Source organism: Triticum urartu, chromosome 4A (genome assembly GCF_056163025.1).
Source record: "Triticum urartu cultivar PI428250 chromosome 4A, HENAU_Tu73, whole genome shotgun sequence".
NCBI classification, from domain to species: domain Eukaryota; kingdom Viridiplantae; phylum Streptophyta; class Magnoliopsida; order Poales; family Poaceae; genus Triticum; species Triticum urartu.
This window is the reverse complement of record NC_141876.1, coordinates 97,753,512-97,825,600: the sequence shown is the minus strand read 5'-3', so window position 1 is coordinate 97,825,600 and position 72,089 is coordinate 97,753,512.

Here is a 72,089-nt window from a genome sequence, read left to right as displayed (position 1 = left end):
TGAAGAAACAAAACTGCGTATCACTTTCTACTGCTGAAGCTGAGTACATTGCTGCTGGTTCGTGTTGTGCTCAATTGCTATGGATGAAGCAAACTCTCAAGGACTATGGCATCAATGTGAAGAATGTGCCACTCTATTGTGAACACTGAAGAACAGCTAGTCGATATCTTCACAAAGCCCTTGGATGAGAAGAGATTTAGCAAGTTGCAGTGTGAGCTAAATATCTTAGAATCTTCGAATGTCCTTTGAAAAGGACACACATCATAACACTTATGCAAATTGATGACTTAGATGTGCAACACACGAAGTAACATTTTTTCTTCAATCAATGAAGACTAACCCTCTAAGTGTGAAGCAATTAATGAAGAATTTGATTCTCAGCGCCCTACGACAATTGTACGCGGCGTCTGAAATCAGCATTCTTATACGGTGGGTCGCGCCACCAATAAAAGTTGAAAATCTTCAATTTGAGTTATTCTTTAGTCTTGAAATTCCTCAGTTGATTTCTTCAACTTTTCAATGTCTTCAGTCTCTCCGTCATTTTTCTTCATTGACTTTACATATTATATAGGAGTTTATGTCCTCTACAGCATTCACTGATAGCTATTTCTTCAAGTTGCATTTTCTTGCTAAGTGAATGTGATTGGACCCTTCCCCCTCTATGCTATTCTCAACCCAGTCTATTCACAAATTCTTCATGTGTGTTCTATTTGAAACCCGTTCAAAATCTTCACTGTGTCCTTGTCAGCTGAAGAATTTGTGAATGAAACTTCAAAATATTCTAATCTGAATTTTTGGCTGTTGCCGCCTAAACAGTTCCACATCCCACGATAATACTTATCTATTCACCCATGATCTCACATGATCTCCACCTCTCTGTACGTGGGTGACACATGTCACAAGGATGAGAAAGGTCAGGGGCAAGTTCGTCCATTTTCTTCGGACGAGCAATTTTTCACCGTGGCTATATATACCCCTTCCCTTCCTCAGTCTGTTTTTACTCTGCTCGACCTCACTCCCTTGCTCGAGCTCTCAAAACCTAGCGCCACCGCTACTTCCATCGTCGCCAGTGAGGAAGAGCTTCACTGCCTCGACCTCATCGCCGTCGTACTCGCATCGGCCGTGGATTTCTTCACTCCTCCGCCGCCGTAGCTGTCTTCCTCTGCCAAGTTAGGGCGTGGAATATCTAGACTGATGAACTTCCAATCTACATTCCCAGTTCGTCGTGTTCTTCGTCAAGGGTAATTAAAAGCTTCTTTTACTGCCCTTATTGATTCTAGTGATTTCTTCAAAATCTTCAAAAGGTGTTTATTATTCAATCTTCACACTCTAAACACCTCACACAAACATCTGTTCTTGATCTATTTCCCTAAGCTATGTTTTTCTTCAAGATTCGTCAATTGTGTGTATTTTCAATCTATACAACTCTGGAACCTAAGACAAAGAACTCTTAGTGAAATTCCTCAAGACTCATCTGGTCAAATTCCTCAACCTTGTTCTTATTTGCAAAAACTTCTAAGAATGCATATGACCTCTCCAAATTCTTCGCACCTATACTCTGTTCACAGGTACTCATGTCCACTGCTGAATCACTAGGTTCTCATCAACTTAACTCATTTGCAGCGTTCCTCAAAGAAAAACTGCATACCTCTTCAGAGAACTCAATAGTTCGAAATCCCCAGCTAAAGAAAATGGCAGATGGCAAGAAACCTCAGAAGGGCAGCAAGAGACCGGAAGTCAACACAGCTTTTGAAATCCTTGAAGATATCTATGATGGGTACTGCACACCTGCTCAAGAAAACAAGAATGAGCGCAAAGTGCACATTCAGAAAATTGAGAGGAGATGGGCCAGAGAATGGAGGGGCTACCGATATGTCACTCCAAAGTACATGAAGAAATTCGCTCTTCACCTTCCTTGTACAAGACCTCCATTGGCACCTGGCCAAATTGCAGATCCCACAAGCCTCAAGCGCGATGAGGATTATCCTGATGAATGGGCAAAGCGTCAAGCTAAACTGGCCAAGATAGCAAAAGAGGCAGTGAAGAAATTAAATGAAGACTCTACTGCTTCTGCTGCCACTACTGAGGCCTCTACTAGCAAGCCCAAGAAGGCGATGCCAAAGAAGCCCGCACATAAGCCCAGTGCTTCTTCTGCAATGCCCTCACGGCCAAGCTCCTCAGCAATGCCCTCACGGCCCAGTTCTTCAAAGGCATCACCAAAAATTCCTCAAGCTGCCCCAGTTCCTCAAGTTCCAAAGTCCTCAGCTCCTCCAACAAAGTCCTCAGCACCTGTGCATCTAGCCTCATGTCAAAGGACCACAGGCAACTCAATTGCCCCAGGAGCCTCTGCAAGTTCTTCAGCTCCTCCGCAACCCTCAACAGGCCCCACTCTGTTGAAGACTGAGGCCACTGCTGGACGAGGCACTAGACCAAGTCCTCATAAGAAGCAGGTCGCCTTCCAAGTACCGTCCACTGATGACGAAGTTGATGATGAATAACTTGAAGAAATCATCAGAGACAGACAGCAAAGGGCCGCTAGTGCCAAAGGAAGTGAAGTCCCTCTTCTGCTGGATCCCAAGTTGATCCTTGAGTTCATTGATCTCTGGCATAAGGACCCCAACACACCTGTGCCTGACTTCAAGCTCACTCCTGGCTAAAGTCATATGATGATCGCCTTTATTGGTGAAAAAAAATAGAAATTCAAGAAGGCCAGGTAGCTAAAGAAAGCTTAGTACAAGAAAGAGCGTTTTCTGAAGAAGAATGTTGTCAAAATGACAACTGATGAACTTGTGGCCATGCAAGCTAAGATCAAAGCACTCAGTGATGAATTTAATGCTTATCGTGCCGAATGGCTAGGAGCCAAGGTCAGATTCATCAAGATGGCAAAAGGATTCACTTCAAATGATGAATATCTTCAGGGTGAAGCATTTTCTCATCCCACTGAGGAACATGCCAGCACCGCTGATGATGAAACTGCTAGTACCAGGGGTGATGACTATTCTAGCCGCTGATGACACTGCCAGAGCAACCACTAGTGTTGCGCCTGAGGAACAAGCCAGGCCAACTGAAGCATCTGTCACTGCACCTGAGGAAACTGATAATGATAGGGAAACTGCATCAATTGCGCATGAGGTTATTGAACCAATTTCCTCTGCTCCTCCTTCACCAACACCAAGTCCAGTTCTTCCTTCTGCATCAGAAGCGAAGAAAACCAAGGCTACGGAGCGAGCAGCAGTGAAGAAAAGGAAAGCATCTGCTTCATTAGATTCTTCAGCACCGAAGAAGATGAATAAATTGACAAGCTCTTTTATGAATCCAATTGATGCTGTTCCAGTTTCAAGCATGCCATCAAAGGAACGCGTTCCCTTTGGTGAGGATTATGTGATCCCTAGCGGATCTGATGAAGACATTCCTTCTGCTGCTTCTTCAGAGTAGTTGGATGAAGAAATTGAAGCGAAGAATATCTCTTCAACCCCAGTCATCTCATCGCATATGCCTTAGTTCACAGCTAAAGAGGCAGGCGTTGAGGAATTGAATGAAGAAGAGGAAGACATGTACATTGGGTGCTCCACTCCAGTGCTGAATGATGACTATTGGGATAGTCAGCACCCCAACTCTCATCTCTTCACTCCTCTTCAACAAATTCCACAGTCCCCAGTGCACACTGAAGTTCAAATGGGTTCTGAAGATCGTCACTCCACTCCTTCCATTCCTAAAGAAATTCCATCCACTAGTGCTGATGTCAATGTTGATGAAGAATTCAAGACCCAAGCTGCTACTGAAGCAGAAACTGAAATTCCTCAGCATGTGGTTCCTGAGAATGTGATTCCTGAGGATGTGATGACTTAGACTGACACTCCTCAGCCCAAGCCAAAGAATCCCTTCTCTAGGAAGCAAAAAATTCAAGGCTGATGACTTCTTCCATGAGCATGTATTCTTCACAGATTACAATCCGTATGACTCTGCTCGTCTAAGAAGGAAGCGTTTCTAGATCGCAAGCCAAGCCAACTTCGATTCTTCATTGCTTTTCGATAAGGACAAAGTATTTGATCATGCGCATATTCCTCATGTGGACATGGAATCACTGCCTTGCTTCGCACCAGTCCTCAGTGTGCTTCATGAAGCTGGGCTGCTAAACTTTTGCACTGACATCGTAGACTGGAATGAAGAACTAATTCTTCAGTTCTACGCGACGCTGCACATCACATGAAATGTTGAAGATGTGAATTCTTGGGTGTTGGACTGGATGACCGATAACACTCACTTCAAAGCACCGGCCTCTGAATTGCTTCATGCCCTGCCTGTCAGTCCTCCCCTTGAAGGTGCGCAGCTGATCTATCATGAACCTGAGCTTTCAGATCACTACATGCAAGTGCTGATGAAACCGCTGAAGCCTGGTCAAGCCCCAAGGACCAAAATTCCTCGTGAAGGAATTGTTGTATGTGCCTTGGACCATTTATCGCATTTTACCAAAACATTGAGTCCCATCAAAGGCCACGACTCTAATGAAGAAGAGGTTGTTGGCATCATGAAGAATTTGCTTTTCAATATCATCCACGGAGTCCCCATCAACTACCATGATTTCTTCATGAGGACTCTCGCAAATGTTGCATTGTCGCCTTTTGAGTTGAAGCCTTACGCTCCTTGGATTATGAGATTCCTTAGATCAAGGTCTTCAATCAATTACAAGGCTGATTTGCAGAATCATGTCAGTTGTTTGCCCCCAATTGAAGCCTTCAAGCAACCTATTTCCTCATCTGGTGAGAAGGGCAAGGCACCTGCTGTTACTGATGAAGGCATTCGTCCATTGGATGGTCAGTTCCGCAAAGCTGCATCTTACTCCGCCAATGATGACTCTGCCACTCATGACTCTGCCGCAAATTCTTCAAAGCAAACTCCTCAAGCCATAGCTCCAAGGGTGTTGACTAATCGTGAGCTTCTCCTCAGTCTTCACCAGAAGTGCGATCGCAACCATAAATGGGTCAAGCGTCAGTTTGGTTCAATTCTTCAGAACATGACCATCACTCAGAATTCAGTGAAGAAGAACCATTACTACCTCCATGAAGTATTTGATCGCATCTGGGCTGTTCTGACTCATCTCTATGGTGAAGATGACCTCAAGACGATGGGCTTCAAGCAGGACTTTGACTGATCTCAGCCACCTTCGAAGAAATTCAAGAAGGTGAAAGTTCCTTACTTGGTGGCCAGCTCTTATTCTTCATCGCGCGAGATGGATGAGCATGAAGATTTGGACGACACTGCGGCAAGCCCTACTTCAACAACCGACCCCAACAATGCTAAAGCTCCTCCACCGACTCAGTGATGATATTCTTCAGGGGCTTTAGTCCTCACATTTCATCCCTTTTGGTCATTCGATGATAAAGGGGGAGAAATTTGAGTTAGTCTTCAAGCGGATCTATTTATATGGGCATTTTTTGCTAAGTTACAACTCTCGTTCTTCTAAAGATTTTTAGATCGAGTTGTAAACATAAGTCTGATGGTGGTCTGATACTCTTTGCTTATGTTCTTCTGCATGCTATTTCCTCATGTATGATAATGCACGCATGTTGAATTACATCAATCACCATATTTCATCATGCATTTCAAATTCTTCATATCATATGTTAAATGCGTGTATGAATTACAAGATATAGGGGGAGATCTCCATGATTCTACTATTCAAATGTGCATTGCTTCAAAAGCAAATTCCTCACTATGCACATCTTCAGGGGGAGTTTCTTCTATATCTTGCAATCAAATTCCTCAATATCAGTATTTACACTTCATATGTTTATCCCCGTTGAAAACTTAACCTATATTGTCATCAATCACCAAAAAGGGGGAGATTGTAAGTGCATCTAGTGCCCCTTAGTGATTTTGGTGTATTGAAGACTTATAGGTTCAGGGACTAATGTGCTTGTGAGTGTACACAGGTCTATAAGTCTATGAGGAGTTTGATATTTACACAAAAAGTCGACCCCTAAAAATGAATGTCTTCAACTAAAGACTTTGGATTTCTGAGTTTCATTTTCTCTTTCTTGAGTCATAGGAAACACCGTACTGTTAAAGGGAGACGAGGTAAAACTAAGGAAAAGTTTCCAGGTGATGCTCAACTCAAAATCATACACCTACCAATCCCTTCGAGTGAAGCCATTGGAAATCTCATACAGTTTAGTCAATTTCTTCAGTGACAGAGACGAAGTTCTTCTGTTCTCTGAGAAATTTGTTCTGACTAAGGAGTTAGGAATTCACCAGTGCAGATTGCCTACAAGTGAGTAACATGATAGCCCTGAGGAATTTGATACCTCAAATTTCCGACCGTTGATGTGCTATGCGCCAGCTATCCCAAAATATCTTATCCACCTAACGGTCATATCATTGAAGGGCATTTATGTCTTATCATGCCGGGCTGCTCCCTAGGTTATAAATAGCCGCCCCCTACAACCACTAGTTGGTTGGCTGCTCCGCGAGAAATTGACACTTGTCATTGAGAGCATCCCATCCTCCGAGGAATTTGAGCGAAAATCATCAAGTGGGGTAAAACCCAAAACCCAATCCCAAACACCTAAAAACCCAAAGTGATTGAGCATCACTGAAGAGATTGTTCCTGTGTGGAACCGACGCTTGTTACCTTTGAGGACGGTGCATCCTCCAGGCGGTTAGGCGTCATGGTCTACAGCATCCAAGAGGAAATTGTGGCTCACCGAGTGACCGAGTTTGTGAAGGTTTGGAAGTCACCTGAAGACTTACCATGAGTTATAGGACGAGGTCTATGTGACCTTAATTCAAGGAGAATACGGTGAGGACTGTGTGTCCTCAGGTTTAAATACCTAGCCGCTCCAACTAGACGTACAACTGTCACAACAGTTGTAACTGGTCTACCAAATCATTGTCTTCACCGAGCTAACTGGTTCTATTTCCTCAACCCTTCCATTTCCTCATTACTGTGTTGTGTACCTGTTCATATCTGTTTGAGGACCTTGACTGGAGACTTTCTCAATTTCCTCAGTTCAATTTCTTCGGTCTGTTTGTCTTCATCCTGTTTTATCATGTGCTTATGCTTTCTGTACTCTGTGTTGGTTTCCTATGCATCATGATGTCCATGCATAAGTTATGTCATGTCTACATCTGAGTACTTATTCCGCTACAAGTAGTTCTTCACTTCGGAATTTCCTCATCCTGAAATTCCTCGGTGAAGAATTCATAAAAATCGCCTATTCACCCCCCCCCCTCTAGTCGACTTAACGCACTTTCACTTAGGCAAATGCTTAGATGCGTACGATGTGGTAGACGCATTGGAATGGAGGGGCGCCTTTATATGAGTGCAAACTACGTTGCATTCACATCGTCCAGCATCTTTTCCCGGTCCTCCTCCCATTACTTCCCTCATGCATGCATGATGCTAATTGAAGGAGGATACATCATTGGTCGTTCAACATTTCAGGAACCGCTACCCCTCCCTCGTTTGCATTAAAGCCGTATCAGGAACTGCGCCGCCCGCTGTCAAATCAAATAGTACTACGCCGCCCGCTGCACGCCCGGCTAAACACACCTCCTCGCCTCCATCAAACCCCTCCATTAAATCCGCATGCAAACCGAGAAACCTACTCCGGCCACACGTATGTTCATGAGCGGGCCGGAATTAAACGCAACACTGGCCGAGCTCCTCCCGTCCTCCCTCAGTTTAAATGAGGCCAGACGCCGACCAAGCTCCTACCATCCGCCCTATATTTAAACAAGGCTAGACAGAGAGCGGGCAAGAATCGCACCCCTCCGCCGCTCCCCCATCTCCTCCTTCACCATTTTATCCACTCTTCCGATGGCTTCCGAGGAGCCGTTCTCCAGCATATTACCCAGCTAGGTGGCCCACCGGTCCCTCCGAATACGGGCGAGGCCGCTCGGTGCTTCATCAACATCGCTTGGCCCGACGGAGCCAGTTGCTGCCCCAATCCAACGCGTGGTTCAACAACTCGCCGCTCCAGTTTAGCTCGATGAGGAGTGGCGAGTTGCTCCATGCTGGTACAGCAGCGAGCACCCCGGTATGGGCGTCATCGCTGTCATGTCGTACCGCGCCACCAGTGTCTACGGTGGTTGCGCCTCCCGTGTCTGTGGGCGCGCCTCCCGTGCCTGCAGCAACGCCATGCAAGTAGAGACAGAAGCCGGGTGTGTGGAGAGCGATGAGTTGGTGGCCAGCTTCTCCGTGTCCGCCGCCATCATCAAGGAGAAGTAGAACACGGGAGGCCGCCGCCACTTGGGTCCCATGAAGACCACCGCCGAGGCGACGACTACGCATTCAGGTGGTTTCTTTGCTGCTTCGTGTCTTCCGAGGACCTTCATCGACTCCGCAAGTGCCTGCTGGACATGAGGAAGACAAAGGGATCCGCGGGTGGCCATTTAGATTAGGTACTCCCTCTCTGGCTGGCGGGAAATATTTGTTCTAAGAATGGATAAATTGGATGTATCTATAACTAAAATAAGTCTAGATACATCCATTTTTAAGACAAGTATTTCCGGATGGAGGGACTATTAATTATACCAAGAGAGCCGGATTAGCACCGCTTAGTTCATGTAAATGTAATGAAATCCATCACGTTTTATACGAAATCCTGCATGCTTATATGAAAACAGTACGTGTTTGCACGAATTTCATCTGGTTGGTTAGAGTTATGAAAATGTATGCTGCTGGCGTTTGATGTCGTCCTCCGCAGAAGGAAGCGGGAGGAAATTTGCCGGCTACCATTGGAGATGCTCTTATGCTGGAAATAATAGAGTCACATCCAATCCATTTGAGTTAATTGCGTGTATGATTCTCCCTCTATAAAAAGTTAATTGCATGTACAGTGTACACGTGACTTGCAGGGTGGCTACAGCTTCGTACAGAAAGTTAAAAAGAAACAAGTCTCTTATGCTGGAAATAATAGAGTCACATCCAATCCATTTGAGTTAATTGCGTGTATGATTCTCCCTCTATAAAAAGTTAATTGCATGTACAGTGTACACATGACTTGCAGGGTGGCTACAACTTTGTACAGAAAGTTAAAAAGAAACAAGTCCATCCTTAATCTTGTATTCTAAGTACTCTGTGGGTTCCACAGTCAGTATTGTAGCGAAAGAAGTATATATTAAATAAGTAACATATATAAAAATCTAAAGTTAAAAACGGAATTCGAACTTAGGTCATCACGTTGCGAGCATCCGACGCTAACTAGTCCAGCACATTTTTGCTGTAGACCATGCTAGAGATATATCTCCATGTGTACTCTTATACTCCATCCGTCCTAAATATTTGTCTTTTTCAGATTTCAAATGGACTACCACATACGGATGTGTATGTAGACATATTTTAGAGTGTAGATTCACTCATTTTGCTCTGTATGTAGTCACTTGTTGAAATCTCTAAAAAGATAAATATTTAGGAATGGAGGGAGTAGAAAACAGAGTTGGTGATGATCGTGTGCGTGCCATCCTGCAATATAAGTTGTCGGATTTGTATCCATGTTTGCAAATAAGGCCTTCCCTCGTTCATCCTTTTCTGTACTCTTACTAGCAATGTGCCCACGCATTGCAACGGATCCAAAATATAATAATACATGTTCACAAACTTGAATGAAAAATACTCTAGTTTGGTGTATATATCTCTAAAAATATACTCGTATTAGGTTTCACTCAAAATATATTCATTGTGGCTGTTTTGATGAGGTGGGGAGGGATGTGGTTGGTTTCAATATACTAAGGGGTTTCTGCAAATTGGAGTAGGGAAGTGGGGTCTTGCTGCAAAAAGCCATGACTTACATCATAGTCGTTAGATGCAAATCTGATGGTCAGAAAATGACAGATGGCGGACCCACCATCATCACCAACTGAGTCTTTTATAGGAGTAGAGATAAAAAACAGAGTTGGTGATGATGGTGTGCCTGCCATCCTGCAATATAGGCCATCCGATTTATATCTGACGGATAGGAAGGAAACTATGGCAATTTTGCAAAAAATACCCACACCCCGCTCCACATTTGCAAATATGGCCTTCCCTCGTTCATCCTTTTCTCTCACAAGATAAACTACTCATATAAATGCATCTTAATGTTCCGTGCAACGCATGTGCAACTTGCTAGTCTCTCACAAGATAAACTACTGATACAAATGCATCTTGATGTTCCATGCAATGCAAGGGCATCTAGCTAGTTTCTTTTAAAATAGTTACTGTGATAATTGGGTTGAAGTGATATATTTTATGTCTGCCTCGAATGATTACAGATTCACTAGTAGTAACAAAGAAAAGGTTGTCTTGTTAATTAACAGAAAACATGGTGAAAACTATCATATGAGGCTGGTAAAAACAAAGCACATTGGGTTCAGCGTCATCGTCACTACAGCTGTGCACGCGCAAGAAGTCTACATATCGAGGGCGCTACGGAGAAAAAGACGTATTGAGTGTGACTGTGCGAGGCACAGACACACAATGTGTGAGAGACAAACCAATTGATAGATTAAGATCTGATTGAGTTGTCACCCTTCTACTTTCGTTGTTGGGGTTGGGGTGGGGTGGGGAGGGAGAGGGAGAGAAAGACATATCGAGAGTGTGCGTGGTATGCACAGAGGCAGAACTAGCGAGTGTGTGTGTGTGTGTGTGTGTGTTTGAAAGAGAAGTAGATAGATTGCTATCAAGATTGAGGTGCCACCCTACTCCTTTGGTGTCGGGTTGTGTGTGTGTGTGTGTTTGAGAGAGAAGCCAGTCGATAGATTAGTATCAAGATCGTTGTGTCACCCTACTCTTTCGGTGTCGGGAAGTGTATGTGTGGGTGGGTGGGGGGCAGTGACACTTACATATCTCTACTCGTATAAAAACAGAGTTGTGATGATGGTGTTCCTGCCATCCTGCAATATAGGCCATCCAATTTATATCTGACGGATAGGAAGGAAACTATGGCAATTTTGCAAAAAGATACCCACACCCCTCTCCACATTTGCAAATAAGGCATTCCCTCATTCATCCTTTTTTCCCACAAGATAAACTACTCATACAAATGCATCTTGATGTTCCGTGCAACGCATGGACATCTTGCTAGTAGGGAGAAGGAGTTTGTGTGACACATATCTATATTAAGGGATAGGTAGATATGATGTGTGTGAGGCATACTTAAAGCATCACGGAGATAAACAAATGGTGTGCATGCAAGTGCCGGAAAAATGAAGCGATAAACAATGTCTATGCGCGTGTGTATGTGTGTGTGTGAGAGAGAGAGAGGGAGAGAGTGAAATCTCAAAACAAAAGGTGCTCTGCTGGAATACCATTGTATGTATTCATATGGTTCTGGAACTCGAGTTAACCTTAGGCATATGTGTGAGATACATAATTATCCTTTGAGACATTAGTGGTTGTGGGTGGGCGGAATTAAAGGGGTGGGCGTGTTCGACAGAGAGAGCATGTGTGTTTTTGTGTGAGAGACTTGTAGGATGGGGTAGAAAGATGAATTCTAACATTGACGGAGGGAGAGAAATACACGAAGTGCGCGTGTGTGATTGTGATTCCCACAGGGAAATGAGATATGTTTGCGTGTGAGAGAGATTGCACAATTCATTCACGTATCACTATCTAGCGATCGTGGACGTGCATCCCTTGAACGTAAATCAATATCTACTTCGTATCGTGGCCAAAGGTACAATATCGATTCAATGCTATAAAGATTGGACACTCACATATCACATTTTTTCTATATAAATAAACCTTTTCAATTGTGCATGCCAAAGTTACAATGATGTTTCTTCAAACAACCAATGTAACTATCATGTACAAGCACCATTGTTACTCTTGCATTCAAATTCATTAGTCTTGGATGGTTTAAGGTTCTATTATGAAGTAATATATGTAATATTCATATATGAATTCAACGGGTACATAATTTATGAAATGGAGGCTATGTAATCATATGAGGTAACACTTTTAAGTAGCGGACTACAATATCCATTTCTTTTGTGGGACTACAATATCCATTTCTTTTTGTGCGCCTCTACACTAGCACATCAATGCATTATGTTTAAAGTAATTAACCAATGGCACTAAATTATCTATTTACATGAGAAATACATAGGTTGAGCGTTTGATCCCTTTTTTGTGAACGCGCCTCTACACCCGTACGATTGGTCGTGCCCGTGTGAATGTCCAAGTTAGAGGCGCATCATCCCGAGTTATTGTCTTTTTTTCTGGGGTGGAGTTCACACCAGTTATTATCTGCTGATGTGTGCCCCGTGTACACAGTCTCGCATGACCTTCTCGCTAGCACGGTCCAAAATTAGTTGAAACTGGATACGAACGATCCCACGGGCGGCAAAATCTCCCACCTCTTCTAAAATTTCTGCCACCTAGTTTTTAGCATGCGAATTTCCCCTTTTGTCCTTGGTGCACGGAGAACAACAGTAACAATACCGCCCTCATCTACATAATAGGTCGGGGCTGTTTTGGTAACTTCTGGTTCCCCCCACCACACGGCACCCCCATTTCCTCTCCCCTCCCGCAAAAACAACTAACTCCACAGCACCAGAGCATCTTACATCACGCCATCCATACTTCATCGGCCATTCTTCTCCTCCCCTCTCGAAACCCTAGGCTGCTCATCCACCGGTGTACTAGAGCCCATTCACTGCCAGCGGCATCCACCTCACCAGATCTGCTTCTGCGGCCACAACTACCCCTCCCGCCTCCACTAGAAACAAGTAGACTGCTCATCCACCACTTTACCACAACCCATTCAGTGCCGGCCTTGTCCACGGCGCCGGATCTACTTCGTCGGTACTCTCATCAACCACAGCGCATCTGTAGCGGCCCATTCGTACTCCCAACCGGAGATGCTTCGTCCACACCCCCCCAGGAGCCGCCCCACCAACGCCCCTGTTGACAGCCTCTGATCCTCTTTGCCGACACCTTCCTCAACCCTACTGGAGCCGCTTCGCCGACACCATCGTCAATCCTACTGGAGTAGCTTTTCCTATACCATTCTCTACCCTATCGGGGCCGCTTTGCCAACTCACAAGTCCACAGCCATAGATCCGCTTCGGTGCACCCTCATCCAACCTACCGGAGCAGCTTCTGACGCCCCGTCCACGGCCGCAGATCCGCATCATCGACACCATCCTTAACCCAACCACCGGAGCAGCTTCACCAACGCCCTCGTCCATGGCCACAGATCTGCTTCGCCCACACCGTAGTCCACCCTACTGAAGCCGCTCCACAAACACCTACTCGACGGTTCTAGATCTCCTTACCGGACCCAGACAGCCAGCACAGTGCCATCACCCTTGATGTTTCTAACCTGATTCCCACCACCTGGCAAGATGCCAAGCACCCGACACAGCCTAGGTACTTCACCTTTAAGCCCTTCCAGCATCACCTGCCTGATGTACTTCAAATATACTAACATGTCGATGTTACCTGTTATGTAGCTGGCAAAAACTACAAGGACGATGTTTCTTCTGGATCTAACAGCTTGGCCAACCAAGATCCTGGACTGAGGCATTGCTATGATCTTGTAAGTGCATCTCTCTCTCTCTCTTGTATTGTTGTGTGCCTGCCAGCGTGCTGTGCTAGGATTTTTGACCAGTAATCCCTTTGTGCAGACAATGATTTATACCACTGGCTGCTAAATTAGATATGTAGAGGTCATACATGATACTGCCTCGTACCTCTGTTCCAAATTATAAGTCTTTCTAGAGATTCCACTATAGACTACATACAGAGCAAAATGAGTGAATCTACACTCAAAAATGCATCTATATACATCTGTATGTGGTCCATACTGGAATCTCTATAAAGACATATATTTAGGAACAGAGGTAGTACATTACACAAAATCGTAGGTGGCATGTAGGAATTCCAGTGCACTACATTAGGCTCCCTTAGAGTGCTTGCTAGTCCAGCACACAGAGTCATGGCTAGTTTATGCTACGCACACAATCATATATTGGTGGTTTAAATATGCGCAAGGGATATGCAATGTATTATCATGTAGAGATGTCTGAAATTAGCCATGTCAACTTGCAGATAGAGTTACACAAAGAAAAAGTACAAGATGTATGTGGCAATTTCATGGAACAACGCAAAAAAGGAGACGCAGTGGTGAGCCTATACATTGTGCTATGGTAGGTCACTCCTCCATTGCAATCATCATGAAATGTTATTTGTATGTCAATTCTATTGGCCAAGTTTCTTAGGGGTAGTTATTACGAGTTATCCTAAGAAAATAAGTACATGTGAATATAAGCTCCAGGTAATAAGCCAACCAGTTGTTTTCATTGCCTTCTATAGGATCGAAAGTATGTCTAGAGGGGGGGTGATAAGACTACTTGACCAAATAAAAATCTAGCCTTTTCCCAATTTAAGTCTTGGCAGATTTTAACAACTTAGCACAAGTCAAGTAATTAACCTACACATGCAATTCTAAGAGTATAGCAGCGGAATGTAAAACAATTGCATATGAAGGTAGAGGGAGGAGTTTGTACGAGCAAACGCAATGTAGAAACAGAGATTATTGGCGTGGTTCCGATAGGTGGTGCTATCGTACATCCACATTGATGGAGACTTCAACCCACGAAGGGTAATGGTTGCGCGAGTCCACAGAGGGCTCCACCCACGAAGGATCCACGAAGAAGCAACCTTGTCTATCGCACCATAGCCATCACCGATGAAGGACTTTCCTCGCTATGGTAGATCTTCACGAAGTAGGCGATCTCCTTACCCGTACAAACTCCTTGGTTCAACTCCACAATCTTGACGGAGGATCCCAAGTGACACCTAACCAATCTAGGAGACACCACTCTCCAAAAGGTAATAGATGGTGTGTTGATGATGAACTCCTTGAACTTGTGCTTCAAATGATAGTCTCCCCAACACTCAGCTCTCTCTCATAGGATTGGATTTGGTGGAAAGAGGGTTTGAGTGGAAAGCAACTTGGGGAAGGCTAGAGATCAAGATTTATGTGGTTGGAATGGAATATCTTGACCTCAACGCAAGTGTAGGTGGTTCTCTCTCAGAAAATGTATGTTAGAAGTGTAGGCATGTTCTAATGGCTCTCTCCATGAATGAAGAGTGGGTGGAGGGGTATATATAGCCTCCACACAAAATCTAACCGTTACTCACAAATCACCAAACTCGGTGGGACTGAATCATGAAACTCGGTTAGACCGATTTAGTTCAAAATGTGAACATTAGGATTTTCGTTGGGACCGACATGTCAACTCGGTGGGACTGACATGTCAACTCGGTGGGACCAATTCCATTAGGGTTAGGGAAAAACGTAATCGCGGTGAGACCGATTACATAAACTCGGTGGGACCGATTTTGGTAATAGGCAAACAGAGAGTTGGTCACGCAAACTCGGTGGGACCGATTCGCTCATCTCGGTTAGACTGAAACATTACGAAGGGGAAACAGAGAGTTTGCATTGCAATTTCGGTGGGACCGATCGCTCATCTCGGCTATACCAAAATGTTGCGAAGGGAAACAGAGAGTTTGCGATCCCATCTCTGTGAGACCGAGATCCCTATCGGTGAGACCGAAATGACTAGGGTTTGTGGCAGTGGCTATGTCAAGTGAACTCGGTGGCGCCGGGTAGGAAATTTCGTTGGGGCCGAGTTTGACTTTTGGTTTGGGACATATGTGGATATGAGAAAGTAGTTGAGGGTTTTGGAGCATATCACTAAGCATTTTGAGCAAGTAACTCATTAAGCAACACCTCATCCCCTTTTAGTAGTATTGGATTTTCCTATGGACTCAATGTGATCTTGGATCACTAAAAGTAAAATGTAGAGTCTTGAGCTTGAGCCAACATGTGTTCTTAGTATTTTGAGGGGTCCACTTTCTAATCCATGCCATGCCAAACATTGAGCTTTCCTGAAATATTTATCTTGAAATAGCATTAGCTCAATGAGCTATATGTTGTTAGGAATTACCAAAACCACCCAGGCATAGTTACACTTTCAATCTCCCCCTTTTTGGTAATTGATGACAACATATAGATCAAAGCTTCGATAGATGATAATAAGATTGAAAAACATCGTCGCTTTGAGAAGTATGTGATAAGCAAGAGCTCCCCCTAAATTTGTGCATTATTTAAATTTTGCTTTTTGAATGAAAATGCACAATTGATTAGGATCATGGGTTACTCTTCCATGTCACATACATCTTGGTGGAGCACTCAAAATGATAGAAATTAAAAGCATGCACTCATCACCAAGCATGTGAATGAACATATATGGATATAAAAGATAGTATCATCTAAACAAGCATTGAGGTAGCAAATGATCAATCACATGATCACACAAGTATCTCACACAAGGACATAAAGTATCTCACACAATACAAAGTTCAACCAAAGGCAAAGACACAAAACACTCTCTTGAAGCCTATGATCTATACATATTTCTCCCCCTTTGGCAACAGGTTACCAAAAAGTTCAAATATGCATAGTGCTATGCGTCTCTCAGGCTTGGTCTTCGGGAGGTGGTGTAGAGAGAACTCCAAGGACGAAGGCATCCATTGATGTAGTTGGAGCTGGTGGAGTCGCTTCTGGAGGTGGCACTGGAGCTGTAGCTGCTGGTGTTGATGCTGTAGCTCTAGAATCTATCATTGGCACGGTAGCAGACCTCTGACTCCTTGGCACTCACTGAAATGCATCTGTGGTTGCCTTACCTCTCTTCTGCTTCCTCCTGAAGCTGCTCAACTGCTGTTTGAATCTCAGTTACCTTCAGATCAAGATCATAAAACTTAGTTTCTATGATCCTCTCCAAACTCTCCTAGTTTTGAGTCAAGGTGGCCAAGCCCTTCTCAATCCTCAGTGTAGACTGGATCATATATGCAAGTTGATCTTGCTTGCTCTTCAGGAAAAATCTGAGATGGCTCTTCAACACTTGGCATCTTGGTAGCTTTCTCAGCCTTTGTTGTGGCTCTCTTCTCACGTGCTTGAACTGATGATGGTTCCTCCTTATTCATCACAACAGTATTATCTTCAAAATCAGGATGCAGGGGTAGATGCTCCTTTTCCAACAGATATGTTCATGTGCCCATCTTGGAGTTAATGAGCTCCTGAATGTGTGGAGCGTACCCACAGCTTCTCTTCTGGTCAGCAGCAGTCCTCTTGATTGTCTCTACAATCAGACTCATCACCTTGAACTTCTGAGGGACATCAAAAAATTGTAGCAGGTTGATAGAGTGCCCTATGATCATCTTGTGATCTCCTGACTTGGGTAGCAGAGTGTGCCTTAGGATCCAGTTGATAGTAGGAAGACCAGACAACAAGAAATGTACAGATCCAAGCTTGTGGGTCTCCAAAGCTTTATCTGGAATATCCTTGTACATGTTAGCCATAGTGTTGTGGTCCTTCTTCTTCTTGGCATACACATCCACGTCATCTTCATGTTCTTTTGGGGCATTATCAATTTTGCCCATTCTTCAACTATGCATTGGTACCTAGTACCTTCTGACATCCAAATGATCTTCCCATTTGGGTAGAAGTGAGCAGCGGAGTAAAACTGCATGATCGGCTCATCATTCCATTTTGTGAGCTTCTGTCCAACAAACTCATCTACTCGACATGCTTTGAAGCTGTCATAAACTCCTGGGAAGTGATCTTCATTCTCCTGGATGAATTCCCAATCAACCCATCTCATGTCACTCACAATGGGCTTTTTGTCAAGCAGGATAGTTTCATAAAAGTCTTCTTGTTCCTTTATGTGAAACCGGTAGTCAACTACAGTCCTTCTCCTCACAATATAAGGATCAGACTTTCTCCACAATCTCAGTCCAACATCTTTTCTGATGTGCATGTCTTTAGCTACTGGATGAGTATCATTGTGGTCTGGAATCTTGGGCTTCAGTTGTCTCAAAATAAGAGACTCGTCATCTTCTTCTTCTTCAGCTTCAGGCACTGGGGCCTTGTTCTTTTCTTCAGTGGGTATACTTCTGGTGTTCCTCTTAGGCTTAGGAGGCTTCTGAGCTTGAGCTTTGGGGGTAGCTTTGGGCTTTGATGTTGCAGCCCCTGACTTTATAGCATCTCCCATAAGCTTCTGTGCTTTGGGTGCTGGTGCAGCATCCTCTTCCTCTTCTTCATCTTCAGAGGGATCTTTCATCATGGTGGGCTTGCCAATGACTCTAGCAATGGTCTTCTTGACTCTTCCCTTTCTCTTCTTTCCCTCTCCAGCTTCTTTGGGTTCAAGAGTGAACTCCATTGTTTCTTGAGTAGAGGCTCTGGCCTTATACATAGGAATTCTCTTTGCTGGAGCCTTCTTATTCATTCCTGGCTTAACTGTAGCAGCTGTGCCATACTCCTTTTAGTACCTTCTTCTTGGAGCTTACTTCCTCCTCAGTGCCAACATAATCCTCATCCTCAGATTCTGAGGTTCTCTTCTTTCTCGATCTGGTGGCCGCCTTTGGCAAGTTGCTCGGAGTGCTCCATCAGAAGTGCTCGAGGGATTTGAACCCTCACTCAGCTGCACATGTTCCTCAGACCTATTCTGACTGTCACTCTGATCAGACATCTCTACAAACTCACTGACAGCAGACCATGTGAATAGATGTAGATGAGATAGAGTGGATGAGCATCACAAGGTGCAGAGTTTTTGCAAAACAGATGAATCAAAAACTTAGTTTTAGTTCTCCACGGAAAGCATTTCGGAGCTACCGATTTGTAAACTCGGTGATACCGAAGCAGCTTTTGGAACCTAAAGTGGTGAACTCGGTCAGACCGAGTCATAGTTCAGTGGCACCGAGACTGCTAGGGTTTCACAGAGAATCAAACTCGGTCACACCGATTTGTAGTTTTCGGTCAGACCGGAAATTGCAAGTGCTATGGCCTAAGCCAAATCGGTGAGACCGATTTCTACAACTCGGTCGGTCCGAGATGAGTTTGGCGGAGACCTAACCCTAAATTTTCAAATCAAATCTAACCTAAAGGATGTTTTCAGTGGATAGAGTGTTTGCATACGTGGTAAGGATCATGGCAAAACAATGTGCTATGAATCAGAGGTAAAAGAATAGCACAAGGGTCGAACCCATACCCTAGTTCGGCGGGAGTTCGCTACAGCGACAACGGCGGAGCAGATTTCCATTGACGGTGATGGAAACCAGCGACGGGAGGTCGCTAGTAGTGAGGAGAAGATCCAGAGACCTGAGGAGGCAGAGCAGGACACACGCGCGGGCTGAGGAGTTTGAAGAAATTCCCAAAATCTCACTCGTGGGTATATATATCTTGACCCTGTCGGTGTGACCGAGTGGAACAACTCGGTGGCACCGAGATGCAGAATCGCAAGCGGTTACTGCAACTCAGTGTGACCGAAAAGTTCAAATCGGTTGCACCGAGATTGAAAACCTAGGTCGACTTAGTGATCTCGGTGTGACCGAAATGGATGACTCGGTCATACCGAAATGCACAAAGAGGTTTTGGAAGTTTAAGTCTATGACGAATCGAGGACTCCGAGTGCTCCTCACATAGAGTGGTTCGGATCTGACTTGATCAAACTTTGTGATGTAGCATGAATAGAGTTTGAGACGATAAAAGCATAGATAGCTAGAGGAGGTTCTTAGGCATTCTTGTCCATCCATTTGTCAAAAGAGAAAAAGCCAAACAATCAAGGCAACAAATGGATGTTCTCGAATGAGTAAAATATGCAACCAACATGCTCACACAATAAGATGGCAAATGAAATATGTGGCAAAGCATGCACAATCACTCTAGCATCTATCAAGCAATTTGGTGATGACTAGGTCATCTATATATGAGTATATTGATTGAGGATTCAAATGAGAACATTTGATTGTAGGTCATACTCATCGTTTAAGCACGAGTGGGGTTACCACTTTTACATAATGCATTGGTGTGTTCACATCATTAGAGTTGCTTTGGCTCAATTGATTAGAGTAAAGCTCCCCCTAGATGTGATATCCCCCCTAGGAGGGATGAACTAACCTTGGGTTTTGTCGATGATGGCTTCATGTAGGTGTTGAAGATGTAGGTGCTCAAAGTTGATGTAGATCATTCGCAGCAATCCTTTGGAGTAAGTTCTACTTTCAATACCTACACGGGTTAGTCCCACAAGGAACAAAGAAGGATATCCATAGACATAGAGTGATATTCACATGAGATGATTTCCATGAATACATTAGGTTACCTTGTCCCTTGTCTTACCAACAAGAGGGTTTTTGACTCCTTGAACTAGTGCAAAATATGGAAGTTGTTTGCACTTGTCCTTGCCAAAATGATATGAGTGAAGTATGTTGGCGGAGTCACCCTCAAGAACTCTTTAGTTCTTATTCTTATGGATCCACACCATCTTGATGGGAATCCTTGGAGTTGTAGTTGTATTTGATGAAGTAGAACTTGATGTAGTCTTGGGAACCCACTTGACCAATGCCTTAGGGGCTTCTTCAAATGCATCAATATCCTCTTGAAGCTTGTCCTTGTCCTTTAGCTTGTGGTCTTGTGTTGGAAGATCATCTTGAGTTTGTGTTACTTGGAAGGAAGTAGGATCATACTTCTCTTGTTGGGGAACAAACTTTGTTTTGGGGTATTGATCTTCTTCCCACTCAACTCCATTGGCATTCAACTTTTGTTCAAAACCAACACCTTGATTCTTCCGGTGTCTTCCTTGCTTGCGTACAATTTCCTCAAATTGCTTACTTCCGGCAAGACTCTTGTAAACACCTTTCTCTATAATTCCCTTCAATAAGATATTTTCTTGCTCAAGTGTAACTTGGCTAAGAGAATCATTAGTGGAATCAAGAGAACTACTAGAAGCAACATCATTGGATTTAGCATGATTATTGTTCATACTAGAAGAAGAATCTTTCTTACTCTTGTTGCTAGATTTAACTTGAGGCATGTAAGTAGACAAGAGTAAACGCTTGGCAATGTAAGAAGAAATTTTCTTACGAAGATCATCATTGATCACTTTTAAGAACACATGCTCTTGCTCAAGGTTGAGCTTTTCAAAGCGTAGCTTCTCATGAGTCTTTAAAAGTTCTCGATGATCTTCCAAGGTAGTTCATGAGCTAACTTAAGAGTGTTTAGTTCTTTAGTTAGACGCTCAATCTCCTTCTTATCATTGTCATTCGTTTTATCTTGATTAGATGATTAATAGCAAGTTCATCATAATTTTCATCACTCAAATTTTCAACAAGTAAATCATCATCACCTAGCAAATCATCTTCATCACTATTGAAATCAACGTACTCGGGGTGTGATACCTATGGGCCTTTAGCCATGAAGCATCTTCCAATTCCTTCATTTGGTGACTCAAATATGTCGTAGGAGTTGGTTGACACAAGTGCTAGACCGGCAACACCTTCATCTTGAGTATATTCGGAGTCGGAGTGATAAATTCTCTCGGAGTGATTGTCGGAGTCGGAGCCGGATACCCATTCACCAACATGACCTTGATGTCTTTGTTTTGTGTAGCTCCTTGATGACTTGTCCCTCCTTTCTGAATCCTTGCTTCTCTGTGATGTTCTTCGTTCGTAACGGTCATCTCTACTCCTTCTCTCTCTTGGTGGTGATTTTTCTCTCCTACTTCTTCTTTTGTGAGAATCTTCTGTTCTTTTGTAGGGAGCCATACACTCATTGGAGTAGTGTCCGGGTCTTCCACAATTGTAGCAGTTACGTTCATGACTTTAAGATCTTTTGTCATTGTAGGACCTTGACTTGGAACTTCTTTCTTTGCTTCTACTCTTGTAGAACTTGTTGAAGTTCTTCACCATAAGGCTCAATTCTTCATTGAGGGTTTGTTTCTCACTTGATGATGTGGGAGCATCACATGAGGCTTTGTAAGCACCACTTGACTTGTTGTGGAGCTCTTCCTTATCCTTAAGTGACATCTCATGAGCAACAATTCTTCCAATGACTTCCATTGGCTTGAGATCTTTGTAATTGGGCATCATTTGGATCAATGTGCACACGGTATCATATTTTCCACCCAAGGCTCTTAGGATCTTCTTGATGATGAATCTATCGGTCATCTCTTCACTTCCTAAGCCAGCAATCTCATTTGTGATGAGAGCAAGCCTAGAGTACATTTCAGTGACACCTTCACCATACTTCATTTTGAACTTGTCAAGTTGACTTTGAAGCACATCCAATTTGGATTCCTTGACGGAGTCGGTACCTTCGTGCATATCAATCAAAGTATCCCAAATTTCCTTTGCATTCTCATGATGGATGATTTTGTTGAATTTTTCGGGGCACAATCCGTTGAAGAGAATATCACAAGCTTGAGAATTGTATTGGAGCATCTTAAACTCTTTCGCGGTAGCTTCACGGTTCGGTTCTCTCCCATTAAAGAATTCACCTTGCAAGCCAATACACACAATAGCCCAAACGGCAGGGTTATATCCAAGAATATGCATTTTCATCTTATGCTTCTAACTAGCAAAATTAGTATCATCAAAGTAAGGACCTCTACGGTGGTAATTTCCCTCGCTAGATGCCATAATCTCCTAGGTTCTGAAACCAAGGCTATGATCACCAAAAGCTATGGAAATCAAAGCAAATGGAGACCAAAGCTCTGAAACAACTTGTAGGATCGAAAGTATGTCTAGAGGGGGGTGATTAGACTACTTGACCAAATAAAAATCTAGCCTTTTCCCAATTTTAAGTCTTGGCAGATTTTAACAACTTAGCACAAGTCAAGTAATTAACATACACATGCAATGCTAAGAGTATAGCAGCGGAATGTAAAACAATTGCATATGAAGGTAAAGGGAGGAGTTTGAAGGAGAAAACACAATGTAGACACGGAGATTTTTGGCGTGGTTCTGATAGGTGGTGCCATCGTACATCCACGTTGATGGAGACTTCAACCCACAAAGGGTAACGGTTGTGCGAGTCCACGGAGGGCTCCACCCATGAAGGGTCCACGAAGAAGCAACCTTGTCTATCCCACCATGGCCATCGCCGACGAAGGACTTGCCTCACTATGGTAGATCTTCACGAAGTAGGTGATCTCCTTGCCCATACAAACTCCTTGGTTCAACTCCACAATCTTGACGGAGGCTCCCAAGTGACACCTAACCAATCTAGGAGACACCACTCTCCAAAAGGTAATAGATGGTGTGTTGATGATGAACTCCTTGATCTTGTGCTTCAAATGATAGTCTCCCCAACACTCAGCTCTCTCTCATAGGATTGGATTTGGTGGAAAGAGGGTTTGGGTGGAAAGCAACTTGGGGAAGGCTAGAGATCAAGATCTATGTGGTTGGAATGGAATATCTTGACCTCAACACAAGCGTAGGTGGTTCTCTCTCGGAAAATGTATGTTGCAAGTGTAGGCATGTTCTGATGGCTCTCTCCATGAATGAAGAGTGGGTGGAGGGGTATATATAGCCTCCACACAAAATCTAACTATTACACACAAATCACCAAACTCGGTTGGACCGAATCATGAAACTCGGTCAGACCGATTTAGTTCAAAATGTGAACATTAGGATTTTTGGTGGGACCAACATGTCAATTCGGTGGGACCGATTTGTAGTGACCAGACCTCAAACAGTTTGATCTCTGTGCTTAGGTGTCATCCCTGGATCAGTAAAGCTGACACCACACAGTACTTGAAGGATTTATAACAGAGTAGCAATCACACACTTATTACATCGAGCGTCTCAATAGAGAACTTATTACAATAAATATGGCTTAAGGCCATCTAATAACGATAACAACGGAAGGCTTAGAAGATAGTGAGTCCATCAACTCCAACGGCATCACTGAGTATAGAACCACGACCTAAAACTCCTTAATCATCGTCTGAAAAGTCTGCAACATTAACGTTGCAGCCCGAAATGGGTCAGCACACGGAATATGCTGGCAAAGTAACACATAGAGAGTAATGGAATGAAACAGCTATACTATATGCATATTTGGCTGGTGGAAAGCTCTATGGTTACAGTTTTGCGTAAAGCTAATTTTTCCCTACTGCAAAGGAATAAATTTTATTTAACTATCATGGTAGTTGTTAAACATTGAGAATGGTTGACAGCATTCTCAATCCCAATTAAGCATCATCATTAAACAAAACCCATCAAAATTAAATTTCAGAGTAACATGTTGAGATTCACATGATAGTCCAAGTACTAGATACTCAAGATGTCCATAACCGGGGACACGGCTAACCATGATTAGTTTATACACTCTGCAGAGGTTTGCGCACTTTTCCCCCCAAGACTCGATCGCCTCCGTTTGGTTTCTCGCACTACACGGTGTTTGAGAAACGGATGACCGAGGCATGGTCTTTCAGAAGCGCTAGCACCTTACGATGGATAGACTGTTACACCTACTTTCCCCTACATCTGCTAGTCCACCCTGTAAGAGTTCGCATGACTTAATCAACTATGCTAGAGCCCGTGATAGCTTGTGGCTGCACACGGAAGTTTCTAGTATGAAAAAACTTATGATCCCTTTGGGCCTGGGCGGCGGTCCATAAAGAAAAACAGGCAATCCTGGAATACCCAGGTACCTCAATCCACCCAGATGTGTATTTAAGTTGCCACCTTAGATAAACCATTAATTAACAAACTCACATCTGTCATGGATATCACTCACCCAATCCACGTCTACTAGCATAGCATGGCATAATAGGAAAACGTAGAAGTAACTCCCAAAGTTTTGATAATACAACAGGTAATAGGTACTACCTCAACTACTTCCCATCCCACAATTTAATTAGATCCTAACCATGCAATGTTTGAGGATTGATCTAATGCAATAAAACTGGATAGTAGGAGGTATGATCAAAGTGTTACTTGCCTTGCTGATGATCCGCGAAACCTAGAGATTTGAGGTAACAGGCGGCGCACTCCGGGTATTCTATCGCAGACAAACAAACAAGCATACAATAAGTATTCATCTAATGCACAGGTAAAACTCAAATAAGAGATCTAACCAGGAAGTTCAACTTAAGAACTCCGGTTTGCAAAAAGAATCAAATCAAACGAAGCAACGAAAGTCAAATGGCAAAAGAAATAGGATTCGTTTACTATTCTGGATCTAGGGCAATTTTTACAGTGGCAAAAACTTGTTTAAGTTAGTTAAACGGATAGAGGGTTTCAAGACGAAACTCCAGGCGCTTGAATCGCCTGATTCCGATAAACGAGCGAAAAGTTATACTAAAACGAAAATCGGATCAGGAATCGCGATCAGAAAAATCGCGGATTTAATCCGAGAAAAGAAAAACAACAAACGTTCGCTAGAACGAACGAAAGAACGAACGCTCGCTATTTAAATAAATCGGAAAAACCGATCTATTAAAAAAACGAAACAAAAAAATGAACAAAACCGTCGGAAAAACTGAACGGTTTTTCGGAAAAAAAAACGGCAACTAAAAAAACTACCCCGGCAACTCCGGCGACGGGTCCGGCAGCGGCGGCGGTGCTCCGACGGCGGCGGTGGTCGGCGGCGGCGCGGGGCGGCGGCGGCGGTCGGCGGCAGCGGGGGTCGGTGGCAGTCGGGGCGCTAGGGTTTGGAGGCCCCGGGCTGGGCTCCCCGGCTTATAAAGCCTGGACGGGCCTAGTGTCCGGGTCGGACACGGCCCGTAGGTCGGTTGCGTTTTTTTGTTTGTTTTTTTTAATTATTCCATGCAGAAAAACAAATAAAATAAATACTAAACGGACTCCAAAAATCCCGAAATAAATTTTCCCCGGCTTCTAAAATCAAGCCGCACAAGGTGAACATTTATTTGGGGCCTAAATGCAATTTTGAAAAACGCACATTTTTCCTAAATTCAAATAAAATATCGAAAAACTCCGAAATAAAATCTTATTTGATTTTATTATTAAATCCTCAATATTTCTTTATTTTGGGAAAGTCATTTTATTCCCTCTCTCATATTTTTGTAATAGAAATAATTGATGATAAAATAATTAAAATCAAATGATCCTATTCTCAAAATATGAGAAAACTCAAATATGAAAATAACGAAATCCCCAACTCTCTCCGTGGGTCCTTGAGTTACGTAGAATTTATAGGATCAAAACCAAAAGCAAATAAATTATGATATGCAATGATGATCTAATGTATAACATTCCAAATTGAAAATTTGGTATGTTACAAACCTACCCCCCTTAAGATGAATCTCGCCCTCGAGATTCGGGTTGGCTAGAAAATAGGTGAGGGTGGTCCTTGAGCAAATATTGCTCTCGCTCCCAGGTGGCTTCATCCTCCGTGTGGTGGCTCCACTGAATCTTACAAAACTTTATAACCTTGCTGCGGGTGACTCGGCTGGCAAACTCGAGAATCTTAAATGGTTTCTCCTCATAGGTCAAATTGTTATCCAACTGAATTGCTTCCAATGGCACTGTGTCTCTCAAGGGTATGTCAGCCATCTCCGTGTGGCACTTCTTCAGCTGAGAAACGTGGAACACATCATGAACTCCTGACAATCCTTCGGGCAATTCCAACTTGTAGGCCACTTCTCCCATACGTTCCAATACTCGGTATGGTCCTACAAATCATGGCGCTAACTTCCCCTTAACAACAAAGCGCTTTATTCCCCAGAGTGGGGATACTCGAAGATAAACTCTGTCTCCGACTTCATAAACTGTCTCCTTGTGTTTAGAATTTGCATAACTCTTTTGCCTGGATTGAGCTACATTGAGCCTATCACGAATCAATTTCACCTTCTGTTCAGACTCCTTAATCAAATCAGGTCCAAACAACTGGCGGTCTCCAACTTCATCCCAGGACAATGGGGTCCTGCACCTTCTTCCATACAAGGCTTTGAAAGGGGCCATCTTTAAACTGGATTGATAGCTGTTGTTGTAAGAGAATTATGCATATGGCAAATTGTCGTCCCAACTAGATCCATAATCTAGCGCACAAGCTCTCAGCATGTCCTCCAAAATCTGATTGACTCTCTCGGTCTGTCCATCTGTCTGTGGATGAAAAGTTGTGCTAAACTCTAGCCTGGTACCCAAAGTTCCGTGCAACTAATTCTAGAACTTTGAGGTAAAATGCGTTCCTCTATCTGATACTATACTCCTTGGAACTCCATGTAAGCATACAATCCTGGTCATGTATATATATCTTTGCCAACTTAGCACTGGTGTAAGTGGTCTTTACCGAGATGAAATGAGCTACTTTCGTCAACCGATCAACTATAACCCAAATCGAGTCATAGCCTGAACGAGTCCTGGGTAATCCTGTGATAAAATCCATGCCTAACTTATCCCACTTCTACTCGGGTATCGGCAATGGCTGTACCAATCCTGCTGGCTTCTGATGCTCTGCCTTTACTCTCTAACATACGTCACAAACTGCTACATACTCCGCAATATCTTTCTTCATTCCGGTCCACCATAAGGTATCCTTCAAATCCAAATACATCTTGGTATTTCCTAGGTGAATCGAATATGGTGAATCGTGTACCTCTTGCAGAATAAACTTCCTGATCTCCGGGTCATTGGGAACATAAACACGGTCTTCAAACCATAGGGTGTCGTGCTCATCCTCACGAAATCCTTTAGCCTTTCCTTCGCTCATTTTCTCCTTTATAGAGGCAATCTCCTTGTCAGTCTTCTGAGCTTCTCTGATGCTATCCATCAAAGTTGACTGAATCTCCAAGGCTACTACATAGCCTCTCGGAACTATTTCCAAACATAGCTCACGAAGATCCTCGGCTAACACCTTTGGAATTTCTCTTGTCATTAGTGTATTGACATGGCTCTTACGGCTCAACGCGTCAGCTACTACATTAGCCTTTCCGGGATGGTAATGCAATCTCATATCATAATCCTTGATGAGCTCCAACCATCTCCTTTGTCTGAGGTTTAACTCCTTCTGCATGAAAATGTATTTCAAACTTTTGTGATCCGTGTACACCTCACAATGATTTCCAATGAGGAAATGTCTCCATGTTTTCAATGCATGCACTACGGGTGCTAACTCCAAATCATGCGTGGCATAATTCAATTCGTGGGGTTTCAGTTGTCGTGAGGCATATGAAACAACTCTCCCTTCCTGCATAAGCACTGCTCCAAGTCCTCGTCGTGAAGCGTCGCAATACACCTCATAATCCTTGGTCTGGTCTGGTAAAATCAACACTGGTGAAGTAACCAAGCACTTCTTCAACTCCTGGAAGCTAGCCTCACACTCCTCAGTCCATATGAACTTGGTATCCTTCTTTAACAACTCCGTCATAGGTTTTGCAATTTTGGAGAAATTCTCAATAAATCTCCGGTAGTATCCTGCGAGTCCAAGGAAACTCCGGGTCTCTCCAACTGTTGTTTGTGCCTCCCACTTGGTCACGGTATCAACTTTAGTGGGATCAACTGCTATTCCTTCTCCGGATATAATGTGTCCAAGGAATCCTACTTCCTTCAACCAAAACTCACATTTGCTAAACTTGGCATATAGTTGATGTTCCCTAAGCTTTCCAAGAACCAAACACAAATGTTCCTTATGCTCCTCTTCATTCTTCGAGTAAACCAGAATATCATCAATGAACACCACGACGAACTTATCCAAGAAATCCATAAACACTTTGTTCATCATGTTCATAAAATAGGCGGGTGCGTTAGTCAGACCAAATGACATAACGGTATACTCGTACAACCCATACCTGGTGGTAAAAGCTGTCTTAGGTATATCCTGTTCTCGAATCTTCAACTGGTGGTATCCTGATCGCAGATCGATCTTGGAAAATACCTTAGCTCCTTGCAATTGATCATTGGTAGTGGGTACTTGTTCTTGATCGTTACTTCATTCAACCCACGATAGTCAACAGCCATCCTTAACGATCCATCCTTTTTATCCACTAGAAGTACTGGTGATCCCCAAGGCGATGAACTTGGGCGAATGTAACCTTTATCCAGTAACTCCTTAATCTGCTTCTTAATCTCCACCAAATCCTTTGCGGGCATCCCGTATGGTCTCTTTGATATTGGCCCTGTGCCTGGCAATAGCTCAATCAAAAACTCAATATCTCTATCCGGTGGCATGCCTGGCAACTCTTCGGGAAATACGTCAGGGAAATCCCTTACCACTGGTACTTCCTCCTGCACAACTCCTGATAAGGACTTTACTTGTGTCCTATTTGGCGCATGCCGGGATACATACTTGATCCTTCTTCCTTCTGGCGTCGTAAGCAAAATTGTCTTACTGGCGCAATCGATGTTTCCCCCATACATCGACAGCCAATCGATACCAAGAATTACATCCAAACCTTGGGATTCCAGAATAATTAAATCCGTTGGGAAAATATGCCTTCCTATACTTAATGGCACTTGGAAACATCCTTGACTGGCCATATACTCTGCTCCTGGTGAGCTCACTAGCATAGGTGTTCTAACAACCTTAGTGGGAAAGTTATACTTATCCACAAATCCCCTTGATATGTATGAATGTGATGCACCAATATCAAAAAGAACGAGTGCAGTAAATGATGTAACCAAAAACTTACCGATTACTGCATCCGACTGCTCTTCAACCTCCTCCACATTAACGTGGTTCACCTGTCCCCTGTTGAAAGGGTTCGGCTTCTTCCCAGAGCTTCCATTGCCATTCTGTCCTTCAGGACATTCATTGGCATAATGACCGGTCTTCTGACACTTAAAGCAAGTGACTTGGCTCAGGTCTTTCTTGGCTGGGGTTGATGGGTTGGTACGGTTCTGGCCGTTGCTTCCTCCATTACCATTACCATTCTTGGTGCCATTGTGATTGTGCGAGGTACCTCCTCCATGAGTATGCTGAAAATGTCCTCCCGGTCTAGGGGTAAATCGTGGCTTCTGCTGAGCTCCTGAATTGTACTTTCCTTGTGCATACTTCCTCTTGCGATTTTCAATTTGCTGTTGCTTCCCTTCAATCATAAGAGCACGATCTACCAACTCCTGGTAGTTGTTAAAGGTTGCTACCATCAACTGCATGCTCAACTCATCATTCAGTCCTTCTAGAAACTTCTCCTGCTTAGCTGCATCCGTAGCAAGGTCATCTGGGGCATAACATGCTAATTTACTAAAGTCCTCCACATACTGGCCAACTGTCCGTCCTCCTTCAAGGCCATAGCTCCTGCTGAAACATGGGCAGTTCGAAAAGCCTGCTGAAACTGGTCCCATGTGACAGTGTCGACAGGGAAAGTGGATGTGAAATTCTCCCACCATGATGCTGCGGGTCCTTCAAGCTGATGTGCGGCAAACTTCACCTTCTCCGCATCTGTGCATCCTGCTGTGATCAACGCTCTAGCTGTCTTGCGGAGCCAATCATCTGCTACTATCGGCTCGGTGCTACTAGAAAAAACTGGTGGATTCAGCCTAAGAAAACGGGCTAAGTGATCAACAGGTGGTGGTGGTGGGTTGTTGTTGTTGTTCCCCTGATTCTGATTCTGGACTAGCAACTGCATCAATGTGTTCTGCTGCTGGATCAACTGGGTGAGCTCCGGTGGGAAGGTAAATCCGGGGTCACGTCTCGGAGGCATCTAAGGGTTTAGAAAAGATGAGATTTAAGAATAGAGGGGGTCTAAAGAGAAAACACTACCCATATGCACATGAGGCAAAAGCAAACAATTCACTTCATTCAATCAAACAAGGGCATACAATCGATCTAACTATCGCAAAAGTGTTCGGACTATTGTATTTACATGGTGGACTACTACTACTGATGAGTTGGTCTAATAGAAATATTCTTCGGTTGCAGACTCCATGATATCTGCTCCGGCTTCATCAACATAGTCATCATCGCTATCATCTAGGTCCGAGTCGGTGTCGTCGATGATGATGTAGTCTTCCGGGCGAATCTCCTTGGGTTCTTCGTCTTCATCTACTGATGTAGGGCCTCCCATAAATATCCCGATCTTCATTGTTAGGTCGGCATTCTTATCCATTAATACTTCAATTTCTTCTTCATAATCTTCACGTGTAGCCTTGAGTTCTTCCTCCAGTTCCTTGATTCTTGTCCTTGCCTTCTTCAGGTCTATCATGTCGGCGCACATCTGGTTTTCCTGGCGTCGAATGTGCTGGTTTAATTCCTGGATAAAAGCTGCAATTGATCTATCCTTTCTGGTGCTGATCATCTCCCAGTGCTCATCTCGGCGCCCACAAATCTGGTAGATAGTATCCTTGAGATCATTGTGGTAGACATCTCCAATGCGTCCCATGGCGATGTGAGCTGCCATGCTCTTTTCTAGACTCCAAGTTGGTGCATCAAAAGAAAACTCTATGGGCTCAGTGACTGGCATGAATGTTCTTCCTGGAACTTGAACTTGAATCATCCAGCGCTCTTCTTCAGGTAAAGTGGCATTGTAGGTTCCGGTGAAGCTTGGTACTCCTATGTTCAGGTATCTAGTGACTTCCTTCAGGTGACGTCCAAAGGGTGTATCTTCATCCGGTTGCGTGAACTTGTTCCTTGCATCCGCCATCCTAAAGAGTAGAAAAGATGAGAGGTCAGAAGAGAAGAGAGTGAATAGTGATCTAGGTCTTTAGCTTAGTGGTCGTGTCCTATAGTCAGCGTGTGCTCTGATACCATCTTTGTAGCGACCAGACCTCAAACAGTCTGATCTCTGTGCTCAGGTGTCATCCCTGGATCAGTAATGCTGACACCATACAGTACTTGAGGATTTATAACAGAGTAGCAATCACACACTTATTACATCGAGCATCTCAATAGAGAACTTATTACAATAAATATGGCTTAAGGCCATCTAATAACGATAACAGTGGAAGGCTTAGAAGATAGTGAGTCCATCAACTCCAACGGCATCACTGAGTATAGAACCACGACCTAAAACTCCTTAATCATCGTCTGAAAAGTCTGCAACATTAACGTTGCAGCCCGAAACGGGTCAGCACATGGAATATGCTGGCAAAGTAACACATAGAGAGTAATGGAATGAAACAGCTATACTATATGCATATTTGGCTGGTGGAAAGCTCTATGGTTATAGTTTTGCGTAAAGCTATTTTTTCCCTACTGCAAAGGAATAAATTTTATTTAACTATCATGGTAGTTGTTAAACATTGAGAATGGTTGACAGCATTCTCAATCCCAATTAAGCATCATCATTAAACAAAACACATCAAAATAAAATTTTAGAGTAACATGTTGAGATTCACATGATAGTCCAAGTACTAGATACTCAAGATGTCCATAATCGGGGACACGGCTAACCATGATTAGTTTATACACTCTGCAGAGGTTTGCGCACTTTTCCCCACAAGACTCGATCGCCTCCGTTTGGTTTCTCGCACTACACGGTGTTTGAGAAACGGATGACCGAGACATAGTCTTTCAAAAGCGCTAGCACCTTACGATGGATAGACCGTTACACCTACTTTCCCCTACATCTGCTAGTCCACCCTGTAAGAGTTCGCACGACTTAATCAACTATGCTAGAGCCCATAATAGCTTGTGGCTGCACACGGAAGTTTCTAGTATGAAAAATCTCATGATCCCTTTGGGCCTGGGTGGCGGTCCATAAAGAAAAACAGGCAATCCTGGAATACCCAGGTACCTCAATTCACCTAGATGTGTATTTAAGTTGCCACCTTAGATAAACCATTAATTAACAAACTCACATCTGTCATGGATATCACTCACCCAATCCACGTCTACTAGCATAGCATGGCATAATAGGCAAACGTGGAAGTAACTCCCAAAGGTTTGATAATACAACAGGTAATAGGTACTACCTCAACTACTTCCCATCCCACAATTTAATTAGATCCTAACCATGCAATGTTTGAGGATTGATCTAATGCAATAAAACTGGGTAGTAGGAGGTATGATCAAAGTGTTACTTGCCTTGTGATGATCCGCGAAACCTAGAGATTCGAAGTAACAGGCGGCGCACTCCGGGTATTCTATCGCAGACAAAGAAACAAGCATACAATAAGTATTCATCTAATGCATAGGTAAAACTCAAATAAGAGATCTAACCAAAAATTTCAACTTAAGAACTCCGGTTTGCAAAAAGAATCAAATCAAACGAAGCAACGAAAAGCAAACGGCAAAAGAAACAGGCTTCGTTTACTATTATGGATCTAGGGCAATTTTTACAGTGGCAAAAACTTGTTTAAGTTGGTTAAACGGATAGACGGTTTCGAGACGAAACTCCAGGCGCTTGAATTGCCTGATTCCGATAAACGAGCGAAAAGTTATACTAAAACGAAAATCAAATGAGGAATCGCGATCAGAAAAATCGCGGATTTAATCCGAGAAAAGAAAAATGATGAATGTTCGCTAGAACGAACGAACGCTCGCTATTTAAATAAATCGGAAAAACCGATCTATTTAAAAAACCGAAACAAAAAAACGAACAAAACCGTCGGAAAAACCAAACGGTTTTTCGGGAAAAAAACGGCGACTAAAAAAAACTACCCCGGCAACTCCGGCGACGGGTCCGACGGCGGCGGCGGTGCTCCGGCGGCGGTGGCGGTCGGCGGCGGCGGTCAGCGGCGGCGCGGGGCGGCGGCGCAGGGCGGCGGCGGCGGCGGCGGTCTGGGCGCTAGGGTTTGGAGGCCCCGGGCTGGGCTCCCCGGCTTATAAAGCCTGGACGGGCCTAGTGTCCGGGTCGTACACGGCCCGTAGGTCGGTTGCATTTTTTTTAATTATTCCGTGCAGAAAAACAAATAAAAGAAATACTAAACGGGCTCCAAAAATCCCGAAATAAATTTTCCCCGGCTTCTAAAATCAAGCCGCACAAGGTGAACATTTATTTGGGGCCTAAATGCAATTTTGAAAAACGCACATTTTTTCTAAAGTCAAATAAAATATCGAAAAACTCCGAAATAAAATCTTATTTTATTTTATTATTAAATCCTCAATATTTCTTTATTTTGGGAAAGTCATTTTATTCCCTCTCTCACATTTTTGTAATAGAAATAATTGATGAAAAAATAATTAAAATCAAATGATCCTATTCTCAAAATTTGAGAAAACTCAAATATGAAAATAACGAAATCCCCAACTCTCTCCGTGGGTCCTTGAGTTGCGTAGAATTTCTAGGATCAAAACCAAAAGCAAATAAATTATGATATGCAATGATGATCTAATGTATAACATTCCAAATTGAAAATTTGGGATGTTACAGATTCCATTTGGGTTAGGGCATAACGTAATCTCGGTGAGACCGATTACACAAACTCGATGGGGCCAATTTTGGTAATAGGAAAACAGAGAGTTGGTCAGGCAAACTTGGTGGGACCGATTCGCTCCTCTCGGTTAGACCGAAACGTTACAAAGGGGAAATAGAGAGTTTGCATTGCAAGGACCGATCGCTCATCTCGGTTAGACCGAAACTTTACGAAGGGAAACAGAGAGTTTGCAATCCCATCTCGGTGAGACCGATATCCCTACCGGTGAGACCGAAATGACTAGGGTTTGTGGTAGTGGCTATGTCAAATGAACTCGCTGGCGTCGGGTAGGATATTTCGGTGGGGCCGAGTTTGACTTTTGGTTTGGGACATATGTGGATATGAGAAAGTAGTTGAGGGTTTTGGAGCATATCACTAAGCATTTTGAGCAAGTAACTCATTAAGAAACACCTCATCCCCTTTTAGTAGTATTGGCTTTTCCTATGGACTCAATGTGATCTTGGATCACTAAAAGTAAAATGTAGAGTCTTGAGCTTGAGCCAACATATGTTCTTAGTATTTTGAGGGGTCCACTTTCTAATCCATGCCATGCCAAACGTTGAGATTTCCTAAAATATTTATCTTGAAATAGCATTAGCTCAATGGGCTATATGTTGTTAGGAATTACCAAAACCACCCAGGGATAGTTGCACTTTCACCTTCCTTTTCAGTTCATCTTTGGTATGATCTGTGAAAAGTCTAGATTGCATTATATTTTGTCATTTTTCTGCCCATATGAAAATTAATTTGACTTGTAGACATCACAAATTGAATCCACTGCCTTAATTAATATGATAGGAAAACAGACCATGACTATTTGTTCAAAATGCAAATATAAAGATACCATCTACTTGGCACAATCTACTTTGGTCAATGTCTTCCATAGAGATCCCATTGCCTAATTTAAATGAAGAACGCATGACCCACATTTAAATGAAGAACAACTATTTGTTGAAATTCGATGGTCTAAGTGGCTGGTTATTATCATATAGCAGCACCACCTGAAAGCATCATATAGCAGCATCAACCCATAGCAACTCAGCATACAATAGTAGCAGCAGTGTGCAATTCATCATATCCCAGCAGTAGCTCATAGCAATTCATCATATAGCATCAGTAGGAGGAGCTCATAGCAATTCATCATATAGTAGCAGCAGAAGCAGCTCATAGCAATTCATCATATAGCAGCAGCAGGAGCAGCTTATAGCAAGTCATCATATAGCAGCAGCAGTTCATCGCAATTCATCATATAGCAGCAGTAGCTCATAGCAATTCATCATTTAGTAGCAACAGGAGCAGCTCATAGAAATGCATCGTATAGCAGCAGCAGAAGTAGCTCATAGCAATTCATCCTATAGTGGATCAGAATGAAAATTTGGCAAAAAAAATTAGTGGAGATCCTCACCTTGTTGGATGAGCTCATCCATCAATAGCACATCAAGGCCACGGCCTGGGAGGAGGGGAGGGGGAATAAGGTGCCTTCTGCCACAGTGTGGCATCAGCTGTAGTTGTGCGGCGCCGCCGGAGTAGTGCGTTGGATGGACCACAGTGGAACAGCTGCTGGAGACCATGAGAATGAGGGGCGGCGCCAGAGGGAGGAGCAGCCTGGGAGATTTGGCCCTACCCGCTGGCCATGTAGCCTAGCTGGACAGAGCATCATCGAGGACCAGGCCAGATGGGACCAGTGGCGACGGCTCGCTAGAGGAACCCTATCTCTGCAGGCAGGGGATTGAGGTAGAGGGAAAGGGGAGAGGAGATGCAAGCGGGCAGGGCAATTGCATTTTGAGTGTAATATAGGTAGACAACGGAGTCATTTCACTATTCCCCTACCCTTCAATTTTGAGTGAGCTTCTACCCAAAACACCCCCCTCCAAAGCAAAATAAGTTAAGCCCAAGCCCAAAACTCAAAAATGACTTCTTTACATCTTTTATGGCTTATTTTGATAATAGGCTCTGAAAAGGCAGAATAGAATTGGCCCTTAACCTGTAATTCAATTGTCATGCAATAATGAATCACTCCTGCCTGCTCTAGTGTACATTTAGGCATCATCATACATGGCATAACCTAATACATGTGCATTCCATTGTAGAATCTGGAATATGCAATGTTTATGTTAGTTCCTACGTTGCACATGATGTTTAAATGCCCCTTAAATCTGGTCAGTCAAGTGATGGTCTTTAAGCCTCCTTCTTTGATTCTTTTCTTGATACATCTCTTCAATTGCTTGTTTGCATCAGCCAGGCATACTAGAACTGTTTGCTTTGATTACTTATTATTCTTGACCTAACACTCTAACAGAGCTTGTCAACGATTTAAACACTAAGGGCTGCTATAGTGGGGGCTTGTCTAACTCATAGGTGACATAAAGGTTTGACTGTACACTAAAGTAGGCTCTCCAAGAGTACCTGGAGATCCAGTTCAAAGGTATGCCTAGTTTTTACATGGTGCACACATAGTAAATGCTCATTTCATTGTGTGCAAGTGAAAGAGATGTGGCATGTTTCATTATGTGGTGTTGTTTTGTTATAATCTCATCCTTTTGTGTTCTTCACAGACTGGAAAGTATGCATATTTATCTTCCAAGGAGACGAGTAACTAGTTTGTGTCACCTTATAGATGGGGTGCAATGAAGATAAGATTGAGGATTTCCACATACAAGATGTTAGGAAGGAGCCTTGCAAGAGAAGTAAGAGCAGCGCTGAGCCTGTTCAGCCAGTTAAGGTAAGTCATTGTATCCAACTCAACAGTTCAATTCCTTGTTTGTTTCAGGCGTAGTTAATTTGCTATTTTCAATTGCTTTATTTGTCCTCAGTTAATGAGATGCCCAAACAATGATGCCTAATGTTGGGTACTTGTATAAATATTAGTTGACATAATTAAAGGCCTTACCATTCAATTACTCTGTGAAGTGTGCCTGAACCTTTGAAGTCTATTAACCAACTATTACTCCATGAGGCTCACAATCTAGTTTATACTAGGCTAATGATTGCATAGCTTTGCTTGCTGTTGTAGGTTTGTATGAATCCCTCTGTTGTTCATTATGCTCCCTAAGAATTTAATTGAGCTACAGAATGGCCAACTACTTGCTTACTTATACGCAACGTCCTGTCTAAATTTGTAACATGTCTGTGTTTTGGATTTGGTCCCAACATCATGCTCCTCTGGTGAGCTAAGAGAGATTTCTATATGCAGGTTGCACAGACTACCATTTTTATAATTTTTAAAATATCACCTGCTTATGCTTCATGACGTGTAACATTATTGTTAGTCTTGTTTTGCCATGTACAAAATAGTCTGTCTTGCTCACTTCACTGTTGTAACTATTTTTGCCCTAGTCATGTGTACTTACAGAAACATTTCAGGATGAAATGACATCAACACAAAGATCTGCGAGCAGTGCGGCATAGCCGTTACCGAATGATTATGGATTGGAATTGGAATGTGCTGATGTTCTCGAGCATCAACTAGAGGTGGCAAGACAACGTGCACATGATTCTCAACGTACAATCAACAAGTTGAGACTGGACATGCAGGTATTAGATGCAGGAGTCAAAAAAATGAAACAAGACACTGAGGTAACCACGAAGGAATTAGAGATTTCGCAGACTGAAATTTGTGCTATATGAATCCGACCAATACTATTTTCTGAAGAAATTATAGTTCAAATGGTAAGTTCTGTTGATGCGTGTCCATGATGTATGAGCTTTATTTGTCCAGTGTATGTAATTTGTTGTTTGTGTATGCTTTATTATCACTGGTGCCGAACTATAATACCCAGTGGGTATATTCGAATGTAATTTCTTTATTGTATAGTATAGGATTATTGTGCGTTTCTATGTCCTATTCTTTTTATTGTATAGTGTATGTTTTTTAGAGGCGATAGTATACAGTAGGATAATTCTTGAATATGCTATATCATTGAAATGAGGGCCGTCACGCCCAAACATTTCCTGGACGCCATACAAACGAACAAACATGTGTAATCAAAGCGGGCCTTAATTGGGCTGGTCAAAATAATATTTAGTGGATCCCAAATGAAGTGGCCCACTGTAACAACGGCTCTTAGAAGGCCGTTAACGGGCCAAAAGCTCGATAGGGCCGTATAAATGGAAATGGCCCGCGGGCCGAAATAGATGTCAATTTTGTCTCGGACCTTTTACTTTACGGGCCAATAAGAGGCCGAAAGTGTTATGGGGCAGAGGAGGCCCAATTTGCAAACTAGGATTTTAATAGGCCGAAAGTCACGCTAGGCTGGAATGATGCCCTATGGAACGTGGGCCCCTCATGGACCTAAAGTCAAAGGCCCAACTGTTGTGCGGGCCGTTAGCAGGCCGAGAGACAAAATGGGCTAGGAGTTGTCCCATTTCCCGAATGGGCCGTTTACAGGCCTAATGTCACGACGGGCTAGAATTTACCCAACTGCAGAATGGGCCGAGAAAAGGCCGAAAGACGTTCTGGGCCGTTAACGGGCTGGAACTGACGATGGGCCGCTAACAGGCCGAAAGAAACTCGGGCCACAATTGGGCCCAAAGATGTAGCCGGCCGTTAACGGGCTAAAACTGACGATGGGCTGGAAATTGTCAAATGTAGAATGGGCCTTTGATGGGCCAATTCTGTGTAACTTGTATGGGCTATGCTTGTAAATGGGCCTGACTCAAGTAGGCCGCTAATGGCCCGACCCGCTTATTTTGACAGGCCCGGCTTTTTAACCTGAATGGGCCACTGTTGGGCCGGTCCACGTGTTGACATATCATAGGCGCATCTCGCCCATTGGATGAGTGACACATGTGCCAACGCGGAGCTGGCACATGGTTTCGTCGACCAATGAGAATTTTACACATGGAAAATTGTCATTGGTCGTGGCTGTTAGTGGGTTATCGGATCCAAAACCGGACTCGATAGGTTAACGGCGACCCGTTACGGTGGATGCCACGTGTCGGTCACCCTTGACGAAAGCACTTCCATGACGCGGCATTTACCATCATGGAAGTGAACACTTCTGTGATGATATTTTTTGGTAATGTCATGGAACACTTCTACGACAGCACAGGTATGACTATCTAGATTCTGTCATAAAATCGTCATGGATGTACATGCATGACAAAAAACGTGACCTACTGTGACAAACATGTATCATCACGGAAGTGTATTTTTTTGTAGTGATTACATGATGAATCTCATCCAACTCCTCACCGACAAGCGAGCCTACGAAGGAATTACTCACTCCCGGTGGGGAGTATCATGGAATTGCCGATAGAGAAAGGTTGGTGATGACGAAGAACGAAGATCCCCCTCTCTGAAGGCCCAAACGGACTCCAGATCTGGCCTCCCGATGAAGAACATGAGGTGACTACGGCTCCGTCTCGTGGATTGTGATAATTCTTTCTCCCTGATTTTTTCTGGAAAAATAGAATTTTATAGTGTCGGTTTCAGGGTCTGCAGGGCCACCAGGTAGGGACAACCCACCTGGGCGCACCAGGAGGGGTAGCGCACCCTGGTGGGTTGTGCCCACCCAGGTGCCCCCCTTCGGTGGTTCTTGGCTCCAGGAAATCTCTTTATTTGTATAAAAATTCCTCGCAAAGTTTCGTTCCATTCCGAGAACTTTTATTTCTGCACAAAAACAACACCATCGTAGTTCTGCTGAAAACAACGTCAGTTCGAGGTTAGTTTCATTCAAATCATGCAAATTAGAGTCCAAAACAAGGGGAAAAGCGTTAGGAAAAGTAGATACGTTGGAGACGTATCAACTCCCCCAAGCTTAAACATTTGCTTGTCCTCAAGTAATTCAGTTGATAAACTGAAAGTGAAAATGAAAAACTTTTACTTACTCTTTTGCTCTTGTTTGCATAAATAAGTTTAAACAACACCAATAACTCTTAAAAATTATATTAACTCATATCAATGACGTAATCAGCTAGCGAGCAATAATAAGGTATCTCAAACGGCAACACGTTGGCAACTTTTTGAAGTCACTCAGCTCAATTAATAGCTTAAGAAAAAAGTTAGATTACAGTGGAACCTAATTAAAAGCTGTCACGAGCAAAGAAATAATTCAATGGGTCCCACTTGTGCGCGCACGTGTGTGTGTGTGTGAGAGAGAGAGAGAGACCCATCGGTCGATGCTCGTAAATACATCTTTCAGCCACATGCATTGTTGATGCTCAGTAAAAACTTATATAGTTGACACAATCATATAGAACATCATAGCACACTGAACTTGCATACAAAAATTTCACGCAGGCGGCACAATCAGGATGGAAGCAGTGGATCGCTACGGGTAGGGCTATGTTGAAACCAACGAACTCGTACATAACAGTTCATCCATTGAATGATGTGCAAAGAAAATAGATAGACAACACAATAAGTTCTGCTAGCACATTAAGTTGACGTACAACCCTTTCTAAAAAAAGTTCAGGTACAAAATTAGAACATGTCACAATCAAATGTACTGGCACATCAGTGCTTCACACCCATAGCTTGGGTTTAACTAGTATCTGACAAGATTCAGTTGTTACCTCAAATTAGAGCATATCCAGGCAGCCAGCCCTGCCTCTTCTCCCAAAGAAGCAGTGGCCTTCGCCGCACGATGGAGTAGGCCCTGTGCCATCCATCGTTCCGAGCAACACGGGGAAAGTCTGACGTTGACTCCTGTAATGGATGTTGTCGATGGACCCTGGCACCAGCGGCGGCGGCAGGACTTTGATTGATGGATTGACCACTTCTTTGACATGCACAAACACTCGATACAGGTACATCCCTAACGTGGTCCACGGCGGCCTTGGTGGCGATGAATAGTACAACCCCGGTTCCTGTACCGGTATCTCAACACCAATCACCTTCGGTATGGTGGACGGCTTCTACATCCATGCCATAACCGTCAGAGCCCAGCTGTCTAGAGGAACAAACATACTTACGATCTCACCTCCAAGGTTGTTGATAAGCTCATTCATGGACTTGCTGTTCCAAGCACGTCGAGGCATGCCGTGGAAGGTAAGCTCTGTTAAAATCTCAAGCTTAGAGGGCACCGAGCCCATCCTGGGTGCCACCGATCAAAGCTCACCAGCGCGCCATCGCAGAACAAACGTCGGGAAGATTCGAACACACGACTGCAGTCGAAAGTTGTCCGGAACCTGACAAAGAAATCAGCCGGTGGCGGACAGACTTCGACGAGAAAGTCACTTATTTGGATGTCGTGCGCAATGCCAAGAGCTTTGACAAGGTCGTCCGGCGAGACGGGAGGCCGGTCGCCGTTGATGGTTACCATCAGCACTTTGCTGGCAAATTGGTCGTCAAGGGCTGCCATGCCACTGTTGAGCGACAGCATGCAGTGACCGAAGGCAGGACGGACCTCAGGATCTCTAGCTCGGAGATCCACGTTGACCGGCGACATGATAGTGAGCTTGAGTACAGGGAGTACAGGAGGGGGATTTGGGGGAACTGGAGTAGGAATCGAGATTCCAGAGGTGGGGGAGGGGCGGGAGATTGGGGATGAAAGGTAGCTTGAATTTCGAACACGCCCCAATATGCTCTCGGCGCGCAAGCGCACGAAAACACCGGTGGCGCCCACATGACGTCCTAAGAGTCCTTATTCTTTCTTTTTTGGAGAGGCCGACCTTTTTGAGGATCTTTTGAGAGCCCGTTCTGAGAGTCATAATTGACATGTTTGGCATTGCGTTACTACTCGGCCCATATTCAACGACACCTCACTGGCCCAAACAAGTGTACATCATCGAAAAGACACTGAGCTCAAATTGTATAGCTTGAAAAAAGGAGATACACTCTGAACACTAGAGAATGGTGATGCCCTCATTTAGCCCACTAGTAGTTCGAGACAATAAACAGTTCTAAACAATGATATATACAACATTCAAACACTGACTAGTGACTACTACTGACATAAACAGCAAGACATGATAGTTCATAAGAAGTCTTGCTACACCACCAAAACGCACCCATCTGCAGCGCTCAGACTCTCGTGATCCAGACGAGAATGACATTCTAAACAGAGGCAACTATTACATAGTAAGAGTAACATAGACAAGGATGGCCAAATGACAAGGAGTATGCATAACAAAAGAGAGAAATACCCATCCAGAACAAGCAGCAAAGACAACAAAGTCATTCGAAGAGATGATCCAACACCATCATAATTTGCAGCCCCGCTTCAGCGACCAATGATCCGGAGACACCAGTACTCCACCCTTTCGACGCAAAAGCCCAATTACATATCAACCTGAAGGCTTGAACCACATCACTGCATGTCGTAATTGAGACATCCAAGGATCAAAGTTAATCCGGATGCCTTTGTCATTCTCACCTTCTTTTGGCTGTAGGCTGTATCGTTGACAATCAGGGGAGTTTGCTCCCGAACTCCTAGGGCTCGCCGTGTAGACACAGTTTACCATAGCAAACAGAGCCTCTCTGCCATCAAGGTCCTTGCCAACGGTGATCTACTGGTTAATTGGATAATTGAGTCTGAGAAACAGAGAGTGTGAACCAAGGCTATTTACCCGCCTCCAACTAAAAAATCCTGAAGGCCCGAACAAGCTGGTATCCTGCTCATAGACGTAACATCCATTGTCTGGATACTCGCGTATTTCACGGTGCTTGTATACAATGGGGTTTTTGCAATATAACTTTTCCGGCTCATGTGTCTGAATGATCATCAGTCTTTTGTCGTTGTCTGATCAAGCGAGGAGCCAGTTGTGCTTCCCTATTTTTGGCAAAGGTGGTGTGATTACAAAGGGCAGTAACTGTAGGGACACTGCATCATATCAAAAAGGACAGGGATTGTTAATGTCAGATCAGCATTGTTCAGAGTATGAGTAGGATAATGCAAGAAACAGCATTGATATGTCCCTGTTGGAACTAGGATGAAAATACAGGGAAATGTATACTGGGTTCAAAAATATAGAAGTGCCATGCATGGTTATACTCATGTTATCTCGTAATCGATTCTTCATAGGAAACTACCATGTCATGCATGTTATGGAATCATGTTCTGTCCTTACAAAAAAATTCTTCAAGGTAACTAACAGACCATGCATTGTTATATACTCGTATTCTGTGGGAAAAAATTTTGTGAGGATATTATTCTAGCCATTGATTGTCGAAGGGCGAATATAGGTATGTACACATGGTAAGCATTACAGGATTTCACTACTTCCAAATATAGAGTTCTCCATATGCACATTTACTTCCCTAATGTATGGTTAGATGAAACCAACAGTGTGGTGCATGTTTCTACATCATGAAAATGAGGAAACCAACATGGCCATTGATACACACTCATATTTAGTAGTAGTATATAGATTATTGTAAAATAAGGAGAATATCCATATATTCCTAACCGTTTGATTATTCAGGGGTACAAATTGGCTGTAATGACATGATCACAATCGCATGAATTAACTCATTCCAAATATAGCTGATTTCCGGCGTCTCTAATACATTGCCATAGTTCTACTCAAATTCTGCTCAAACAGGGATATGCCAATCATCACAAAAAGTTCAAAGAGTGTCATGGCGTCATCATTAACATGAGACGGAAACAACTTACACGCGTCGTCCCAGCAATACATGGTGCCATCTACTTTGTCAATCACGTAGATTATGCCATTGTGTTTAATAGCATCACAAAAGTGTGTATCATCTTTGATGATGATCCACTGCGAGCTGAGTTATCTCCAGCTAAAGAAGGCACCGGCGTAAAGATAGGCGAGTCCGCGGTCGAACAAGACAATTAGCTTGAAGTCTGCGTAATTCGCATGTTGTGTGGGCACTTGGCAGATTACAATCTTCTAAAAAATAAGGTCCGCCCAACTGACGTGGTAATCTAGATGACTAGGACTGCGATGGTAAAACTCTATATAATCCAATGGAGGAAGGGTAATCTCATGGGAGGTCTGGAAGTTCATGAGCACCAACTTTTTACCGTCTTCTCTGAAGGCAGCCATCCAATGGGAGTTCATGCCGACCCAGTACATACCTGCCAAGAAGTTTCGGGCGATGGTGATCGGATCGAAGTCGAGGGAAATGATGTACGGCGACCCACTACATTCCTGCAAAGAAGTTTCGGCTAATGGAGATCGGATTGAAGTCGAGGGGCATCATGTACGCCTCCGTATCATGGTGAGCCAATCTCGCAAGACCAGATAGCAGCAAGTAGGGTGTCTTGAAAAGCTTTGGCCTCGCTTCGATGATGGCCGTGTGCATGCCCCTCGAGCATGTAGCTAGCCGCAGGGCGCTACACATATCCATACACGAACAACAGAGGTCGAGGACGTCACTGGGGAGATTGCTCCAATCGCGGCTCATATGGATCCTGCACGGTTCGCGTTCGGCCATGGTGGAGTTTGGAAGGTTGGGTTTTGGGGGGCTTGATTTACGGGGGAGAAGGATGTCAGTGCTGGAGCGGCTAGCGAGGGAATAGTGGTACTGGGGGAGGCGAGCGAGGCGAGGGTATGCGGGGCATCGTGAGATAATGAAGAGTGACCTCAGGATCTCCGGCGAGACGGAGATGGAGATGGAGTGGTGCTAGGGGAGAGGGAGACGAGGCGAGGCATGCTATAGAGCGGTGGTGACAATGACTGCACGGTGCACAAGGTGAGGCTGACTTTGGTAACCCGGACACGTCGCCTGGACTGGTGTCACCTCGGGCGCAGGGTCTTGTCACTTCACTGTGAGGACCGGATGAATAATAGTATTTTGACCATCAAGTGTACCATAGTTGTACTACTACTAGTAGTAGGAGTAGTAGGAACATGAGTACACTCCCATGCTAGCATGCCTCTGGGTTCACTTCATCCTCCAGCTATCATCCATATTGCGAGCAGGACCAAATTCTCGTGCATGCGGAAGCGCGAAGAAGGACTTTTCTTTTTTGAGGATAACCGCATATTCCTTAACCGTAGTAGGAACATGAGTAGTACTCCCTCCGGTCCTCTTTTGTCTGCGCATAAATTTTTTCAGTATTTCTCTAATTAGTTTGCGTATATACCCTTTTGCATGCGCCCATTTCCCTCCATGCCCCGCATTCACAGCATTAATTAGCGTACGCATGAGTAGCTACAGCCAGACTCCAGCCAATAAACTGCAGCATACGAGTGGGCCATTCTATGCGCGTGGGAGAGAGAAAAAGGAAACCGAAGAGCCCGTCCAATCCATTGCATGCAGCAGTCAAACCACCGCAGCTCTCCTCATGCATGTGCATAACTTCTCCCATTTACTTCTCTATCGGGAACCGATTTTCCTCGGCTTTTTCACTACTCCTTGATCTTCATTTGCATCCAAACCACACTGCATTCACATTGTTTTAACCTCTTCACATCCTCCTGGAGTAATTCTGAAGCCCCTATAAATAATCATCTTCTTTAGTTAGACTAGCCATCTAATCCTAATTCTCCAAACCATAGCCCTCCGGTCCAGTGGTTCCAAATGGCGAAAGAGATCGAGATGCAGGTTTTTAGCGTCCAACATGTCCTCGTCGAAGGCTCGTTGAGCATAGTTGCCACAGTCACCAACCACCCAAGGGTTGTTCGGAAGTGGATCAACAATGTATCCAACTCCCTCCAAAAGGTGGAGATGAATGTCATCGGTCTCGATGCAGAGTACACGGAGCGTGCCACTGGGAAGATCCAGCGCGCCACTGACCTTGAGCTGTGACTCGAAGATGATGTTTTGGTGTACCACGTCATACACGCGCCCTCCATACCAGGTGAGCTTCATGATTTCTTGTCTCGGGAGGACATATACTTCTGTGGGGCAGCCATCACAGGGGACAAACAGAAGTTGGAGCCGTACAACCTTGATTTGAAAAGCATCGCTGACCTACAAACAAGAATAAAAATTCCTGTAGAAGATTGTCATAAACCAACACCATCCCTATTCGACGTAGCAAATTTTGTGCTCGGAACAAATCTTCAGAAGGGTGACAAGATGCTGGCACTAAGGTCGTCTGGATGGAAGAATTATCCCTTGACGTACGAGCGGATAAAATATGCTGCCCTCGATGCCGTGTGAGTTTTGAGATAGCTGCAAGGTCCAGAGAGCTTGTTGCGAAGCTGTCTCCCACAGAAGAAGAAGAAGAAGTCGTTGCACCAGCAGCAGGGCATTATGGATGGATGAACTATTTCCTCTCTTGTAAAAAAATATTCCCTCTCTATGTATATTGATATAGATGGACTATTTCGATGGTGTGCATGTCTTTGGAACAAGTAGTAGCATGGGTCCGCTTGACTATAATGTACTATTTATCCGCCTAGCTTTATCTACTACTCCTTCCAGTGATCGGTATGTAATGCATGTGTCTGTAGACATGACAGCTTGTCCATGGAAGTTCAACTATGGCGACCATCACGTTTCATCCACTGCCACTCGCGATTCCCACGACGCCGCTCCAACCCACGGCACCACGTCCCCCTACGTGCGCCTCACCCCTGTCGGCCGCACTGCCCCTCTGATTTTGTGTGCATGACATGTGGGCCACCTTAAATGCGGCGAGCATCAAGTTTCTACCACAGCCACACGCGATTCCCATGACGCCGCACGAACCCATGACACCACACGTCCCCCGACCTGCTGCTCATCCCTCTCGGCCCCACTGCCCCTCTAAATTTGAATTTGAAACTTATAAAACAAAAAGATTCAAAACAAATAAACTGGGAGGGAGGGAGTATATCATAGGATGTGTCCCATATGAAACAAGTCCCCTGGTTTGTCACCACAGAACATCAAGATGCATTTGTATGAGTAGTTTATCTTGTGAGAGAAAAGGATGAACGAGGGAAGGCCTCTAGAGATAGAGATAGACACTACTACTACCAATGTGCTGGCCTGTGCGTTGCAATGGATCCAAAGTAGTAGAATAATACTTGTTCACGTGCTTGAAATATAAACACTCTAGTTTTGATATACATGTGTCAGCAAACATGACAGCTTGTCCATGGAAGTTGAACCACGGCGACCATCACGTTTCTTGTTTCTACCACTGCCACACCCACACGTGATTCCCACGACGCCGATCCAACCCTACATGTAAGCACGACGTCCCCTGATGTGGACATGGATCCTCTAACATGGCTATCACTGCCTTACCATGCCTTTCCTTTGCTGACTAGTGGGACCCACACTTGCGGGTCCCACATGTCAGTGATAGAATGGTAGGATTGTTCACGTCAGGGGATCCTCATCCCCCCGATGTGCGCCTCATCCCTCTCGGCCCCACCGTTCCTTTGCCTTTGTGTGCATGACATGCGGGCCAGCTGAACTATGGCGACCATCAACTTTCTACCACAGTCACACCCAATTGGAAGCGGTTTGCCTGCTCCGTTGTTGTGCTCCAATCAGTACTCCCGCACAATCAAATTTTCATCCAGCGGCTGTGACACATTTCGTCTCGGGCATCAATCCTTAGCTGGAGTACTTCTGTACTATAGGTAGTACCCGCCGGTGTGGCCATCTACGCCCCGACGCCCAGCTGTGGCACCCTCGCCACGGCCACGCCACCACCGGACGATTCATCTCGAACGAGTGAGTCGCGAACCACACCACCACCATGAGAATGACATGTGGGACAGCCGCATTTAAGGTCCGCATGTCATTGACTCATAGGTCGGGCACTAAGCCATTGAAGTTCGGTCCCGTGGGCCCCGAGAGGGAAATGTAACTCCTGCGGTAGGCCTTGTGGTGCTCTCGCGGTACGAGCTCGTGCCAAACCCGGAATTTATTTCTTACTACTACCAACTACTAGTAAGGTACACGTGCATTGCACGCATGAGATTCTGGTGGTTTGTGCATTATGCTTCTACATGTGGAGTCTTCTAGATTCTACATCTGGCAAAATCTGGTGGAATGTAGATGATGTCTAACGGCCAGTAGTGCTCGGATTTGCCATCTTTGTACCGTCGGATTGGCTTCATCCAACGACCAACTTTCAAAGTTATGGTTTTGTTTGCAGCCTAAGGTTGCTACACCTAAGCTTAGGCATGCCACAAGTGTGTTTGGTTGCGTTCTTGTCTCAGCATAGTTGTTCCCTCTTCATGCATGCTCAACTCAATCCCCCTCTTCATGTATGCTCTCTTCATGCATGCTTCTAGTGTATTTGTGCTAATCTAGTGTGGACTCATGCACCCTCCATACACTCTACCAAACACCCAAAAGTGGGTCGAGAAGGGAACTCTTGGGACCATGCACCCTTCATACACCCTACCAAACACACCAGGCATGTGTTTGGTTCATTGCTACACTTGTGGCTTGCCACACTTTTCTAGCTACATGGTCCACATGTCATAGACTCAACTTCTTGCCAAATCTTGCCACACTTGTGGTGGCCATTTTGTTAGCCATATTTTTTGTGGCAGACACACTTTGCCTAAGCTTAGTTATGGAAAATTTAGTCATGAATGAAGTTCAACCATGGAGTCTTCTAGATTCTACATGTGGCAGAATCTGGTGGAATGTAGATGATATCCAACAGCCAGTAGTGCTCGGAATTTCCATCTTTGTACCTTCGGATTGGCTTCATCAAACGACCAACTTTCAAAGTTATTCACACACTATATAGGGGGTATAGATATAGATCTGCTGGCCCGTTGCAATGGATCCAAAGTATATCTGTTTAGTGGAGTGCACTCTAAACACATTATCTATTTATTTTTCTCTAGCCTTTCGTAGCCATGCAACCAAGCCACATAAGCTTCATGGGTGACCCCACATCATATTATTCATACTCCCTCCATTCCATAATGTAGTGCCTATAGATTTTTTTAAAAGTCAAACCTCACAAACTTTGACAAAGTTTGTGGAGAAAAATATTTACATCTAGAGTGCGAAACATATATCACTAAATTCATCACAAGATGTAGTTTCACATAATATATTTATGGTATTGTAAATATAAATATTTTTCTCTACAAACTTGGTCAAAGTTTGTAAAGTTTGACTTCTCAAAAAATCTATAGGCACTACATTATGGAACGGAGGGAGTACTACGTTGACTGAAAAAAAGATAAATCACCCAAAACAAGATCTTCTCGTTTTTTGTTCCTACGATGTTGTGCCGTGCACATACCTAATAGTTGTATAGTGGTAGTACTAGCTGTATAGTACTACAAACTTGGTACTAGTAGGAGTAGAGTAGTACGGAATGCTCCTACTCTATCAATGAGCCCCATCTGACATCAAATTTCTTGGCTTCCGTGCTACAGCTAGATCTTCCCCTCGTTTCTGTTTTCCAACCCGGCGGCGGGCGAGGTGCGGTTTGCCAATAGTCGGTTTGCTCAACGGCGGTCCCACATGAAAGTAAAAATGCTAGGAAACACGCCTTCCCTAAGCTATGTGTCGTGCCAGATGGGCCGTGGAGCAATCCCGATTCCCGGGCGTGGGGGGGGGGGGTGCGACGCGAACGCGGCAGGCCTTTTCCTTTTACTAGCAATGTGTCTGTGCGTTGCGACGGATCCAAAGTAGTAGAATAGTAGTACTTGTTCACAAACTTGAAAGAAATCACTCTTGTTTTGATATACTCCTAATATATTACTCCCTCCGTTCCTAAATATTTGTCTTTTTAGAGATTTCAAATGGACTACCACATACGGATTATATAGACATATTTTGAAGTGTAGATTCACTCATTTTTCTTCGTATGTAGTCACTTATTGAAATCTCTAGAAAGACAAATATTTAGGAATGGAGGGAGTACTTTTCACTCAAAATATATTTCTCAGGCTATTTTGATGAGGTGAGGGAGGGATGTGGTTGCTTTCAAGATAATAAGGGGTTTTCTGCAAATTGGAGCAGAGAAGTGGGCTATTGTTGCAAAAATGCCACTCTTACCTCACAGCCGTTAGATGCAGATCTAATGGTCAGAAACGATGGATGGCAGACACACCACCATCACCAACTGAGTCTTTTATAGGAGTATATATTTCTCAGGCTGTTTTGATGAGGTGAGGGATGGATATGGTTGCTTTCAAGATAATAAGGGGTTTTCTGCAAATTGGAGCAGAGAAGTGGGCTATTGTTGTAAAAATGCCACAACTTACCTCACAGTCATTAGATGTAGATCTAATGGTCAGAAACGACGGATGGCAAACACACCACCATCACCAACTGAGTCTTTTATAGGAGTAGGAGTAGAGAAACATGTATAAATTGTAACATTTTGGTTATGCTCCTTCGCACGATCGATAGATAGAAATAACGATCGGAAACGCTAGGGCAGGGCTATTTCCGCCAGATAAGCAGGGTACGTAGTAGCTAGGTTGGCGCATCGTCGGTTTGGTCACACGCGGACCGACCTGTTCTAGTGTTTCTAGCAAGATGCCTGCGCGTTGCACGAAGTTGATGGAAAAGGTAAGCACAACTTATAAATTGACGGATGGAGTACTAGTTACAGTGATGCATATAATTAAGCAAAGGGATCGCACATGTCGGTATTGACTGGAATGAGAATGCAACAACACAATAAGAATTAAGGCCACGATGATGATGCGATCGAAGTGGTGGTTACAAAAGGCAAGAAGAAAGATGCATCCATCAACGTACGACCTCCTCCTCCTCAACTTAGTGTGCCGGGCCACCGACCGGTGGCTAAGGAGTGGCGGCTTTTGTGGCAAGGTCGAGGTGCTTCTCAGCAAAGGCATCCAAGGCTTCCAGCCGGTTGAGGAAGGCCAACATCGTAGCGTCCTCACTGGCCTTGTAGATAACCATGTACACGATTTGCTCGTACACATGGATGTGTAGGTCGAAGAATTCTTGCAGGGCGAGGCGCCGCACGACCTCCAAGTGGACATTCTTCGTGGCATCGACGGGCATTTGCAGGGCCACTAGTGCTTGAAAGAGGTTCCGGCCATGGAGGCCGATTAGGGTGGCAGGCAATGACGAGCCCGGGTGCACGGGCTGGAGGAGTACGGCGATGTCGTCTGCGAGCTTCTTGAGGACGGTGAACTTGTTGGTGGTGGCAACGATCATCTGGTCCAACCGAGAGTCATAGTTGGCGTCGACGGCGGCCATCCACCAGCCGGTCTCCAACACCGTCAGGAGACGATCCTCGGCACCATGCCGCAGGCCGATGTCGTGGACCATCTGGCACAACCGCTGGCCGCTCGCGCGCATCGCCGCCATGGGTCTGGAGTGAGTTCTTTTGCGCTTAGTGTAGGTGCTTAGGCAAATGCTTAGGTGCGTACGATGTGGTAGATGCATTGGAATGGAGGGGCGCCTTTATATGAGGGAAAACTGTGTTGCATTCACATCGTGCAGCCTGTTTTCCCGGTCCTCCTCCCATTACCTCCCTCATGCATTAATTGAAGGAGGATGCACTGGACGTTCAACATTTCGGGAACCGCTACTCCCTCCCTCGTCTGCATTATAAAGCCGTATCGAGAACTGCGCCGCTCGCTGTCGAATCGAATAGTACTGCGCCGCCCGCTGCACGCCGGGCTGAACACGCCTCCTCGCCTCCATCAACCCCCCCCCCCCCCCGTTAAACCCGCATGCAACCCGAGAAACCTACTCCGGCCACACGTCCGTTCATGAGCGGGACGGAATTAAACGCAACACCGGCCGGGCTCCTCCCGTCCGCCCTTAGTTTAAATGAGGCCAGACGCCGGCCAAGCTCCTACCATCTGCCCTCTATTTACACGAGGCCAGACAGACAGCGGGCAAGAATCGCACCCCTCCGCGGCTCCCCCATCTCCTCCTTCACCATTTTCTCCACTCTTCCGATGGCTTCCGAGGAGCCGTTCTCCGGCATATTACCCGGCTTGGTGGCCCGCCGATCCCTCCGGATATGGGTGAGGCCGCTCGGTGCTTCACCAACCTCACTTGGCTCGACGGAGCCAATTGCCGCCCCAAGCAGGCGCGTGGTTCAGGAACTTGCCGCTCTAGTTCAGCTTGATGAGGAGTGGCGAGTTGCTCCACGCCAGCACGGCGGCGAGCACACCGGTACGGGCGTCGTCACTGCCGCGTCGTACCGCGCCACCAGTGTTTGCGGTGCCGCGTCTCCCGTGCCTACAGCAGCGCCATGTAGGCCGAGACAGAAGCCGGGTGCATGGAGAGCGACGAGTCGGTGGCCAGCTTCTCCGTGTCCGCCGCCGTCATCGAGGAGAAGTAAAACACGGGAGGCCGCCGCCACTTGGGTCCCATGAAGGCCACCGCTGTGGCGACGACTGGGCATTCAGGTGGTTTCTTTACTTCTTCGTCTCTTCCGAGGACCTTCGTCGACCCCGCAAACTGTCTGCCGGACATGAGGACGACAAAGGGATCCGCGGGCGGCCATTTAGATTGTGTACTCCCTCTCCAGCTGGTGGGAAATTTTTGTTCTAAGAATGAATAAATTGTATGTATCTATAACTAAAATAAGTCTAGATACATCCATTTTTAGGACAAGTATTTCCGGACGGATGGAGTATTAATTATACCAAGAGAGCCGGATTGGCACCACTTAGTTGATGTAAATGTAATGAAATCCATCATGTTTATATGAAGATCCGGCTTTTTTATACGAAATCCTTGACGCTTATATGAAATCAGTCCGTGTTTGCACGAATTTCATCTGGTTGGTTAGAGTTGTGAAAATGTATGCCACTGGCGTTTGATGTCGTCCTCCGCGGAAGGAAGCGGGAGGAAATTTGTCGGCTGCCATTGGAGATGCTCTTATGCTAGAAATAATAGAGTGACATCCAATCCATTTGAGTTAATTGCGTGTATGATTGTCCCTCTATAAAAAGTTAATTGCATGTACAGTGTACACGTGACTTACAGGGTGGCTACAGCTTCATACAGAAAGTTAAAAAGAAACAAGTCCATCCTTAATCTTGTATTCTAAGTACTCTGTGGGTTCCACTGTCAGTACAGTAGTGAAAGAAGTATATATTAAATAAGTAATATATAATATAAAAATCTAAAATTAAAGACAGAATTTGAACTCATGTCATCGCGTTGCGAGCATCCGGCGCTAACCAGTCTAGCACATATATCTCCATGTCTACTCTTATACTCCATCCGTTCCTAAATATTTGTCTTTTTCATATTTCCAATGGACTACCACATACGGATGTGTATGTAGACATATTTTAGAGTGTAGATTCACTCATTTTGCTCCATATGTAGTCACTTGTTGAAATCTCTAAAAAGTCAAATATTTAGGAACGGAGGGAGTAGAAAACAGAGTTGGTGATGATCGTGTGCGTGCCATCCTGCAATATAGGCCGTCGGATTTATATCTAACGGATAGGAAAAAAACTATGGCAATTTTGCAAAAATATACCCACACCCCTCTCCACGTTCGCAAATACAGCCTTCCCTCGTTCATCCTTTTCTCTCACAAGATAAACTACTCATACAAATGCATCTTGATGTTCCGTGCAACACACAGGCATCTAGCTAGTTTCTTTTAAAATAGTTACTGCGATAATTGGGTTGAAGTGATATATTTTATGCCTGCCCCGAATGATTTCAGATTCACTAGTAGTAACAAAGAAAAGGTTGACTTGTTAATTAACAGAAAGCAGGGTGAAAACTATCACATGAGGCCGGTAAAAACGAGGCACACTAGGTTCAGCGTCATCGTCACTACAGCTGTGCGCGCACGAGAAGTCTAGATATCGAGGGGGCTACTGAGCGAGGCACAGAGACACAATGTTCGAGAGATAAACCAATTGACAGATTACGATTAGATCGAGTTGTCACCCTTCTGCTGTCATTGTTGGGGTGGGGGGAGGGGGAGGGAGAGAAAGATGTATCGAGAGTGTGCGCGGTAGGCACAGAGGCACAACTAGCGAGTGTGTGGGTATGTGTGTGTGTCTGAAAGAGGAGTAGATAGATTACTATCAAGATCTAGGTGCCACCTTACTCCTTCGGTGTCGGGTAGTGTGTGTGTGTGTGTGTTTGAGAGAGAAGCCAGCCGATAGATTATGTAGGCGTTATGGGAACGGGGGTCCCCAGACTTGCCTGCCTACGGCCCGCTACGTGGCTAAGCCAGCAGGCCGTACGGCCCATCTTCATCAACAAGGCATCCAAGACCCTTGCGAGGGGCCAAGCCTCGCGAGGCGGACGACACAAGACCTCCTCTGGAGTGGCCTAGTCAGGCAGGCTCACGAGGAGCGGAGATATCAAGGCGAGGCAAACCTCACGAGGCTATCGTGACATGAGCCATGACGATCGACACCAGGCGGGCGCCAGCGCGCAGCGTCCTTGTTTCCTCTTTGGTGCTAAGGAGACCAGCGCAGGCGAGAAGTACCGAGGCATCAGGAAAAGGTTGCCATTTTGGTGCAACAAGACCAAGACTAGAAGGACGGCAAGACAGAGGTCATCGTGGAGCCCAAGACAGCGTCACCACCAGAGCCTTTGGCAGGCAAAGACCACTTTTGTCAGGATGGCTTGTACTAGCTGTCCCCCTTCAAATTAGCCTGCCATTGTTGGCTCCCTTCCCGCTCAATATTTGGGAAGAGGACCAGGGCCTCTATAAATAGAGTTAGCCACCACCGAGGGAGACGACAAAGAGATAGAGAGAGGGGGAGAGAGAGGATCATTTTTAGACCATCCAGAACCACACAAGTTAGCCAGGCACAAGAACACCTCAACCTCAGGAGGTTGTTCTTCCCCTTGTATTGTTCATCATCAGCCTTGGAGGCAATCCACCACCACCACACTGGAGTAGGGTATTACACCACAACAGTGGCCCGAACCAGTATAAATCTTGTGTCTTTCAGTGTTGCGAGTTCGTCGAGTTTGTCCTCGAGATCTTAGCGGGCTAGGGCGTAGATCGGTGGGAGGAAAATACTTCGCGCGCACCCTAGTATTCGAACCTTAAGGGTTTGCCGAAACCCCACATCCATCATTTGGCACGCCTGGTAGGGGTGCGCCGTAGCTTCCCTTCCATTAGTTCCTCGCTCCGTCGCCCCATCGTCTCCATGGCGGACGCTCACCGTGCTCGAGCTGAGCGTCGGGCTGCCCTCACTGCCTGCGTTGCTCAGACGGCCCCCATCGGCGGGCCACCTCATCGTTCTCTGTCTCTCGCTGCCAACGCTGCCACCGGCTCAGTGGGGAACGAGCAGCAAGCGTCTTCGCTACATCCTTCGGTACGGCAGGACGGTCGCACCGCCACTCCATCGCTGACCCCAGCCAGTTCTTCGTCCCATGCATGCCACGCTCCCATGGAGGCACGGGCCGCACTCCTCGCTGCAAACGAACTCATGCGCTACCGCCCAGTCGACGACCTCTGCGAGGAATGGCTCGACCGCGTCACCGAGCTCGTCCGTGCCGCAGGGGGCTCCTCGGCGCTATCCGTCTCTCTGCCTCACCCTCAGCCGGCCACGGGCGACGAGGCCCGAGGCGCGCCTCCACCATCCCAGCCCAAGGACGGCGCCCTGGCACCAAGGCGCGCGGCCCCGCGGTGTGATCCGCCACGCTCGGTGCCCGCGCGCCAAGAAATCCCTCGGCCGCGAGGAGCTGTACCCGCGCTCCCAGCACCGCCTCGTCAAGACCACGCGCCTTCCGCGGTGGCGCCACGCGGACCTCATCAAGACCAAGCTCCACCTCCGAACCGGGCTTCAATAACTACGGCCGGCTGTCGCGCCTTCACCCCCGAGCTACGCAGCGTCGCCTGGCCAGGCAAGTTCAAGCCGGATCTGCCTCCCCGCTACGACGGCACCGCCGACCCCGTGGAGTTCCTACAGCTCTACGAGCTGAGCATCGAAGCAGCCAACGGCGATGAGAAAGTCATGGTGAACTGGTTTCCCATGGCTCTCAAGGATGGGGCCCACTCCTGGCTCCTGAACCTGCAGCATGGCTCGATCTCCTCCTGGGACGAGATGCGCAACCGCTTCATCGCCAACTTCCAGGGCACTCGCGACCACCTGCCGGCCGTGGGCGACCTGCGCCGCATCAAGCAACAACCAGGGGAGACCCTCCAGAAGTACATCCAGCGCTTCAACAACACCCGCCTCAAGATCCCCAAGGTCACAGATGAGGCCATCATCTCCGCGTTCTCCGATGGTGTCCGTGACATCAAGATGAAGGAAGATCTCTCTATCCATGAGGAGCTCTGCACGTCTCAGGAGCTGTTCAACCTGGCGACCAAGTGCGCAAGAGCTGAGGAGGGGCGCCTTTCCCTCCTTGAGCTGCCAGTCGCAGGCGCAGAGGAGAAGAAAGCCAAGGCCAAGGACGTGAAGCGCAAGGAAGCGGCAGTGCTAGCTGTGGAGCCCGACACCAAATGGGGTACAGATCAGCCCGAGTCATCCAAGAATAGCCGACCATTATGTGCCTTCCACAACCTAAACACCCACAACACCAGCGACTGCCAAGAGCTCCAAGCCCAACACGAGGGACGCTACGGTCGACGCCCTAAGTGCAGCGACCGGGGCTACGGCCATGGAGGAGGACGAGGAGGCGGACGCTGGGACGACTGTGGCCCGCGCTAGCAATGGCGCGACAAGCCTCGTGAGGACCGCTGGCAGGACCATCCTCGCGAGGGCCCTGGAGGGACCAGCCTCGTGAGGATCACCCCTAAGGCAACGCCGGTCTTACTCCACTGTCGCTACCAAGAAGGAACGACGACCATCATCAGGACGAGGGGGCTGGGGGGCTTCCTGGAGCCGCGTGCAATCGCCTGCATCTTCGGCGGCGCCCAGGCCCCAGCCTCTCAGCACATCTTCAAATGGTTCGCTCGTGAGGTGAACACGGTGCTCCCCAAGCTTGAGGCCGCGCGCCCGCTCAAGTGGTCCCAGTGCGCCATCACTTTCGACTCAGCAAATCAGCTCAAGTGCACGGACACCGCCGGCGTCATCCCGATGTTGTGTTCCCCGACCATGAGCAATGTGCAGGTCACCAAGACCCTCATTGACGGTGGTGCAGGGCTCAACGTCCTATCCGTCGACACTTTCGACAACCTCCAAGTGCCATATGAGCAGCTCCAGCCTACCAAACCTTTCTCAGGAATGACCGACGGCTCCACCACACCGATAGGGCAGGTCCGTCTGCCTGTCACCTTTGGCACACGCGACAACTACCGCACCGAGCTCGTCGACTTTGACGTCGCGCACAACCGCTTGCCGTACAATGCCATCCTCGGGTATTCGGCCCTGGCAATGTTCATGGCGGTCACCCACCACGGCTACAACGTCCTCAAGATGCCTGGAAGTGGCGGGGTCATCATGGTCCCGTGTGAAGAAAGGGATGCGGTGTGCTCCCTCGAGCGCGCCTTCCAAGCTGCAGCAATCGACGACCCCGACAACAGAAGTGAGGGCCCTCCGGAGGCCATCCCCAAGAAGAAGTAGATGCACCACGCAGGACCTCAGGAGGATGGCATCGCGGCAGGAGCCTTGTCAGGATTAGCGTCCGTCTCAGGGGCGCCTACCTCCATCACATAGGGAGGCGCGCCCGGCGCCCTCCTTGGGCAGGGCTCGGGGGCTCTCTTCTGGAGGGCCTCGGGCCTTGCCAACCTCACGAGGGAGGCGCTTGGGCACCACTTGGAGGCATGCCACGCGGCACATTTTCCTCAAGAGAACGCAGGGCAAGGGGTGCCCACCGCTCAGGAGTTCATCGCCAAGACCACACAGGAAATGCAAGACGCAAGAGCCATGCGCGGCGATAGCCGCTCACAGGGCGTGAATCACCACCCAGGCAAGGGTGCTGAGCTGCGTGTCTGCATCGACGTCCTGGGGCTCAACAGGGCCGCGTCTCAAGAGCGCTTCTGGCCTTCACGTGTGGGACGTTGCGTGGGCCCGCCACACAGCTACGTTCGCATGCCGTTCGGCTTGCCGAGCGTGGCGTCGGCCTATCAGCACGCCATGCGGCGTTACCTGGCAGCTCAAGAGGCCAGGTACCACGTCGTCCTGGAGGGAATGGAGACAGTCTTCAGGGAGCGTCCTAAGCCCCCAGAGCCTCCAGAGGCTTAGGGCTCCGGTGGCTCATGAGGAGTCGTTTCTTTGACGCACGCCTTCAGCTGCACCAACTCTGCTTCATCTATAGAACCAGGTGACATCTTCCAAGCTCGTTAAGCTGGGAGCGCCCCTTGGGCTGCATTATTTCCAGGCCGTGTGGGTCCATCCCTATGGCATGTATCCCATTTGCTTATGTCTTTAGCTTACCTTGCTAGGGGTGCCCCTCGGGCTGCATCATCCCCAAGCCACTCGGGCCGAACCCAGTGGCATGTATCTTCCTGCATTTACCCAAGCTGATTTGCCTTCCCTGCTTAACCTGCCTACGGTTATCACCTGCTCGATTGCCACCCGCCACGGGCACATTCACCCCGTGCAATCCACTTGCACGTTAAAAGGGGGGCTCCACAGCATCACGACTCAGGAGCTCTTACTGGCTCTCCAGCACTCACCCCCGGCCTTGACCACGGCATCGCGACCTGGCATACCAGCGGCGGCTGAGCTCGCTCGAGGGCCGGGACCTGAGGATGTAGAGTGCTTGCACCTAACCGCCTTGCAGGAACACACAGTCACCAAGACTCAAGACCAGGCACAACCCGCCTTGAGGTAGGGCCTCGTGAGTCCCGCGCTGGCTCACGAGTGCCCAGATACACCTCGTAGCCCTGCCGTGCAAGCCACGTGTCAGGGCGGGGCTGGACACGCCCCGGGGGCTCCTCCCAGAGGGGGGCCCCCATCCCACGCATAAGTGGAAGCACCATGCTCTGCGCTGGCCGTTGACACTTCCGAGGAGGGGCTATGCCCATGCACAAGCGGAAGCACTATGCTCCGCGCTGGTGATAAACAACTGAGGGCGGCCCCGCGGTCGTACCAACCTCAGGGAGCCCAGAACTCAGCGTCCGGCCTCACCGCAATGCCTCCCCTCGGGAGAGCCGCATGAGGGGGCTGGGCACGGGGGCTGCGCTCGGGCCACACCCAAGCGCACGCTACCCAACCAGGTCTCCCAGACCTGGGCGTCGCGCGCCTCTCCCGAGGCCTCGGCGAGGGCAGGTATGGAAATTGTTTGCGCGTCAAGGGGGACTCCTGAGCATCGCGGCTTAGGAGCCTAACTGGTCACGTAGCCCCTCACTCCTTGGTCTGTCCTGGTCTCCGGTCGGCCCAATGGCGGTTGAGGTATGCGCGGGGCCAGGCCCTGCCGACGTAGAACATCAGTCTATCCTCGCGAACTCTCCCTATAAGTTGTTTGCGCATCAAGGGGGACTCCTGAGCATCGCGACTCAGGAGCCTAACTGGTCACGTAGCCCCTCACACCTTGGTTCGTCCTGGTCTCCGGTCGGCCCAATGGCGGTTGAGGTATGCGCGGGGCCGGGCTCTGCCGACGCAGAATGCAAAGCAAATAGGAAGGAAATCGCAAAATCTCGAAGAAAATATTACAAACACATTGTCCTCACACATTGCCTTCACGATATCAAATGAAAAGTCTAAATGCCTCCCCGAGGCCTAATGCATGTTGCAGGGACGAAACAGGAGGGTAGCCACAGGTCACCCCCGGACGCCGCCATCACCTGCGGAAGGCGCTACCTCGGGAGCGACGTTGTCTTCACCTTCACCACCAGCTGCAGGATCGGTGACATCACCAGACTGAGGAGCGGAGACAAAGACACGGAACTTCTTCAGCAAGGCCTCCACCTGACCTTGCACGGCTGCGGCAGCAGCCTTACATTGGTCTTCAGCCACAGGCTCCAGCAGCTCGTCAATACAAGCGTTGGGGTCGCGAAGGTGCAGGTGGCTAAAGACGCGGGTCAATGCAGCTGAAGACAGGACGCGAGCTTCCGCCTCCGCCATAGGACCGAAGCCATCAACGACTTCCTCGAGCGCCTGCACCAAGAGAGGAAGCAGCCGGGTGGGGCCGTCCTTGTCGGCGGCCAGCGACTTCTCCAGGCCATGCTCGTAGAGCGTCTTCAGTGTCTTGCGGGACCTCTTCTCGAGATCGGCAAAGGCCGCACGGTCTTCGGTCAGGACTTGGGCCTTGGCGTCGAGCTCGGCCTCCCTCGCCTTCGCCTCCCGCTCCAGCTCTTCCAACCGGTTGCGATCGGTGGCCTGCGTCCGCCCCAACTCCGCCAGCTTAGCATCACGGTTCTTGACAGCATCCTCCCGGGCCTTCATTTCCTCCTCCTTCGCTTGGCGGCAGCGTGCTTCTTTGGCGTGCTTGGCGCGCAAGCCCTGCAGTTCGTCCTCCAGCACCTGGCAGCGGTGACGGGCGGCCTCGGCATCTTTCAACGCCATCTCACGATCGGTTGCAGCGTTGGCGGCACTCTGCTTCTCCTTCTCAGAAGCCGCAGTGTCCTGGCCCAGCGCTGCACGAACCGCCAAGTCGGAATGGAGCCAGCCTGAGGCCAGCTCCAGGCGCCCGGCCACAAGGCATGGGTCTGCGCCCAAGAGATCCGCCAGCAGCCGGGTCATCTCCGAGAGAGGAAGCTCCAGAGTAGCAGCAGGAGCAGAAGAACCTGGAAGTGGAGGTGCAGCAGTGGGAGGAAGCGACATCGTCACCAGGGCCTGGTAAACCGCAACTTTAGGAGCAGCTGGAACCTCATCGGTTGCACCAGGCGCCGGCACTTCCGGAGCTGGAAGGGCCATGGGGGCTGGTTCCACGTGGCGATGCTCCTCTTGGCCCCGCAAGGACGACTGGGCTGGGGAGATGCGGGCACTGCTCCCCCTTTCTCTGAGGAAGGAGGCACGGACGCCGCATCCTCCTTCATCTTCTTCGTAGAAGGCGACGGCCTGATCAACCAAGGGCCAGCATCAGGAAATGAAGAGTGCAAATAGGGACAAGGCGAAGCTTGAGACACTTACTGATCCACCGCGACATACTTCCGCTTAGGAAGCCTGAGGCCTGACAGCATCGGAACGGAGGCGGCACCGCGAGGCACCAACGATGACCTACCTCTCGTCAGGATGGGGTGCTGCTCCCTCTCCCTTTGGCGGGCGTCTACCTCAGCATCGTAAGGAAGGGCGCAAAGGATCTCGGCCTTGCTCAGAGGGGAAGTCTCCCCCACCTCTTCCAGAATCTTCTCCGGGTCCACCTTCTCTTCCCCCTCCCTGCAGGGCTCGTTAGAAGGCACCTCCACCGGTTTCGGTGCCGCGGGGGTTCCCAGGAGAGCCGGCGGCACCAACCCACGCACATCATAGGTCAGCCTGGAGGCGACAAATTCCTCCCAATCCTTGCATTGGAACAAGGGGCCTAAGGCGCTTGGTGGATACTCCTGGTTGTCCCCAACTATGAGGCGCGGGACATCGGCCAATTCATCGTCAGGCAGGGCCCCTGGCCTCAAGCGGGTCATGTTCCCCTCTTCTTCAAGCTCCGACAGGGGGCGTGCACGCGCCTGGAGTGGAGCTACTCGCAGGGTCAAGAACTCCCTCAGAAGCATGACCCCCGTCACCTTTACCGCCCTCGTGTTGCCCGGCTTCAGGTCGATGACCATCTGCCCCAACACTAACGAGGCCCGCTCATAAGCAAGCCCCGCTCTGGGCCATCCCCCGTGGAAAGAGGGCACTGCCGTGGGCAACGCCAGACGCGGATCGGCGCACTTGGCGTCCATCATGACCCATTTGGTCGAATGTTGTCGGCTCTCTTCCCGATGCTTGAGATCGAGTTGGCCTTGTCGGATGTGATGAAGTTAGCACATCCAGAGATGTTACTCTCGCTAACACAGAGGAAGAAGAAATGGCACAGGAGCACCACGGACGGCATCACGCCCAGGTACACCTCACAGTAGTAGGCGAAGATGGAAAGGAGGAGGACAAAGTTGGGATGGAGATGCAACGCTGATACGTTTCCAACGTATCTATAATTTTTGATTGCTCCATGCTATATTATCTACTGTTTTGGGCAATATTGGGCTTTATTTTCCACTTTTATTTATTTTTGGGACTAACCTATTAACCGGAGGCCCAGCCCATATTTCCTGTTTTATGCCTATTTCAGTGTTTCGAAGAAAAGGAATATCAAACAGAGTCGAAATGGAACGAAATCAACTGGAGAAGTTATTTTTGCAACGAAAGCCACCGGATAGACTTGGACTCCACGTCAGGAGATACGGGAGGTGCTCACGAGGGTGGGGGCGCCCCCCCCTAGGGCGCACCCCCTGCCTCGTGGGGCCCTCGTAGCTCCTCCGACGTACCCCCTGCACCCATATATACCTATGTATCATAAAACTTCCAGAACGCACATTAGATCGGGAGTTCCGCCGCCAGAAGCCTCCGTAGCCACCGAAAACCAATCTAGACCCGTTCCGGCACCCTGCCGGAGGGGGCAATCCTTCTCCGGTGGCCATCTTCATCATCCCGGTGCTCTCCATGACGAGGAGGGAGTAGTTCTCCCTCGGGGCTGAGGGTATGTACCAGTAGTTATGTGTTTGATCTCTCTCTCTCTCTCTCTCGTGTTCTTGATTTGGCACGATCTTGATGTATTGTGAGCTTTGCTATTATAGTTGGATCCTATGTTTCTCCTCCCCCTCTTCTCTCTTGTAATGAATTGAGTTTCCCCTTTGAAGTAATCTTATCGGATTGAGTCTTTAAAGATTTGAGAACACTTGATGTATGTCTTGCCGTGCGTATCTGTGGTGACAATGCGATATCACGTGATTCACTTGATGTATGTTTTGGTGATCAACTTGCGGGTTCCACCCATGAACCTATGCATAGGGGTTGGCACACGTTTTCGTCGTGATTCTCCGGTAGAACTTTGGGGCACTCTTTGAGGTCCTTTGTGTTGGTTGAATAGATGAATCTGAGATTGTGTGATGCATATCCTATAATCATACCCACGGATACTTGAGGTGACATTGGAGTATCTAGGTGACATTAGGGTTTTGATTGATTTGTGTCTTAAGGTGTTATTCTAGTACGAACTCTAGGGTTGTTTGTGACACTTATAGGAATAGCCCAATGGATTGATTGGAAAGAATAACTTTGAGGTGGTTTCGTACCCTACCATAATCTCTTCGTTCGTTCTCCGCTATTAGTGACTTTGGAGTGACTCTTTGTTGCATGTTTAGGGATAGTTTTATGATCCAATTATGTTAGTATTGTTGAGGGAACTTACACTAGCGAAAGTATGAACCCTAGGCCTTGTTTCCTAGCATTTCAATACCGTTTACGCTCACTTTTATCATTAGTTACCTTGCTGTTTTTATATTTTCAGATTACAAAAACCTTTATCTACTATCCATATACCACTTGTATCACCATCTCTTCGCCGAACTAGTGCACCTATACAATTTACCATTGTATTGGGTGTGTTGGGGTCACAAGAGACTCTTTGTTATTTGGTTGCAGGGTTGCTTGAGAGAGACCATCTTCATCCTACGCCTCCTACGGATTGATAAACCTTAGGTCATCCACTTGAGGGAAATTTGTTACTGTCTTACAAACCTCTGCACTTGGAGGCCCAACAACGTCTACCAGAAGAAGGTTGTGTAGTAGACATCAAACGCCTGCAGCCCGTAGTGGTCGAGGACTTCGTAAAAGAAATCGGAGAAGGGAGGAACCAATCCGACAGCGACACTGCTCAGGAAGAAGGGGAAGAAGGTGCTTTCCTCAGGCTCCGGCGTGTCGGTGGCAAGCCGGAGCTCGGTCTTCCCCCACTCATTGCTCTCACCCTCCGTCAGCAGGCGCACGGAGGCGAGGCTCTTCTCCGTGACGGTGGGCGCCTCAAGGGCCGGCTCATACCAAGCCGGCGCTGAGGAAGCCTTGGCCTTGCGCGGTGCCATGGATTGCAGCTACGGGATGAGATTGGAGCGGATCTGGAGATAGCGGTGGCGGAGAGCAAGGAAGGGGATCTGGAGCAAGGCGAGGAAAAACCAATGAAGGCAAGTGCTGCCTGCGCCAGCCTTTTGTCAAGTCAAGAAGTTGCCGAGGCAGCATGGGGAAGCGGAGACGCCCACGTCCAATCAATCGCCACGCGTCAACCGAGGCCGCAGGCTTTTGGGGGCCCGCAGTGCTCCGTACTTGACCCTTGGCTTTGCCGCGAAGCCAAGCTGGAGCGCACCTTGGGCCCGGGGGCTACTGTCGGTGTTCTGGGAACGGGGGTCCCTAGACTTGCCTGCCCGCGGCCCGCTACGTGGCTAAGCCAGCAGGCCGTACGACCCATCTTCATCAACAAGGCATCCAAGACCCTCGCGAGGGGCCAAGCCTCGCGAGGCGGACGACACAAGACCCCCTCTAGAATGTCCTAGTCAGGCAGGCTCACGAGGAGTGGAGTTATCAAGGCGAGGCAAACCTCATGAGGCTCTCGTGATGTGAGCCATGACGATCGACACTAGGCGGGCGCCAACGCGCGCAACATCCTTGTTTCCTCTTTGGTGCTAAGGAGACCAGCGTAGGCGAGGAGTACCGAGGCATCAGGAAAAGGTTGCCATTTTGGTGCAACAAGACCAAGACCAGAAGGATGGCAAGACGGAGGTCATCATGGAACCCAAGACGGCGTCACCACCAGAGCCTTTGGCAGGAGAAGACCACTTTTGTCAGGATGGCTTGTACTAGTTGTCCCCCTTCAAATTAGCCCGCCGTTGTTGGCTCCCTTCCCGCTCAACATTTGGGAAGAGGACCAGGGCCTCTATAAATAGAGTTAGCCACCACCGAGGGAGACGACAGAGAGATAGAGAGAGAGGTGGAGAGAGAGAGGATCATTTTTAGACCATCCAGAACCATACAAGTTAGCCAGGCACAAGAACACCTCAACCTCAGGAGGTTGCTCTTCCCCTTGTATTGTTCATCATCTGCCCTGGAGGCAATCCACCACCACCACACTGGAGTAGGGTATTACACCACAACAGTGGCCCAAACCAGTATAAATCTTGTGTCTTTCTGTGTTAAGAGTTCGTCCAAGAGATCTTAGCGAGCTAGGGCGTAGATCGGTTGGAGGAAAAGATTTCGCGCGCACCCCAGTGTTCGAACCTTAAGGGTTTGCCGGAACCCCACATCCGACATATTAGTATCAAGATCGAGGTGTCACCCTACTCCTTCGGTGTTGGGAACTGTGTGTGTGTGGGTGTGTGGGTGTGGGTGTGGGTGTCGGGGGGGGCAGTGACACTTACATATCCCTACTCTTATAAAAAACAGAGTTGGTGATGATGGTGTTCCTGCCATCCTGGAATATAGGCCATCCGATTTATAACCGACGGATAGGAAGGAAACTGTGGCAATTTTGCAAAAATATACCCACACCCCTCTCTGCATTTGCAAATAAGGCATTCCCTCATCCATCCTTTTCTCCCACAAGATAAACTACTCATACAAAAGCATCTTGATGTTCGGTGCAACGCATGGGAATCTTGCTAGTAGGGAGAAGGAGTTTGTGTGACACATATCTGGCTATATTAAGGCATAGGTAGATAGCATTTGTGCGAGGCATACTTAAAGCATCACAAAGATAAACAAAATTGTGTGCATGCAAGTGCCGGAAAAAATGAAGTGAGAAACAGTGTGTGTGTGTGTGTGCGCGTGCGCGCTCGTGTGTGTGTGTGTGAGAGAGAGAGAGAGAGAGCGCGAAACCTCAAAACAAAAGGTGCTCTGCTGGAATCCCATTGTATGTATTCATATGGTTCCGGAACTCGAGTTAACCTTAGGCATATGTGTGAGATACATTATCATACTTTGAGACATTAGTGGCTGTGGGTGGGTGGAATTAAAGGGGTGGGCGTGTTCGACAGAGAGAGCATGTGTGTTTCTGTGTGAGAGACTTGTAGGACGGGGTAGAAAGACGAATTCTAACCTTGACGGAGGGAGAGAAATACACGAAGTGCGCGTGTGTGATTCCGATGCCCACGGGGAAATGAGATATGTATGCGTGTGAGAGAGATTGCACAATTCATTCACATATCACTATCTACGATCGTGGATGTGCGTCGCTTGAACATAAATCAATATCTACTTCGTATCGTGGCCAAAGGTCCAATACCGATTCAATGCTATAAAGATTGGACACTCACGTATCACATTTTTTCTATTGAAATAAACCTTTTCAGTTGTGCATGCCAAAGTTACAGTGATGTTTCTTCAAACAACCAATGTAGCTATCATGTACATGCACCATTTTTACTCTTGCATTCAAAATCATTAGTCTTGGATGATTTAAGGTTCTATTATGAAGTAATATATGTAATATTCATATATGAATTCAACGGGTACGCAATTTATGAAATGGAGGCTATGTAATCATATGAGGTAACACTTTTAAGTAGCGGACTACAATATCCATTTCTTTTTGTGTGCCTCTACACTAACACGTCAATGCATTATGTTTAAAGTAAATAACCAATTGCACTAAATTATCTATTTACACGAGAAATACATAGGCTGAGCGTTTGATCCCTTTTTTGTGAACGCGCCACTACACCCGTACGATTGATCGCGCCCGTGTGAACGTCCAAGTTATCGGCGCATCATCCCGAGTTATTGTCTTTTTTTCTGGGGTGGACTTCACACCAGTTATTAACTGCTGACGTGTGCCCCGTGTACACAGTCTCGCATGACCTTCCCGCTAGCACGGTCCAAAATTAATTGAAACTGGATACAAATGATCCCGCGGGCAGCAAAATCTCCCGCCTCCTTCTAAAATTTCCGCCACCTTTGTCTTTAGCATGTGAAATTCCCCTTTTGTCCTTGGTGCACGGAAACCAACAGTTATAATACCGCCCTCATCTACATAATAGGTCGGGGCTGCTTTGGTAACTTCCGATTCCCCCCACTACACGGCACCCCCATTTCCTCTCCCCCTCCCGCAAAAATGACTAACTCCACAGCACTAGAGCATCTCACATCACACTGTCCGTACTTCATCGGCCTTTCTCCCCTCCCCTCTCGAAAGCCTAGACTGCTCATCCACCGGCGTACCAGAGCCCATTCACTGCCAGCGGTGTCCACCTCGCCGGATCTACTTCTGCGGCCGCATCTAACCCTCCCACCTCCCCTAGAAACAAGTAGACTACTCATCCACCACTGTACCACAGCCCATTCACTGTCGGCCTTGTCCACGGCGCTGGATCTGCTTCGTCGGTACTCTCGTCAACCGCAGTGCATCTGCACTGGCTCATTCGTACTCCCCATCGGAGACGCTTCGTCCACCCCCCCCCCCCCCCCCGGAGCCGCCCCAGCGATGCCCCCATCGACGGCCTATGATCCTCTTCGCCGACACCTTCCTCCACCCTACCGGAGCCGCTTCGCCGACACCATCGTCAACCGCACCGGAGTAGCTTCGCCTATACCATTTTCAACCCTACCGGGGCCGCTTTGCTAACTCACAAGTCCACGCCCTCAGATCCGCTTCCTCTCACCCTCATCCAACCTACCGGAGCAGCTTCTGACGCCCCGTCCACGGCTGCAGATCCGCATCGTCGACACCATCCTTAACCCAACCACCGGAGCAGCTTCACCTACGCCCTCGTCCACGGCCACAGATCCGCTTCTCCCACACCATAGTCCACCCTACCGGAGCAGCTTCACCTACGCCCTCGTCCACGGCCACAGATCCGCCTCGCCCACACCGTAGTCCACCCTACCGGAGCCGCTCCACAAACACCCTACTCCACGGTCCTAGATCTCCTTATCGGACCCTGACAGCCAGCGTAGCGTCATCACCCTTGACGTTTCTAACCTGATTCCCACCATCTGGCAAGATGCCAAGCACCCGCCACGGCCTAGGTACTTGTCACCTTTAAACCCGTCCAACATCACCTGCCTGATGTCCTTCAAATATACTAACAAGTCGTTGTTACCTATTATGCAGCTAGCAAAAACTACAAGGACGATGTTTCTTCTCGATCTAACAGCTTGGCCAACCAAGATTCTGGACCGAGGCATTGCTTTGATCTTGTAAGCGTGTCTCTCTCTTGTATTGTTCTGTGCCTGCCAGCGTGTTTTGCTAGGATTTTCGACTAGTAATCCCTTTGTGCAGACAATGATTTCTACTACTGGCTACTAAATTAGATATGTAGATGTCATACATGATACTACCTCGTACCTTCGTTCATAAATATAAGTCTTTCTAGACATTCCACTATAGGCTACATACGGAGCAAAATGAGTGAATCTACACTCGAAAATGCATCTATATACATTTGTATGTGGTCCATACTGGAATATCTACATAGACCTATATTTAGGAACAGAGGCAGTACATTACACAAAATTGTAGGTGGCATGTAGGAATTCCAGTACACTACATTAGGCTCCCTTAGAGTGCCTACTAGTCCAGCACACAGAGTCATGGCTAGTTTATGCTACGCACACAATCATTAATTGGTGGTTTAAATATGCGCAAGGGATATGCAATGTATTATCATGTAAAGATGTCTAAAATTAGCAGTGTCAACTTGCAGATAGGGTTATACAATGAAAAAGTACAAGTTGTATGTGGCAATTTCATGGAACATCGCAAAAAAAAGGAGAGCCGGCGGTGAGCCTATACAGTGTGCTATGGTACGTCACTCCTCCATTGCATTCATCGTGACATGTTATTTGTATGTCAGTTCTATTGGCCAAGTTTCTTAGAGACAGTTATTACGAGTTATCCTTAGAAAATAAGCACCTGTGAATATAAGCTCCATGTAATAAGCCAACTAGTTCATTTCATTGCGTTTTCAGCTTATCTTTGGTATGATCAGTGAAAAGTCTAGACTGCATTGTATTTTTTCATTTTGCTGTCCATATGAAAATTAATTTGACTTGCAAACATCACAAATTGAACCCAGTGCAGTAATTAATATGATAGGAAAACAGACCTTCACTATTTTCTCAAAATGCAAATACAAAGATACCATCTACTTGGCACAATCTACTTTGGTCAATATTTTCCATAGAGATCCCATTGCCTGATTTAAACGAAAAACGCATGACCCACATTTAAATGAAGAACAATTATTTATTGAAATTCATGGTCCAAGTGGATGGTTATTATCATATAGCACCACCACCTGAAAGCATCATATATCAGCAGCAGCAGCTCATAGCAACTCATCATACAGCAGCAGCAGTGTGCAATTCATCATATACCAGCAGCAGCTCATAGCAATTCATCATATAGCAGTAGGAGCAACTCATAGCAATTCATCATATAGCAGCAGCAGGAGCAGCTCATGGCAATTCATCATATAGCAGCAGCAGGAGAAGCTCATAGCAATTCATCATATAGCATCAGAAGGAGCAGCTCATAGCAATTCATCATACAGCAGGAGCAGGAGCAGCTTATAGCAACTCATCATATAGCAGCAACAGCAGCTCATAGCAATTCATCATATAGCAGCAGCAGCAGCTCATAGCAATTCATCATATAGCAACAGCAGGAGCAGCTCATAGCAATGCATCATATAGCAGCAGCAGAAGCAGCTCATAGCAATTCATTGTATAGTGGATCAGAATGAAAATTTGGCAACAAAATCAGAGGAGATCCTCACCTTGTTGGATGATCTCATCCTTCAACATCACCTCAAGGCCACGGCCTGGGAGGTGGGGAGGGGGAATAAGGTGCCTTCTGCCGCAGTGTGGCATCAGCCGTAGTTGTGCAGCACCTGCCGAAGTAGTGCGTTGGACGAACCACAGTGGAGCAGCTGCTGGAGACCATGAGAATGAGGGGCGGCACCAGAGGGAGGAGCAGCCAGTGAGATTTGCCCCTACCCGCCGGTCATGTAGCCTAGCTGGACAGAGCATCGTCGAGGACCAGGCCATATGGGACCAGTGGCGACGGCTTGCTGGAGGAACCCTAGTACTACAGGCAGGGTATCAAGGTAGCGGGAAATGGAAGAGGAGATGCAAGCGGCCAGGGCAATGAACGCTTGCGTGTTTGTTTTTACTTGAGGGTGAGGTGTGACGTGGGCGTCACCAGTTGCATTTTGAGTGTAATATAGGCAAACAACAGAGTCATTTCACTATTCCCCTTCCCTTCAATTTTTAGTGAGGTTCTGCCCGAAACACCCCCCCCCCCTCCAAAGCAAAATTAGTTAAGCCCAAGCCCATAACTCAAAAATAACTTCTTTACATCTTTTATGGCTCATTTTGACAATAAGCCCTGAAAAGGCGGAATACAGCTGGCCCTTAACCTGCAATTCAATTGTGCGTGGAATGATGAATCACTCCTGCCTGCTATAGTGTACATTTAGGCATCATCATACATAGCATAACCTAATACATGTGCATTCCATTATAGAATCTGGAATATGTAATGTTTATGTTAGTTCATACGTTGCACATGATGTTTAAATGCCCCTTAAATCTGGTCAGTCAAGTGATGGTCTTTAAGCCTCCTTCTTTGCTTCTTTTCTTGATATGTAAGATTTGCTCACACATCTGTTCAATTGCTTGTTTGCATCAGCCAGCCATACTAGGACTATTGCTTTGATTACTTATTGTTCTTGACCTAACACTCTAACAGAGCTTGTCAATGATTTAAACACTAAGGGCTGTAGTAGTGGGGCCTTTTCTAACTCATAGGTGACATAAAGGTTTGGTTGTACACTAAAGTAGGCTCTCCAAGAGTACCTGGAGATCCAGTTCGAATGTATGCCTAGTTTTTACATAGTGTAGACATAGTAAATGCTCATTTCATTGTGTGCAAGTGCAAGAGATGCGGCATGTTTCATTATGTGGTGTTGTTTTGTTATAATCTCATCCTTTTGTGTTCACAGACTGGAAAGTATGCATATTTATCTTCCAAGGAGACGAGTAACTAGTTTGTGTCACCTTGCAAAGGGGGTGCAATGAAGATAAGATTGAGGATTTCCAAGTACAAGATGTTAGGAAGGAGCCTTGCAAGAGAAGTAGGAGTTGCGCTGAGCCTCTTCAACCTGTTAAGGTAAGTCATTGTATCCAACTCAACAGTTCAATTCCTTGTTTGTTTCAGGCATAGTTAATTTGCTCTTTTCAATTGCTTTATTTGTCCTCAGTTAATGAGATGCCCAAATAATGATGCCTGATGTTGGGTACTTATATAACTATTAGTTGACATAATTAAAGGCCTTACCATTTAATTACTCTGCCAAAGTGTGCCTGAAGCTTTGAAGTCTATTAACCAACTATTATTGAATGAGGCTCACAATCTAGTTTATACTAGGCTAATGATTGCATAGTTTTGCTTGATGTAGTATGTTTGTATGAAATCCTTTGCTGTTCATTTGCTCTCTAAGACTTTAATTGAGCTATAGAATGGCCAACTGCTTGCTTACTTCTATGCAATGTGTTGTCTAAATTTGTAACTTGTCTGTGTTTTGGATTGAGCCCCGACATCATGCTCCTCTGGTGAGCTAAGAGAGATTTCTGTATGCAGGCTGCACAGACTACCTTTTTATAATTTTTAAAATATCACCTGCTTATACTTCATGACGTGTAACATTATTGTTAGTCCTGTTTTGCCATGTACAAAATAGTGTGTCTTGCTTGCATTACTGTTGTAACTATATTTTTACCCTAGCCATGTGTACTTACAGAAACATTTCAGGATCAAGTGACATCAACACAAAGATCTACAAGCAGTGTGGCATGGCCGTTACCAAATGATTATGGATTGGAATTGGAATGTGCTGATGTTCTCGAGCATCAACTAGAGGTGGCAAGACAACGTGTACATGATTCTGAACGTACAATCAACAAGTTGAGATTGGACATGCAGGTATAGATGCAGGAGTCAGAAAAATGAAACAAGACACTGAGGTAACAACGAAGGAATTGGAGATTTTGCAGATTGAAATTTGTGCTATCTAAATCCGGCCAATCCTATTTTCTGAAGAGATTATAGTTCAAATGGTAAGTTATGTTGATGCGCGTCCATGATGTATGAGTTGTATTTGCCCGGGGTATGTAATTTGTTGTTTGTGTATGCTTTATTATCACTGGTGCCGAACCATAATGCCTAGTGGGTATAATCGGCTGTAATTTCTTTATTGTATAGTGTAGGATTATTTTACGTTTCCATGCATTAGTCTCTTTATTGTATAGTGTATGTTTTTAGAGGTGATAGTATAGAGTAGGATAATTCTTTGAATATGCCATGTCGTTCAAACGGGGGCCAACTCGCCCAAACGTTGTAGTGACCATGGCCGTCCACAGGCCGTACGATCCATGGGCCATCTACGTGACG